We start from the raw sequence: 72089 nt of genomic DNA, 5'->3' as shown, positions 1-72089 counted from the left end.
TTTGGTTCATTTCTAATTTAGGTTTATTTGGTTTTGTTTCGCTTGAATTTGCTGAAATTGTTCATGTGTGGTTTTTTAGTTAGTTTTTGTACAAATCTGAACTAATTTTGGATCATTTGTGAATTAGCTGAGGTTCACTTGATACTGCTGTTAAGTATTGACCAAATTTTTTATTCCTTAAGAAATTTTAGTTCATTTCATAGTTTAGTTTAGGTTCATTTTGTTTTGTTTTGCTTGAATTTGCTGAACTTGTTCATGTGTGGTTGTTTAGTTAGTTTTTATTTAAATCTGAACTAATTTTGATTCATTTGTGAATTAACTGAGATTCTCTTGATGCTGCTGCTAAGTATCGACCAAATTTTTTATTCCTTAAGAAATTCTGGTTCATTTCTTAGTTTAATTTATTTTCATTTGATTTCGTTTTACTTAAATTTCTCCTCCTCATTTTTTGCTTTGTCTTCTTTTTTTTCATCGATTTTTCTTAATCTTCTCCTTCTTATTTTATTTTCTCAAAATTCTTCTTGATTTACTCTTTTGAGAGGAATAAAACCAAGAAGAAGGAACACGAAGAAGAAGGAGGAGGAACACAAAGAAGAAGGAAGACGAATGCGAAGAAGGAGGAGGAGAAACGCGAAGAAGTAGAAGAAGAAGGAGGACGAGAAGAGAAACGCGGGAACATTTACGTAGTTGGAGCGTGTATTCATGCTCCAATAATGAAACTGATTTTTGTTGTGTTTGGGTAAACTTGGTTGGACTTGGTTGCCAAAAAAACTTGGATGTGTAGCAGCTCTCATAAAAATATAGGTTAGTTAAAATAAATAAATAAAAAAAATTGAACTTTGAAATCCGATCCAATTCATGCAGTTTGCAAAAGATAGAACCCATAAAATTCAAATTAGTTCGGTTTTAATTAGTTTTCGATTTGGATTGGTTTGGATGAGTAGTTTAATTTGGATCAGTTTAAATTTAAAGACTCCTATTTGTAAGTGAATAAAACTGGTTCAATTTAAAACTTAAGGATATACTTTATTTAAATATATGAGAGGACCAGTCCCGAGATATGCGGCTTCTGCCGCTAGCAACGAGAAGCGCGACTGAGTTCGAGACGGTGGTGACTGACCCAGAGAGCGATGACGAGCTTGAGTGCGAGACCAGAGACAATGAGAGAGGTCGGAGACGAGAGTGGATGTGAGCTTAAGTGCCAGAGCCAATGAGCTAAATTCCAGTGAGAGAGATGAGAGAGCTCGAGCTTAGTGAAACTGTGAGAGATGGACAAAATAGGAAGGGGATAGGGTTTTCAAATTAAAAAAAATTAAGAATGACCAAGTCCAATTTATATAAATTGGTCTGGGTTGTTAATTTTGGTAAAAAATTGACCATATTAAACCAGATATAATCACTATGCTATGTGTCCATAGATAATTGGTATATGTAAGGTGCCTTTAAAAAAAAAGTTATTTTTGGTAACTTGATGGGAGTGGCTCCCTTAAGGGAATGTAAAAGGTGGTAAATGGAGTTTGTTTACTCTGATGGCAAAGGAAAAATGCATCATTCTCATAGCAACCGTATGGAATCTATAAATGAAGCAACAATAGAGAATAAAACGATGAACAAAGACACACAAAGACAAAATAAACCAAATCAAAACTCACTCAGTATTTGAAAAGCAACTGCAATGAGAAATTTCCTAATTGCTCCTCTTCGGTTTCCATACCCCCGACGCGCAATGAGTACTTCTTTTGCTCCTTTCAGGAACACAATGTAACCCTTCAATGCAGACGACGACTGTTGTGCTCCTCTTTGGCACGAGTTTTGCCAATGACTTGGCCATTATTACCGAAATTGTTGGTCGAGTAAATCTCATCCCAACTCTTAACAATTTCGCCAAATCCCTACTTACCTCTTAATGAAAGCATAATACTATTGTGACTCCTACCCATTGTCTCTGTCAAACATTTTAGACCTTATGTGAATTTCTCTGGCAAGAGGAGGCAGTGACGATCCTGCAAGTAACATTACATTTCTTTGTGTCAGTTATAGTTTTTAGGGATAGATCGCCCCTTGTCCAATCAGCAAAATGATGGCGTTTTGTTTGATGCGAAATGGGTTTCATACAAACTTGCTCTTTGTTGCTCAATGGATTTCAAACCCTAGCAAGGAAGCTTGAGCGGCGCAGACTAATCCTTAGCTTTGAATCAACATTCATGGAGGTCGTCAATTCTTCCTTGAAGGCTTGAAAATAGTTAGCACACTGAAATTAATTAGTGGCTTCAAGCCTGGGTTGGATTGAGGCCTAGAGTTAGAATAAACTAGAGAACTTGCTGTTGTGCTAGAGCTTGTAGCTACCAATGTCTTTACAAAAACTCTAATAGTGTTACTTAGTTTAGGAGGTGATGAGTTGGCTATTTTCAGAGTTATATTTGGGTTAGCAACTGGTGTTACAAAGGAAGTATTGAAATTGGGTACATATAGCCCTACAATGGGCTATTTTTCTCTCCATGGCCTTGTTTGATTTGGGTTTTGCATTGAAATGTTGTAGTGTAGACTGAGAAAGTAAAATTTCATCTTTTCTTTGTTGTGGTAACATTAGAATTCTCTTTACAACAAGATCAATTGCTTCACTTGCCATTGTTGCATCATTTGCCACATCTGGATTAACACCATTTGATTTTGGAGTATTATTAGTGGGAGACACATCTTGAAATTGTTTGCCTGGAAAAAAAGAGATTATTAAACTCTTATTGACTTATTAAGTAAAAAACTAACCCCATAGAGATTTAAAGAAGGAACTCTTAAACCAAAAACACCATAATTACAAGACTAAATTGCATCAGCTCTTAGGTGAAACATAGGCACAATTTCATAAGACATCTGCACTAAAGTAACAGTAACATTAAACTAAAACTCTAACAATGCAAAGCAAAATTATTTTTTAAGAGTAATCAAAATTTCTAAATTATTTTCAGTCCTTAATTTTTGTTTGCTTAATTTTTAAGCCCTAAAACAAAAAATCTTTGTTGCCCTGACCAGAAAATAACTCTCACTCATAGAAATGCATGCGATAGAGTCAGAGGAGAGGGTCATATAGCAGGACCACACTCACATTACCATAACAAAACCACACATAAACAAATGCTAGTAAACAAAGCAAAGATTTTACGTTAGTGTGTCTCTCGCTAGCGAATTTCTAGCGTTAAAGTGGTGTCGTTAAGGTTCGTTTGTAATTTTTAGTGTGAATAAAAGAGACAAATGAAAAAATTTTGCTTATAATGGTGCAAAAGTGGAACATAGCATTTTTGTATCAAACAAAACGCTAACATTTTGCTTACTATATAGGAGGCGATCTATTCCAAAAAATCTGTTCATCGACACGTAGAGACACAATATTATACATAAGAACGTAACGTTACAAGTAGGATCATCACTGCCTTCTATTGTCGAAGAGTTTCGCATAAGGACTAGAATGTCCGTCGAAGACAATAGGTAGAAACCACAATGACATTATGCACTCATTAGAGGGCAGATACGAATTTAGTAAAATCGTTAGAAGTCGAGGTCAGGTTTTACTCATTATTGGTCAAACTATTATTCATTCATGTGAACTATTTGCCACATGTCCTTTTTAGATTCATTATCAAGTCTTGGCCGCATTAGCTGCTCGACTATTACATACATACATACATATAAAAAGATAAACCACCTTGCAATTATTGTAATACATATGACTTGATATAAAAATATTATACTTTTTTTTTCTAAAGTTAAGAGTGAGACTCGAATCAGAGATTTATAGGTGAAAATGAGAAGATTATGCCATTTGAACTATATCTCATTAGCATAATGGTAATAAAATGCAATATTAGATTTTTTATTTTTTTATTTTTCTTTTTAGCAGTTTGATATAGTGATATAAATCTTTATATGATTATTATGACTTATAGGCAATAAAATAATATTCAATTTTTTTGTATTTAAACATATATTATTTCTTTAGTCATTTATTTTAAAATTATAAATTTTATTTTATTTAGATATATTTTTATATAATATTTAAACATATAGATTATTTGAGTATTTATTCACCCTATCATTATTGAAATTTTCATTTTGATTAAAAATATTTTTGAAAATAAGCATAAAAAATACAAATTGGAACCCATGTATTATGTTATTTGTTATACAAAAATTTATATAATATAATACAATCATGTTAGGTGTATATTAAAATCAATTATTAAAATTAACCACTAATATAAATATATGTTGCAATATAAAATGTGCATTTAAAAAAATAATATATATATATATATATATATTTATACACAAATATATATGATTTTTTTGAAATAAAATAAAAAATATTTTATTTTCACGGAAAAATAAATCTCACGTTCTTTTTTGAGATCCATTTTTTTGGCAACGGGTGCAAGTTCACTGTTCTCTTCGACAAATCTCATCAATTTCATAAGGTTCGCCGCCCTTGGTGAACTTCGCATAATTCATGAAGTTCGCTGCACCTTTCGGTGAAGTTTAAGAAAGTTTGCCCAAATATATAAACTCGTGGTCTCCCTTTTCACTTTTCATCTTCTCTTTTCTCACCTTTCACTTTTATTCTATTCGGATTTCTAGTTTTCGTAATTTATCAACTTTAGGTAATTTTATTCTTCTAATCCTTTTTAAAAAAAATCTTATATTATTTTATAATTTTAACATATTTATTTAGTTAGAATGAATTTTCATATATAAGTAATTATTATAGAAATAATTATTTAGATAGATAATTAGATCATGGCTATATAGTTAGTTTAGATAGTATTATATTGTTAGTTAAACTAAATAGTGTTATATTTAACTTAAGTCATGTCGTATTAGATAATATTAAACGAATTATATAGTTATAATAGGAGATTAATAGATGTTAGTTTATGCAAAATTTTATTTAGAGTTAAATTATTATAAGTGTACCATATCCCTCACACATAAGAGAAAACGGATTATACCTCGGCAGGATTAAATAAATTCATATTAATTAAACTCCTTATCATAACAAACTTTTTCCCAAAAATCTCGCAACTAGTCGGCCACGACTAATAAACTGACGAATAATTTAGCTATATTGGCTATAAATCAGAGGAAAAGATGACGATAAGTAGGCAAAAGATCAACAACACAATAAATGATATAATACTCGCTCTCTTAGAGATATTTTACTGACTTAAGCGTCAGAGTCCTTTTTGCATGTACGATGCTTGGGTCAGAGTTCACGGGGATACTTCACTTATGAGCCAGAAGCCACAAGAGTCCTCAAAGGCAGTGTGAAGCCGACCTATAACGCGGAAGAGTATCTTTGTCAGAACATTTGGCGCCCATCATGGGGCCGAGCCTCATTTTTAGTTTGACCTAACGCTTTACCAGCTTTTCTTATGTTTTCTTTTCTTCGCAGAGGTTGAGTCATCACAGACCATTCAGTAACTCCTCAACCCCCTCCAACTACTGCCAAGCTTTTGGCAGCAAACACTACTCTACAAGCGGAAGTCCAATGAAGACCAAGCTATTAGTGGCAAAACAGAACAATGGCACCAAAAAGGATGATCACAAGAAAGTTAATGACGACCTTCACGAAGACACCAATCTGAGCAAACGCGAAGACAGGCGGAGCACCTCACAAAACAGAAAGGCAGAGGATTGGTCCCATTTTTGAAGAAATAATGAACTTTGAAATGCCTAAAAATTCTACGCTCCTAATGACACTGGCACCGTACAAGCGGATCGGAGAACCTAAAGTTCACGTTATAAAATTCAAATCCATGATATTTCTTAACAGTGACTCCGATCCTATCTTGTGCTGATCTTTTCCAACTTTCAAAGCTGCTTTATTGTGGTTTTCTAATTTACCTGCAGGTTAAATCTCGAGTTTTGACGAATTCACCAAGTTATTCATAAACAACTTTGCAGCGTCCAAAGTTTATGTACGAGATTCAGACTACCTCAGTACGATCATGTAGGGGCAACATGAGAGCCTAAAAGATTACATGACACGTTTCACAACGGCAGCCATGAAAATACCAGACCTTAATCCGGAGGTACACCTGCATGCAATAAAAAGTGGCCTCCGACTTGAAATTTTCCAAGAAGCAATAGCAGTGGCAAAGCCGAAGACATTGGAAGAATTCAGGGACAAAGCAACCATACAAATTGAAGTCGAAGAACTAAGGGAAGCTCGAAGAATGGAAAGATCACCATCTCGAAAAGAGGAAGAAAGGCCGCATATATCTCAAAATAAGGACCTTGAGAAACCTTTCAGTTTGACACCAAAATTTGATTCATATACCAAGTTCAACACCAAGAGAGAGGATATAATTAAAGAAATTCTACACGACAAACCTATAAAGCCGCCAAGCAAAGCCAGAACATATCAGGATCAGAAGTATGTAGCAGGAGCACTCACTGTGCATTCCACCAAAAGTATGGCCATACAACTGATGAATGCGTAGAAACCAAAAACCTATTGGAGAGGTTAGCCAGACAGGGCTTACTGGATAAATATGTCACTTCTAGAAATAAAAAAGAAACGGCCAGGGACACTCACAAGCTGAGCCATGGTTCAGATCATAAAGACAAAGGAACTTGGCATGGAACAGTCGAAACTCCTACTTTGAAAGGAGTAATAAATTATATTTCAAGAGGTTTTGTAGGATGAGAATTAACCAATACGACCAAAAAAAGAAGTTAGCGAGCCATGATGACGATGGATGGATCTTGTCAAAAGATACATACTTCACCTCCAATGGAACAAATCGCCTTCGACGCGTTTGAATTTAAATCACAATATCTGAACTTGGAAGATCCAGTGGTTATTTCGATACACATGGGAGAACTAACAATAAAAAAGGTCCTACTCGACCCCGGGAGCAGTGCCGACGTGCTGTTCTACTCTACCTTAAAAAAGATACAACTCAATGACAAGGCCCTATAGCCTCAACCGGAAAATTGGTAAGATTCTCCGGAAAAAGGGTACCAGTATCAGGTTATGTATGGTTGAGAACAACACTAGGAGAGTCCCCAATCTCAAAAAACCCTAGATATCTAATTTTTAGTGGTTGATTGCATTAGTCCTTATAATATTATTTTGGAATGCCCTTCTCTTAACTCTTTTGGAGCTATTGTTTCTACAATTCACCTTTGTGTAAAGTTTTCTGTGCAGGACAACATAGTGACAACAGTGCATGCCGACCACAAGGAAGCTCGGCAATGCTACAATGTAGGCTTAAAGACTATTTCAAAGGAAATCATCCCAAGAGTCCACTCTGTCTACAATACAGAGAGCATTCCAACTTTAGCCAAGCTGGACCCTGGGAACAATAACAGTCAACCCGCCCCAACGGGCGACCTAGAAAAGGTACAATTATTGGAATCCGACCAATTTACTAACATCGGTTCTGTTTTTCCTGTAGAAATAAAACAACAACTCATCGAACTAATGAAATCCAATTTCAACCTTTTTTCATGGACACTTGCCGACATGCCTGGAATTGATCCGAACTTTATATGCCATAAGCTAGCAGTCAATCCTAATGTTCGCCCTATACGACAAAAAAAAACTTGGGCACAGAAAGAAGAAACGTAACAATAGCAGAAACATAGAAATTGCTCGATGTAGGCTTCATCCGAGAACTTATATTTTTATCTTGGTTTGTAAATGTGGTAATGGTTAAGAAGAGCTCAGGAAAACAGCATATGTGAGTAGATTTTTCGGACTTGAACAAAGCATGCCTGGAAAATTCCAACCCACTTCCAAATATTTTGATAGATTAGTAGATGATACTTTAGGATTTCAAGTACTTAATTTCATGGATGTTTATTCCAACGATGAGGACGAAACAACATTCAAAACAAATCAAGGAAATTTCTATTATAAGGTCATGCCTTTCGAGCTGAAAAATGCAGGGACCACTTACCAGCGATTGATGGTCAAGGTTTTCAAGGATCAGATTGGCCGAAACATTGAAATATATGTTGATGACATGGTGCTAAAATCAAGCTCAAAAGAACAATATAAGACCGACCTTAACGAGGTATTCCAGCAACTTCGACAATATAACATGAGGTTAAACCCGGAATAGTGTGCGGAGTGCATGGAGACAAGTTTCTTGGATTTTTGTTGACACACAGGGGAATAGAAGCCAACCCTGATAAATGTTAGGCTGTGATTCAGATGCAGTCACCTCGGTCAATCAAGGGGGTACAACAACTCATAGGTCGCCTAGCAGCCCTGTCATGATTCTTACCCGCAGCAGTTGCCAAATCATATCATTTCTTCAACACCCTCAGGAAAGCCGAGAAGTTTGTTTGGAGATGAATGTGAAAAAGCTTTTGCCGAATTTAAAAATCTTCTCGACTCACCGCTTATACTACAAAAACCACAGCAAGGTAAGCCTCTTTACTTACACCTTTCAATTTTCCCTAACACAGTCAGTTCTATGCTTGTAATAGAAACAGAAAAAGAACAGCATCCAGTATATTTCGTGAGCAAGGTACTACAGAACGCCAAAATGAGATACCCAACAATAGAAAAGTTGGCATTCGGCTTAATCATAATAGCTCGACGTCTTTGGTACTATTTCCAAACACACCAGATAATAGTTTGTACTGGTCAACCGTTACGTCAAATATTGGCAAAATCTGATCTAGCAGGACGACTCACAAAGTGGTAAATAAAACTTTTGGAATTTGATATCTGCTATCAATCACGAGGATCCCCCAAAGCACAAGCATTGGCTGATTTTATTTCAGAATTCACCACTACAGAAAGTACAATCATCGAATGGGAGCTGTATGTAGACGGTACATCAAACAAAAGTGGATACAGAGCCAGAATCTTATGAACAGATAACGTCGGTATGCATGATGAGCAGTTAATAAAATTTCTCTTTCAAACGACCAATAATCAAGGCGAATACGAAGCACTACTAGCCGGGTTAAGACTAGCAAGAAAAGTTGAAATAAAAAACCTAAAGGTATACCGCAACTTTCTCCTTGTGATGCAACAAGTAACTGGTCATTTTTAGCTACGAGATCAACTCTTAGAAAAATATTTAAATTCAGTAAAAGATATGATACAATATTTCTAAAATTTTGAAATATCACATATGCCTAGAGAGCAAAACTGTAGGGCCGATGTTTTATCTAAATTAGCTACTTCTAGAATAACCGACTCGACAGATTTAATGTCACATCTTACACTAACAAAACCAAGCTTAGATGCCAAGTCTGTTTTAAGTGTGTCAGAAGAAAACTAGCGAAGTCCATACATTTAGTATTTAAGAACTGGAGAAATATCAGACAATGAACAACCGAGGTCATTCAGACACAAAGCAAGCCATTACACTATCATGGGAGACGACCTGTACAACGGAGGTTCTCTCGATCGTTACTAAAATGCCTTATCCAATCAGAAGCAAAAGTTGCCATAGCCAAGGTTCATGACGGCATTTGTGGCCACCACATTGGAGGTAGGATCTTGGCCACAAGAATTTTACGAGTAGGGTACTATTGGCCAATCTTGCGTAAAGATTGTATGAACAAGGTGCAGAAGTGCGACGCATGCTAGAAACGTGCACCACTCAACCATAGTCTGGCCGAATTACTGCACACTTCAGATATTAGTTGGCCTTTTTACAAATAGGGATGGACATTTTTGGACCATTCCCAGTATCACCAGGACAGGTAAATTTTCTATTAGTAGCAATTGATTACTTCACTAAGTGGATAAAAGCACAGCCACTTGCAAAAATAACATCGGACAAGGTACGCACGTTTATTTGGAAATGAATCGTATGTAGATATGGTTTGCCTAGAGAAATTATTTTCAATAATGGTTGCCAATTCATTGATAAGAAAATTACATCATTTTTAACTGACCTTCACATTAAGCATTGTTTTTCCTCTGTGGAGCACCCACAAAGTAATAGGATCGCAGAGGTAGCTAACAAGATCATCTTGCAGACCTTAAAGGAAAAATTAAGTAATAGGATCGCAGAGGTAGCTAACAAGATCATCTTGCAGACCTTAAAGGAAAAATTAACAAATGGTAAGGGATATTGGGCCAAACTAATACCAGAAATATTATGGAGCTACAACACAACACCACAATTCACAACTAACGAAACCCCGTTTTGGTTAGTATAGGGCACAAATTGTATAATTCCCATAAAAGTCGGCCAAGGTTTAACCCACACTGAGTACTTTGATGAAGACGCCAATATGGAGGCAAGATTATCCGAACTAGATACAATAAACGAAGAATGATGCCTGGATGAAATTCGACAAAAATCTATACAGTTAGCTATGCAAAAGCAATATAATAAAAAAGTATGACCAAGGGCGCTACAACAAGGAGATATGGTGCTGAGACAAATAGAATAAGTTCGAAAATCCATAGGTCATGGAAAATTAGCAGCTACCTGGGAGGGCCTTTTCGAGTCTCCAAATTCATCGAAAAAATGGGCTTATTGCCTCGAAACATTAGATGGGACAACCCTACCCAACACCTGGAACATTTCATCGTTGAAGTTTTATTATAGTTAATTTTTCTTTGTAAACAAGTTGGAGCGGCTAGGTACTCTTTTTCCTGATCTCGGGGTTTTCCCTTAAGGAGGGTTTTACTCGGATAGGTTTTAACGAGGTCGACCACTCCACGCCTTTCAAATTCAAAAAGTCTTTTCCATATAACAAATAAAGCGCATTCTTTTTCTTTATTTACTATATTGTTCTATCTACAAAGTCATTTCATTCAAACCAATGCAAGTCAAAAAGTTGGAATCAAAATCTAAAAGTAGCATGCAATAAACATTCAAAGTTCAAACCGACATCATAAGTCGGATAAGCAGTTCACAAAAATAAACTGATACAAAATCAGTAATCAAGTCAAAATATTCCAAAATACAAATTCTCAAAATTATCAATCTTTATCAAGAGGGGGGAGGAACATTCTCGTCATGCTCCCTGTCTACCACAATTTTTGTAGCATCAAGCTTTCCAACATCAAATTTAGGCGTAAACATTGCAATCTGGCTTACAGCTCGGTTGAAGCCAGCAGTAAACATCTCCAAAATTTCATTCTCCAGCTCGTGAATATGAGAGGTCATCTGACCTTTGAACTTGTCAATTTCTTTAATTTCACTTTGGAGAAGACGAATTTGGTCCTGAAGCCTACCGACCTCTTCCTCCCTGTCCTTCATCTTAAATGTCACATCAATAATGACACCCTTTTTTTTTCTCTCATTAATCGCTCCAGATTCACAATTTTTCACCAACAACACCTTGCTCCGCACCCAACAGTTTAGTAGCATGGCCAACGCATAGTAAACGCGAGGCCACAATCTACGACAAAAATAAAGAAAAAACATAAAGCACACACATACATATGACAATACCCAAATAGCAACAAAGATATACCAACCTGGATAAACATCCCCATTCCTTCCATACCCATACGACGAGTCAGCCGCATATCTCCAGGGTACTAAGACACCTTATCAGCAAATTCGGAGATGGGATATTGATCACTCCAAAAGGATTGAGGGTTCACCTCCTTTATAAACCCATGAAACTTCCTTTGCTTCTAAAAAATCAACCTATCACCTTTATTTTCCTCATAAAGCACTTCCAACAATTTCTCATAATCAACCATTTTTCTCTTCGGAGAAGGATGAAGTCGAGCAGTGGAATGAGCGCCATCCCCACCACCTTCTTTCTCTATTCCCGAACCACTTCCAACCTTTTCATTTTTCTTTTTAAGAAAAGATTGCAGGTGAGAAGTAGACAAATTAGGCATTCTGCCACCTGCAAAACAAATAAAGTGCTATGTTAACAATTACCAACCAACCAGCAAAAGAAACAACTAAAATACAATACATATATAAGCCTTTGAACCCTCTTTGTCATTTTCTTTCTCAAAATCAAACAACTCCAGAATTGACATATATTCACCAGTAGCAAAACATTCTATTAAAAAAAAAATCAAGAAACATGCCCTCTTCCTCATTTTTTTCCATAGCCTCAAGAATTTGCATTGGTTCCGGACACCAATACAAAGGAAACCTCTCCATCAACTCATCATCCAGATAGAAAGGGTATTTGGTCTCTAGCGACCGAACCTTCACAAACATCGACTTAAAATTTTTAAAAGAAGATTTATATAACAGGAAGAGGGAACGACCCGGAAAGCTACTAAGGTAAACCTACAAACCAAACAAAGAAAAAAATATTTAATGATGCAGGATATTCCAAAAAAGCCATCAAACATTCAAAAGCTCGCAGAAAAGCCCAAGGGTATGGGTGTAAACTGCGAGGGAACACAGTTCAGTTGCGTCAAAACTTTGCACTCAAAGCTAGTAAAAGGAAATTTCAAATAAAGTTCTATAAAACAGGGGATATACATGTAGAAATAAGCCCAATCCCCCCTCATCTCACAAACCCTTTCCTTATTGCCACAAGGGAGGAGTTTGACACCAAAAGCAAAACCTTCTTTGGTCAGTTTCACAGCCCTAAGCTCTAGCAATGACTCGTTATTGCAATAAGCAAACAAATGAGTTTTAACGTCAACATGCACCGAGTGATAGGAATTTTCGCTTTTAACCTCAACTACTTTTTCCTTTTCTTTTTCTTTAGCCATTGTCGAAAAACAAAAAATATAGACAAAGAAAAAAAATTAACCTCTTGAAGTCATGTCTCTTTTGCGAACTTAAGCAAGAAGAGTAATGTTAAGAGTTTGTGTCTCTTTCCAAGATAAAAACAATAATGAAGCATCAATACTACCCACTAACTTAGTGGGTAATTCAAAATGTAACTGTTCACATACCATTATGAAAAAAGGAGTCCAAATATCATCCAAAGAAACAAATGCAAATTTATTACATCCCGGTTCACAAGGTACAATAATTATTAATTGCCAAGTTTTAATTACTGTTGCTATTATTTTCAATATTTAATTTGTTTCAAAAACCCAATCTTGAACAAAAGCAACCACGTTGAGCTTGGGGGCAAACATATTCGTCCACAACCAAGGTATAACTGTATGACAAAAGCTCAACTTGCTAAAATGTATGTTCGACAAGTCAAGTTTGGGGGCTATGTACTGTATCCCTTATACATCGGAGAAAATATATTATACCCCGGCAGAACTAAATAAAATTTAAATTAATTAAACTCCTTATCATTACAAATTTTTCCCCAAAAATCTCACAACTAATCGGCCACGACTAACGGACCGATGGCTATAGTGGCTACAAATCAGAAGGAAAGTCGACGATAAGGAAGCAGAAGATCAACAACACAATAAACAATATAATACTCACTCTATTAGAGATATTTCACTGACTTGAGCGTCGAAGTTTTTTTGTAGGTACCATGCTTGGGTCCGAGTTCACGGGATACTTCACTTCTGAGCCAGAATCTACAAGAGTCCTCAAAGGTAGTGTGAAGCCGACCTATAACGCGAAAGAGTATCCTTGCCAGAATAATTAGTATTTATATTTATTTGTAATATATTTGATAAAAAGTTAGTTAATTTTAAATTTTTTTGTTCTAGTTTATTTTATTATAGTGTAGTTTGATAACCCAAAATGTGTTAAGTTATGAGGATACCCTGCATAGACGAGATCAGATTGACCATATTACTGACAGACTTGGCCGAGTGGTATATCTTACAATTTATGTCTTTTATGTATTTAAAATTTGTTTTATCAGTTATGGCCTCAATTTTGTATGAATTATGATTATTTTGTTAGGGTCTTTGGATCTTACATACGAGAAGGAATTTATTACCATGTTCATTCAAGGAGATCAGGACACACCTTAGACACATTGGATTTGAGCATGTGGCATATATGTTAGAGTGGGACCATGACTGGCATTGGTCTCTACTTTGATCGAGAAATGGTGTCCTAAGTCCCATATGTTTTACCTGCCCTGTGGGGAGATGATTATTACCCTACAGAATGTGGTATATTAGTTAGGACTCAATATTGAGGGAGATTTAGTAAGCAGCTGTATTGGTGGGTGAGAGTAGTTCTATGAGAGACGTTCTATTGAGGACTTCTATTAGCAGCTGTTAGGTGTTGTGCCAGGACTCAAAGACAGACTATCATAGAGCAAGTGGATTGTCAACCTTGCTTGGTTTTGCTATACTATTTGTAGATAATTAGAGGCTCAGCCGACAAAGGATCGCCTGCTGCAGTACATCAGAAAACACATCATGCAGATAATTGGAGGCATTCTATTTCCGGACGCATCTGACTCTTGCGTTCACATGAGGTGGCTACCTCAATTGGAGAACCTTGATCGATATGGAAGGTTGTCTTGGGGTTCAGGTGTGTTGGCATGGTTGTACCGCTAGATGTACTGTGCCACAGATTATAGGTAGTAGAATGTGGATAGATGTTGTGGATTACTTATCTCTTGGGCATATCATCATACACCCTTGTATCAACCTAAGGAATTTGACTAGCACCAATTTTCGGTGATTGAGAGGTACTCTTACGTTGTATGTTCTACTTTGTTATTTCTTAAGTTAATATTTATAATTGTGTGATTTCTAAATACTAATGATATTATAAGTGGGTGGGGTTGGAGCCATTTAATGTAAAGTAGAGACGAGGCTTCGACAGTGGAGGCGTATCCTCAATGGCATTGGTATTTATAATGCAAGTAATATTTAAACGTGTATTTAAATAGTATATGATGTTTCTTTGTGTATATAATGTTTTTTGGCATCTATCAACAGGTTGACTAGATGCCATATTCTGACCCACTCATCCAGGATATCCTTCCACAGAGGACCATTGAGGCTAAAGCCTATGCTGTTGTAGTGTGCTCGTTGTTTTTCTTTTCTATTGTCGAGCGGTACAAGGTAGATCGCATGGTTAGACAGTTTGGTGGCCTGCAGCACATCCTAACTAGGCCACTGAACATTGACGAGATGCACAGGCACGCCGGTCAATTTGGCAGAGGTAAGTGGTACCTTGAGTTCTTGGGGGGTTAGTATGAGATGTGGGCAGCTAGGGGTGACCATCGACTTTAGATACATCATGCGTTTGACCTGCGCCCATCACAACCATCTTTGAGATGTATTTCTAGTGGGCGCACATAGAGTTGGTTGATTAGGGCATCCAGTGCTTCGCAGTAGGAGGATACATACTCGAGGATCTCTCGAATCATCGTTCGGAGGCTCCACAGTTGAATCAGCTTGAGGATGGAGAGCTTCCACCAGTGCAACCTCATAGAGGGAGACGAGGTAGAGCTCATCCTAGGCTTGGGGTTGCTACGACTCACTGGGATAGAACGTTTGTTAGACCACCTAGAGATGGACAACAGGCACATGTAAGTTCCCAATAGTAGAGGAGACTATGGAGTAGGTTGTTGGTAAGATATCAGGACCTGTTCTTGGAGACTATTTGACACTTAGACCACCTTACACTTCACAATCATAACTACGGTAGGGCAGGGACTAGTCAGTTGTGGGAGATTCTATTTGATCCGCTGCTCAGCCAAATAGATTTTGATGTGGAGCTACCCTTTTGCCCCACTTTGCAGACACAAGACTTGGATGCAGTGCCTGGTAGTTGGCTAGAGTGGATTCATACTTTACTCAACTCAGATGCTATAGGTTTTCAGGGTGATATGATCGGGGGAGTTCAGACACAACCATTTGTACACAGGCACACGTCTCCACGGCGAATAACTAATGAGGAAGCTCATTATATAATTCCTCCCAATTTCTATGTATCATAGCAATGACTCTCTGCTTTACAAGCTAAACCATTGTGTACGACGCCTTATAACCAAAGTGATTATCAACACCTCCTTGCAGAACTCTTATGTTGATGGTTGGGTCAATTTTGACCATTGTGAATATATGCTGAGCAATTATCTTCAAGTCCAACCTTCCATGGTCTTGGCCCATTGATATTTGTATGTAAGTGTGAGGACCATTGTATCTCCTTACTTCCTATTTTCCTGCCTTTGACGATAAGATATGCGTATGCTCCATTGATGAATCCATATTTGACGATAAATTTTGGATTGATTGAGTGAATTCCATCATATAAACCCACATTTATTCATCCAAATAGCATACTTTTGTGTTTTCTCCCTAAGTTGAGCTTAATTGTGAAAACATACCATTTTCTGCTTAATTTAACCGATTTTATTCCACTTTCATTCCATTCGATACCTTGATTTTTTTTGAGTGATTTTAGGTATAATAAGTTGGAATGGCTTGATGAGAGTGGAGGAGAAGCATGCAAGAGGGAGAAAACATGAAGAAGTCAAAGGAGGAGCACACAGCCATGTGTGCGTACGCATAACAACCTGTGCGCACGCACAAGAGGAAAATTTAGCATGTGTGCGTGCGCACACATCTGTGTGTACGCACAAATCAGCGCACGTGACTCAGTTAAAGGAAAATACTGGGGACGATTTCTGGGCCTTCAGAGCCCAGTTTTAGACTTTTTGAAGCTGATTGAATGCTATATCAAAGGGGCATTATTCCATGTCAGGTGAAGAACAATTAGGGTAGATTAGTAGGTCATATTCTAGAGAGAGAAGCTTTCCTTTCTCTCTAGAATTAGGATAGATTAGGTTAGATATCTCTTAGATTTAGGTTTAATTCTTATTTTCATTTAGTTTTTCTTGCCATTTATTGTTCTTGCACTCTTGTTCTTTAATTCCACTTGTTATTTCCTTTATTTTGTTCTTTTATGTTTATGACACTTTGTTACTTTTAATTTTAACTAATGCAATTCATGTTTTATGTTTCTCATTGTTTAATTTAGTTGTTATTATTGTTTTCTTGAAATTGGTAGTTGTAGATTTTATTATCTCTTGTTACTTTACCATGCTTCTTTTTTATACCTTCCAAGTGTTTGATAAAATGGTTAGTTGGAATTTTTCTTAGTTTTTCACACTCTTGGTTGGGAAATTTGGTAATAGGGTGAACTTGAGTGGTGGATGTCTATTCTACATTGTGTGAGGATTGTTAGTCGATTTGGTTTCCACTAACTCTAAGCCTTCCATTAATAGAGTTGGCTAGGACTTGTGGATTGAGATCAATTATGCCATTTTGACTAGTTCTCGATGTTAGGATTGACTAATTGGGATTAATTCTACACAATTACCATGTTTGTGGTCTATAATTAGGATATGAATCCTTAATTCCCCAATTCTTACCAAGAGCTCTTTTTGCCATTTAATTTCCATTTTCATTGCTTTTACTTGCTTTTGATTTAATTACTTGCCATTTTAATTTCTTGCCTCTTATAATCATAACCCCCAAATCTCCCATAGCCAATAATTGAGTATTTCATTGCAACTCCTAGGTAAGACGACCCGGGATTTAGAAACTCCCGGTTATTTTGTATTGATTGTGACATATTCGAATTAAAATTTGATTGTTGGTCAATCGTTGTGTTTGGACTATACTTGTAATGGAGAAATTCTATTTTCAGAAAAATTCCTAACCCGCTTTTGGCCATCACCAAATTTTTGGCGCTGTTACCGGGGAATTGCAATAGTATTATATTATTGGCTATTGTGAATATGTTAATATGTGAATATCTTGCTTTTTGTTTGTTTTCTTCATTTTGTTTGTATAGAAGGTTAATTTTGGGAGCTCATAGCTTATTGGAAACTCCATCAAAACTTGGTGCAATCAATTGAGAATTTTGGAGATTCAAGCATTTTTGGAAGTTCCAAGATGAGTATAAGCACAAGTCTCATTGATTAGAGCTCTCCATAAGTCCAACTTAAGGACAATAAACTAAAGTGTTAGGTGGAAAATGCCCCACCATGGTACATTGTTCTAACTCCTTTCTTTTTGTTTATATTTTGACTTAGTTGCTTTTTGTTATGATTGGTTGACTTAGGAGTAGTTTAATATTTGAGTTAGATAGGTTAATTTGCATATGGGTCATGAAATTTTGAATGTTTGTATGTTTGGGGTTGAAATTTTGGTTGAGCTAAGGTTGAGCACCTTAGAATTTGAGAATTTTTTTTTTGGAAAAACGGGGCATTGTGCGTGCGCACGCAGTCTCTATATTTCGCGTCCTGTGCGCACCCGCCTGTGCACACGCACACTAGTTTGTGCGTACCCGCCTGTGCGCACGCACACTAACTTGTGCGCCCTCTGTTGAAAGCGCTCGCACGGCTTGTGCATGGGCGTTCCCCTATTTCTTTTGCGCTCTGTGCGTGCGCACCCGCTTGTGCGTCACACACAAAGCCTTCTCGCTCTCTGTGCACCCGCACAGAGATGTGCGCCCACACACCAGCTTCCACCCCTTCTGTTGGGAGTGCTGGCACACCCTGTGTGCATGAACCCCTGACAAAATTCGCCCATGTGCGCACGCACACATGACCCTTCCCCAAGTTAAAAAAAAAGTGTGTTCTGTGCATACACACCCCTCTGTGCATACGCACCCCTCTATGCATACGCACACATATTGATCCCCTCTCTGTTCAGAGCATTCGCACACTCTTATGTGGGCGCTCACTTCCCCTGTTTCACCTCGTGTGCGTGCGCACACATGTCTGTGCGCACGCACAAGTGCTATTTTGGGCAACAATTTTATTATACTTTGAATTAAGCCCTAACACACTTCCACCCCTCTATCCCTCACTTCTCTTGCTTTTTCCATATTTTTCTACTTGTTTTACTTAGTTTTCATTGCATCTCATTTTTATTTTAGTAATTATATTAGATTTGGTTTAGTTATTTGTTAATTAAATAAGTTACAAGTGTATGCTTGATGTTAATTAGGTTGCTTCTTACTTGAATTTTGGTTTAATGAATACGTGCACTGAGTATTAAGTCTTTGTTTGATTGCCTAAATGAATTGTGAGTTTGATTCATATGTTGTAGCTACCATATGCATTAGACTATATCCTTGTTTGGCAACTTAATCATGAATTGTGCACCTTGAATGATCGTTGATGTCATTTAAGATTGGATTTCATCAATGTACTTATACTTTGCTTGAATATACTAGTACCTAGTGGGTTTGATGATTCTTGTTTTGATTGCACCCTAGGACGAATTATGTAAGTGCATTGAATTAGGTGAATTGAGTTGAAATTACTTGTTCATCATGATTTTTCATATCAAATTTATCACATGTCCGGTACTTGTTTCTTGTTAATGCTTTGCATTTGTTTGAGTGACTTAACTTGATTCTTATCAAACTTATCACTTTTTGCAACAAGTATCGTTACCATGTGACTTTTTCATTATGTTTCATGATGAATAAGGAGTTTTCTATTCATTATTGGATTGGCCATTGTTTATTGTGCTCCTATATCAATTTTGCGCCTACACTTGCACAATTTCAATATCCTATATCTCAATTACTCAATTCACTTGAGTTGTTGTTACCTAGGGTTGCTTGTGCCTTAAGTTTTGTTTATTCTTTACTTGCAACCTGGGCCACTTAGTTGAGGAACACATGCTATTTCTTTTGATTATGTGGTTGCCGTTCTTACCTGACCAATGTGTGTTTTCTAAACCGTGCACACTTAGAATTCATACATTGTCTTTCACCATACTACATGAATATGAACTCTTCCTCAATTCTTGTTTATTTGCTTTCTACAGTAACCCGAGCCCCAGTGCCCACCAGTTGAAAGTGGAGCCTCACATCTCTTCACCCCCAGATTGTGTGCATGCACGGAGGATCGTGCAACGTTTAAGTGTGGGGGAGGATCTGCAACTTTGGGGCATAAATTCTCTCTTCCTAAACACTTTGCATCATTTTCTTGTTTCGATAGTTATGTTTTTGTGAATATTTGTTTCTTATTTCATTACATTGCACTTTGCTTAGTTGCTTGTATATATATTAACTTTCTTGTAGTTTTATGGTAGTAAATATTTGCATTTGCATTTGCATGGTAGAGTAAATAAGTTTGGTAAAACAATAAAGAATTTTCAAGAATCCCTTTTAGAGCGTTCCATTGATTGAATTAAAAAATTATTTTTCAACTTGCTTGAAGCATCCTTTTTCATGGAACATAGAAAAAGAGCTAGAACAACATACCTTATGAGATTTGAGCTCTAATAGATGGTTGCACATTTTCAACCATAAAGTTTATTCTTATGTGTTATACTTCTTTTTTATTGTGATCCTAGATTTGCTTGAATATTTATATCCTATATTTGATGTTTTGAATGCATTTAATATGATTGAGGCCATTTTTGAATTGAACTCACTTAACCCATATGGCCAACCCTTACATCTACCTTTGTAAACCACTTTTGAGCCTTTAATTCCCCTTTGTTCTAATTTTAAGTACATCATTCACCCTAAGTAAAAGACCATTATGTCCATGAATTGTATCTCCGATTAGCTTGGGTTGAGGAGTGTGTGTTATTCAAGTGTGGGAAAATTTGTGGAAAAATATTGGTAGTTAGTTTTCTTTGGGTATTCATTGAGAAAATTTGGAAAAATGAGTAAACACTCATGCATCTATTACTTAAAACATATGCATCTCTTTTTGATGATAAAAGAAAAGATTTTGGTGTACATACTTTGTTTATAAAAAAAAAGAGAGAAAAGAGAAAAAGAGAAGAAGAAAAAGGAATGAATGATAATAAGAATGTAAATAAAGGATGCATATGTGTGTGAATTGGAAAGAAGATGCATGAGTGAATGTGAGAAAAGAAATGAATGGGAAGTTAGATTGTTTTCCTTTGTGTACATAGGTTAATATAGGATTAAGTGGGATACTTGAGCTAATCAAAGATCCAATTTACTAAGTCCACTTAACCATATTAATCCTACCCTTACCCTAACCCCATTACAACCCTCCAAAGACCTCATAATATTTGTATTCATGCATCAAATATTTGTTGATTGTTAGATGATTAGCAAATCCTAGAAAACATGATTAAAGGAGGGTTGAGTGATTAAGCCTTAAACACTGAGCGACTAGAGTGTATACACATCCGGTGAGGGGTCCAATTGCTCAATTCTATGTTTCCATCTTTTATATTCATTTTCTTGCAAGTTGTTTAAATTAATCTTTGAAAACTTCAAATTAAATCTTTGGACATTGATCACATTGCATTGATTCCTTGCCTTAGCCCTAATGATCTACTTTGGATTGATTGGAGTTCTATTGTTTGTTTTTGCCGAATTAGGTAGGAACCATAGTATAGATATAAATAGATAGCATTTTTTGCATAGTTGCATGCACATAGGTAGTTGCATTAAATAAGTTGCTTGCCTTTTTACCCTTTTCCTTTGATTGTGATTAGCATGAGGAATATTATTGTTTAAGTGTGGTAGAAGTGATGAATCCATATTTGACAATAAATTTTGGATTGATTTGAGTGGATTTCATCATATAAACCCACATTTATTCATCCAAATAGCATGCTTTTGTGTTTTCTCCCTAAGTTGAGCTTAATTGTGAAAACATGCTATTTTCTGCTTAATTTAACCAATTTTATTCTACTTTCATTCCATTCGATGCCTTGATATTTTTGATGAGTGATTTCAGGTATAATAGGTTGGAATGGCTTGATGAGAGTGGAGGAGAAGCATGCAAGAGGAAGAAAATATGAAGAAATCAAAGGAGGAGCACACAGTCATGTGTGCGTACGCACAACATCTTGTGCGTACGCACAAGAAGAAAATTTAGCACGTGTGCGTGCGCACACATCTGTGCGTACGCACGAATCAGCGCACGTAAATCACTTAAAAGAAAACACTGGGGGCGATTTAGGGCTCCAAAGCCCAGTTTTAGACTTTTTGAAGCTGATTGAGTGCTATATCAAAGGGGCATCATTCCATGTCAAGTAGAGAGCAATTAGGGTAGATTAGAAATTACATGCTTTAGGTCATATTTTATAGAGAGAAGCTCTCATTTCTCTCTAGAATTAGGGTAGATTAGGTTAGATCTCTCTTAAATTTAGGTTTAATTCTTGTTTTCATTTAGTTTTCCTTGCCATTTATTGTTCTTGCACTCTTGTTCTTTAATTCCACTTGTTATTTCCTTTATTTTGTTCTTTTATGTTTATGACACTTTGTTACTTTTAATTTTAATTAATGCAATTCGTGTTTTATGTTTCTTATTGTTTAATTTAGTTGTTATTATTGTTTTCTTGTAATTGGTAGTTGTAGATTTTATTATCTCTTGTTATTTTACCATGCTTCTCTTTTATACCTTCCAAGTGTTTGATAAAATGCTTGGTTGAACTTTTGCCTAATTTTTCACACTCTTGGTTAGAAAATTGGGTAATTGGGTGAACTTGAGTGGTGGATGTCCATTCTACATTGTGTGAGGATTGTTAGTTGATTTAATTTTCACTAACTCTAAGCCTTCCATTGATAGAGTTGGCTAGGACTTGTGGATTGAGATCAATTATGCCCTTTTGACTAGTTCTCGATGTTAGGATTGACTAATTGGGATTAATTCTACACAATTACCATGTTTGTAGTCCATAACTAGGATAGGAATCCTTAATTCCCCAATTCTTGCCAAAATCTCTTTTTTCCATTTAATTTCTATTTTTATTGCTTTTACTTGCTTTTCATTTAATTACTTGCCATTTTAATTTCTTGCCTCTTATAATCATAACCCCCAAATTCTCCATAGCCAAGAATTGAGCATTTCATTGCAACTATTAGGGAAGACGACCCGGAATTTAAAAACTCCCGGTTATTTTGTATTGATTGTGACATCTTTGAATTAAAATTTGATTGTTGGTCAATGGGTTTGGACTATACTTGCAACGGAGAAATTCTATTTTGAGAAAAATTCTTAATTCGCTTTTGGCCATCACCATCCATTAACAACCAAACCCAAATTGAGTGCAATGTACAACATACTTTAATTGGCCACTCTTTAGTATCTTATACTCTATAACCCTCTTAATACTATACATCTTAACTGCCATAATGACTTTTTCCTTGTTTTCATACTGTTGCTCAATCTCAAACTCATTGGTAGGATCATCTTTAGGGCTTCCTTGACTAAACAAACAATCTGGAGTCATTGCCTCAAAATTCAATGTAAAAAAGTGATCGAATCGATCATATGATCGGAAAATGGTAGGCTGTGTCAATGTGATTTATGTGTCAGTGAAGTAGTTCATCTCTTCCTCTTCTTTATCTGGAATTTTCATCAGTTCAGCCTCTGCATCTTCACCGTCGTTAGGGTCAACTTGATAGGTATCCATCATTGGATCTTTAATCGTAGAACCCTCATGGCTTTCAAAATTTGCTTGCATCATGCAATCATTAGAATTCTTGACATTTGATGCCTCTTGACTACCGTCAGGTGGCATATTTAGGTCAACTATCGTCCTTCTAATATTTTTTCTAATTGCCCTACTTAAGGGGGTATCATCACCAGTATCCACAGAGATCCCTCCATATAAGTCGACCAGAAAACAAATAATTCCAACAGATGGGCATTTGCCCAATGGTTGTGCTAGGCTCTTATAAAATATATGTCTTTGTCATTACGTAATCGATACTTAACTCACAAAAAACATACAACCTTATCAAAATTATGATCAAATAATAAAATAATAACATGTCCAAGATGTCTTTCTAGCCATGAATCAATTTTATATTATATTTGAAATTGTCCGAAAGCTCAACTTGTATGTCATATGTTAGATATTTCTTGTTATCTTCTAAATTTAAAGAACTGATTCTTGTATCATCACAGAGAACATCCGTTCAGGTTCTTTTCGAGACTTGGTGGATATGGTGAGTACGGAATAATGACATCTTTAATCCTCATGAGACTTGCCCTGTGAAAAAAGTGATTTGTTCGGCTTTAACTTCCGAAAAAGAACTTAGGAGTGTTTTTTAATTACAACGTATCCTCTCCTCTATTCTAAGTGGTTGTTAGAATCCTCTATTTATAGGTACTTTCAAGATAAATTGTAATGTTAGTTATCTTGATTCTAGTGATAGTGTTAATTTTGCTTGTGTGATCAGAGACTGCAATAGGTGTTGGCAAAAGGAGTGTTTGATAATGATTGAGAGTAATAGTATTTTTCAAGGATAATTGTTTACTATTTGGAGAGGTTATCTCTTTGCTTGGGATGTGGGTCAACGAGATATTATTTGCGAGACAGATTGTGTGGAGGCGTTTAATCTTGTTACTAATCATCAATATGGTTTTGAGTTTATTGATTTGCAGGTGCTCAACATAAGGGATATCAAGCATTGGAATTAGCGTGTTGACTTTCGTTTGAATATGAAAGATGTAAATACAGTTGCAGACAGTATGGTAAAGATGACGATGAGGTTATGATTTCATCAAGTAGAACTTCCCTATCCTTCGGAGGAGTTTGAGAATAGTCTTAAGCGAGATTACCCCTTATTTAAGCAGTTTCCTGTCCTTTGTTTTCTTTCTTTTTTTTTTAGCTTATTTATGTAAAAAAAAAAGACGTAATCTATGAATAATACGAATATATCTTTTATAAAATAAAGTGTTATCTATTTCTCTCAAATATCTATAAAATTTTTTAACGTTGTTAAATCTTTTACTTTAGGTGGCATATACGCAAGTATCGATTGCGCATAATTAAATACAATAGATCTATCTTAATCATATACTATTTTACAATCATAATGAATAAACAACAATAAAATTCTAAATATTTTATAGAAAAATAGAAGATAAAAAACAATGAGATACTAGTAATTTTGTGATTGTTCAACTTTAGTATTATACAAACACCTTATATAAAATGATGAGATTTGCCGAGGAGAGTGGTGGCCAAAAAAATTAAGTCTCAGAAAATAAAATGAGATTTATTTTGTTTTTAAAATAAAATATTTTTTATTTTATTCTAAAAAAAATTCCAAATATATGATGATTAAGTTTAGTTAATGCACATAATAATTTTTAATTTTTTAATCTGGATAGGAATTCAAGCTCTTCTAGATTACACAGCCGAGGAGCCAACCAAACACCCTTTTTGGCTCTTTCCATATTCCAATTGCCAAGAGAAGAAAAAAGCGAAATAATATAATAAAAACCAAAACCCTAGAATTCATAGTTGACAATAGAGCTGATAGATAGTTCTCCGTTTCCGCGGCACCATTCACTGAGTGTTAGAGAAACCCTAAAAAATGGACTTCGACGAGTACGAATACTTGGAGAAGACAGTGGAGGACCACGACGACAAAGACTCCTCTAAGCTCAAGAAGAAGGACTCCACCGACAGAACAGATAGGTCTTACCGCAAGCGTGACGTTGACGACGATCTCGACGCTGCCGACGACAAGCGCACCAAGCGCTCCAGGCACGACGACGACGACACCACTGGCTCCAAGAGGGACCGTGACCGTGACCGCGAACGGTCCAGCCGTGACAGGGAGCGCCACCGCAGTGAGAGGGAGAAGGATAGGGATAGGGATAGGGACGGGGAGAGGAGCAGCAGAGAAAAAGAGAAGGAGAGGGATCGGGATAAGGACAGAGAGAGGAGGGACAGAGACAGGGATAGAGATAGGGACAAGGAGAGGGAGAGGAGAGATAGGGAGAGAGAAAAGGAACGCGAGAGAAGGGAGAGGGAGAGGGAGAAGGAAAAGGAGAAAGAGAGAGAGGAGAGAGAGAGATCCAGGAGGAGCAGGAGTCGTTCCGAGAGAGACAGAGACAGAGAAAGAGAACCAGATTTCGAATCTCGCGATGGCCGGTAATCTCCAATTTTTCTGAATTAGGTTTTAATTTTTCTACTCGTATCAATGTTCTCTCAATTCACTGGTTACTCTTCAATTCTCGTTGCTATTTAACTTAATATGTAGCTCAGTAGCTGTCCCTCTTCAGCTACTTGCTTTCGTTTTAGATTTGTTAATGGCTGAATTCAATGATCACACTCCTTTTCTTCAATACTACTTGCATTAGCTACTTTCATCCTTTTAGTGCTACTGTTTCATGCAATCCGTATTTCTTCAGTGGTATTCAAGCTGCATGTAGATCTCACTCACATAGTTACTTTGGTCAGTATTGAGTCCCTCTTTCATGCATTAGATCGGTGGCATTTTAACATTCAACAGCATTCTTCAGGGAGGTATTGTATCATTGCTTTATTGGTGTTCATAAATATATTTGAAACACCTTCAAATGATCTTATATAAGTATCAGATGTAACTATCACGAGCTTTGTTATTTACTTTCTCCCCACCCCCCCTTTCCTTCCTCCTCCTACTCCTTACGGATGAAGTTTAATTTAATTTCAGGAGGTTTAGGGATAAAAAAGAGGCTGCGGAGCCCGAGGCAGACCCAGAAAGGGATCAGAGAACTGTTTTTGCCTATCAGGTTGATAGGATAAGCCCCACTTCTGTCAGTTTTTAAATATTACTATCAATATCAATCTTAAAGGTCTAGCATACTTGAATATTTCATCGCTTTTCCCGTTGATTGCTTATATGCTATGTCTCTGCATGCAGATGCCCTTAAAAGCAACAGAGAGAGATGTATATGAATTCTTCTCAAAAGCTGGCAAGGTTAGTTGTTTTCAATTTTTTACATTTCTTTGCCTTTGGAACTTTAAAGACTTCCGACAATCCGGTGGCTTGTATTCTAGATTTCTAGTATACTTTAGTATTTAAAGTTTCAGTATATAGATGCTCTTATCTTTTCCCCCTATGATTAATAACTACTTTTGTAGATTCTATAATTGCTAGTTTGTTAAGAAGGACTAATGCATGTTGCTGGCAATTTTGACCTGCCTTAACTTTTGAGTAGTATAACAATTTTACTGTGCCCCAACTTTTCTACTTTTCTGTGTCTGTCTTCCATGAATAAGATGGGGCATCATGAGGTTTTCAATGCATCAAAGTCGGTATTTGAATTCCAAGGCTGACATGTCAAGCATATATGTATCTTTGTTTGATGATTCTTGTCGAATGAATATCATCTAATGTTACTTTTATTTTTTGCCCTCCTAGGTTAGAGATGTTCGTCTGATCATGGATAGAAACTCAAGACGTTCTAAAGGAGTTGGGTATGGCTTTATTTTCAAATAATTTAAAATTTATATGCATGTGCTATTGTGGTACCAGGATACCAACTTCTAAGAATCATGTTTAACTGTATTCTTAAATGAACTAGCAATGCGATAATGATGAGGGATGGTGGGAATACCTTGCACTCATGTTTAATCAATTCATGCTGCGTACTCAAGGTAGACAACATACATAATCTTGGTTTTCTGCTTGGTCCTATTCCCAATTTTCTTCCTCAGTTTGTATACAGTGATAATTTCATTGGTATGCTGATAAGCCCTTTTAGTTTATTTCCTTCTGATTTTCATTTTTTGGGTGGGAAAAATGCCATTGGTGTCTAGATGAGATGCTTATGGATTTGGTTCTGTTTGTCTTCTAGAGCCATTTGGCAACTGAGCTACCTTACTAATCTTTACAGCAGTTGACAACTGCCAAGGTTGAATATTCCCCATCCCCCCCCCCCCCCCCCAAAAAAAAAATTGGAATTGAATTGCTACCTAACCTCCGCATATAAAAGAAGCAAAGTAGATGAGTTTCCGTTGCTAATCCTCCCTGTCTTGGGTTACCTGTATCTTCATTCTCATATGGTCTTCCCATTTCTCTCCATTGAATTGGCAATTTTAAATATGCCTTAGCTTTGTATTTTGATTATGACAGGCTAACGTTTTCTGTACACGAGTCAGATACATCAAAAGAAACCCAGCTTGAGCTGTCTGCACTAAAGTTTTTGTTTCCACCAATCTCTTTGCTGTGTATGCTTTGTAAGTTTTGATTGCAAATTTTGCATATCTAGTTCTGAAATCTTGATGCAAGTTCATGGGGAGGCTGCAGGTACATTGAATTTTATGATGCAATGTCAGTGCCAATGGCAATTGCTCTTTCTGGCCAGCTTCTTCTTGGTCAACCTGTAATGGTGAAACCTTCTGAGGCTGAAAAGAACCTTGTTCAATCTACTGCTTCCACTGGAGCTGCTGGCGTAGCAGGACCATATGGTGCCATGGACAGAAAGCTGTATGTGGGCAATCTTCATTTCAACATGACTGAGAGTCAGCTGCGAGAGGTATTTTAGCCATTTATCGCTTGTCATTATCTGGTGTGTTCTGGATAACAATATTTGGCCTCGATTGAGCCACTGCTGCGATCAGCGCTGAGTGCAGATCCAACATCAATAAAATTGGCAGAGTTTGTTTCTCCATAAAGATCAACCATTTAATTTTTGTATATTTGATTACTTTCTGTAGTTTGTTTGATGTCAATAATTATAATCTTGATTGGATACTGTGCCATTTATCGTATTTTAACATCTTTTTTTTTTTCTTCAAGATTTTTGAGCCATTTGGGCCGGTGGAGGTTGTACAACTGCCTCTTGACTTGGAGACAGGACACTGCAAAGGTTTTGGGTTTGTTCAAGTTCGTTTCTAACACTCAACTTTGAATAATACCTCTCCTGTATATATTGGTATTCATGTTTCTTACTTGTGTTGATTGAATTTGGACAGTTTGCCCATCTTGAACATGCCAAGGCAGCACAGAATTTAAACGGAAAATTGGAGATTGCTGGCAGGACTATCAAGGTAGGAATAGTTGTGTTGATTTTTTCTGTTTCTTTATGGTGTATGTTTTCAGTGATGATCATGTGGTTCTCTGAGTCTGATGTTTGCCAAATCAGGTTTCATCTGTAACTGATCATGTTGGGAGCCAAGATACAACTGCAAAATCTGCAGATCTTGATGATGATGAAGGTGGATTGGTAAGTTCAAACCTGGTATATAGAATATTTAAAAATTTAGTTTCCAGAAAAGTCAAGAAATTCGCATTGCAGCATAATGGTTGCTGAAAATTAACTAAATGCTACTAAAAGTGTAGCTTAGAAGCAGTTGCTTTTACTTCTCAAGTTAATTATCCGAATTTCTATTTGATTCCCCACTGCCCCGTCCTCCTTTCCTCTTTTCTCCTTATCTTTCATCGTTCCAGATTAGTCTTATTGATGTATGAAGCTGCATTTCTTTTTATCTGGGGCATGTCCTGAACTTCTGTGTCTTTTATTCTGCCCTTATATTGCTATTTGATTTTATTGGCCACTCTCTTATTCGCAATGAGTTCCTTGCTCATCTATTATGGGTTTTTGGGTGAAGGCTTTAAATGCACAATCAAGAGCATTGCTTATGCAGAAGTTGGCAGACCGCCATGGCCTTCCTGGAAGGTTTGTGCTTTCTCTATAGTATTTTTGTCTTATATATGATGAATCTGTTTGCCATCTTCACGGATTCCAATAATGCAGCAATGGGGTGCCTGCTGTGAATGGGGCTGTTACTATTCAGCCAACCATGGGTTTGCCTATTGGTAATCCAGGTATAATACCTGCACCTGCTCTCCCAACTCAAATTTTGCCTGCTCCAGTGGCAGAACCTGTAGGGATCCCCAGTGAGTGTTTGCTGTTGAAGAATATGTTTGACCCTAGCACCGAGGTTTGTGACTAACTGACTATATATACTTTATGCTTACCATGCACTGTCATATCAAATAAAGTACTGATGACAAGTATTACAATGCAGACTGAGCCAGATTTTGATATAGACATTAAAGAGGATGTAGAAGAAGAGTGTTCTAAATATGGCCGGGTGAAGCATATTTATGTTGACAAGTAAGTTTATAAATGCATGACATGGTTCCTTTAATTATGAGGAATAATTTTACTTCGTCTTTTTTTTTATGTCAATTTTAATTTTCACAATTTACTTGAGTTGAATCAACTCTACTACTTTGCCATTTATGCAGAAGAAGTGCGGGTTTTGTATATTTGCGGTTTGAAACGGTGGAAGCAGCAAGCGCTGCACAACGGGCAATGCACTTGAGATGGTTTGCACGCAGATTGATTTCAGCTGTGTTCATGGTACTTATTAGCCTTGAGTTTCCTTTTGCTTATTTATTTTCTTCAGATCTGATAAAATTTTAAGATCAGACATAAAATGGCAGATTAGAAAGTATAGTCCCTATAATTCTGTACTTGGTTTTTTTTTTTTTATTTAACTACTCTTATCTTTGACCGTCCAAACATTCTCTTGCCCTCAAGGGTCCAGTCATGTTTGACTGCAGATAATTTCCAGCTCTAGATATTTTAAGAAATTGTTTGTGTTGCAGCAACCTCAGGTCTACGAAGCTAAGTTTAAAGGAGAAGACTGAAGTAGTGCATACAGGCCTCGAGAGAAGGTACTGCCGTACTATGGATACAATATTTTTTGTGGGTCTGAAATATCCGGGGATACAATCTGAATATTTTGTTGGGTCTAGGTTTTCATAAATTAACAGTTTATAGGTTGATTCCTTAGTTGTGCTAGGTGTATGATTACAGAAATTGTAATGTGAGGATGGTATATTTGAAATCAGTTTGCCATCGCCCATTTCAATGTATTTTAACCCTCGTACCCTTTGTCTTTCACCCTGTTTGTAATGTGGAATGCCCTCAAGGAATACTTTTTTATTTTTCTTTATTATTTGATGATTCTAGGCTTAAGGAGTTCTTTTATTCTACTAGGACATAAATGTCTGTCAAAACTTAATTTGCAAGACAATTAAATGTTTTCCAGTATAAAATATTTAAATTAATAATGGGCGATAGGTTATTCAAAACAATTAATTTTTTCTATTATAAATTATTTTAAACTAAAATGATAATAGGTTATTATGTATACCTCCCCAATCATCCTAGTTAGTGTCTAAAGTATATATTTAGCTTAGATTAATCAAGGTTGGCGAACAAAGCAGCGAACCTGCTAGCGAAGTTTCTGCACTTGGAATAGAGAGAAGGGCGTTGGAATAAGTGGGATCAAGCTTCTTGTGGCATTCTGCACATATTATCCATCAAGATTCAAGATAGATAGGGCAGTTCTATTGCTCGTAATTAAAAAAAAAAATCTAATGCCAACTTTCGTTTTTGATCCTTATGTTGCCAAAAATATAATGCACGCATTTTTTAGTGGGAACACAAGTGAATGACCGTTTAAAACATATGCGCCCCTGGAACCCAAAAATATACCATATTGAGCTATGTCTTAATAATATTAGAAAAATAGATTTAGAATCTAAATTCAAATAAGAGTATTTTTGAAGCAAGTGTTTGTTTTCAGACATTGAAACTCAATATTGTTTGGTAGTCTTTAGGTAGCATTTGGAAGAAAGATAGAGACTAAAAGATTGAGACTGAGAAATGTAATTCTTAATATTGTATTTGGTGTAAAGTGGGAAATAGAGATGAAATAAGAATGAAGCTCTAATTTAATTTACATAAGGGTAGAATTGAAATTAATTAATTAAAATGAGAGTATTTTAGGTATAAAATGTTATTAAAATTTCGATGTTTGTTCTAAAAAATTTCAGTCTTATGTGTCCCCACTTTTGGAGGTACTAAAATACTGAAATTTTGGAGATAGAAACTAAAATTTTAGTATCAGTTTCTGGGCCAACAAATATAATACTGAATTTCAGTCTCTCAAATTCTATCCCATTATCTCTAGAAAGTGGACACAGAAGGAACTCTCTTTAGTATCTCTAGAAAGTGAAAAAAGAGAAGACTGAAACTTTAACATTTTTTTTAAAAATACTCTCATTTACTTTTTAAATTCCAAACATAATATTTAAATGTAATTTAATTCAGTATATTTTACATTAAATATAATACAGAGATTTAATTTAGTCTCGGTTCAAACACGAACAAGAAATTGAAATTGTATCTTGAGACTGAAATTTTAAGACGGAAATTGTAATTCTAATTTTCTAATCACTAAACAGAATACTCAGTCCTAATTTTCCAATTTCAGTTTGAGTATAAGTTTTTTTAATTCTCATTAATATGTGAAGAAAAGCATCTATTACTGCATTAAAGTTCCAGGTGTACTTGAAAAAATGTTAAAGCTTCTAAACAAAATTAGTAGGAGAAAAGCAGAAAAGTACAGTACTCTGAAAATTTACGTTGAATAGAATGTGGACTCAAGGTCTCAAGCTAACAAGGATATGTAATATGTAATCTTGGTTAATGTAACAGGCTTTGGCAACAACAGTCCATGAAAAATATAAAAACATTTTATACTTCCAATTTTTGAGAAGGGTTAGGCCACGTCTGAACAAGTAAGAGAATTAGGAAAAATATGGATAGATAACGAAAATACTAAACGATGTAAATAATGAATATATTAGATGTTTAATTTACTAGGTGTGTAAATGGTTATCCTAATATTAAGATTTATGTGGGTAATTTGGAGTGTAATGTATTTTTATTCTATTGGACTAATTTTAGAATACATTGTTCACATTATTTATAAAAATTATTGTTTATCTAACAAAGTCCAGAGAATTAATATGTTATCCAATAGCATTTGTCCTCCCTCTCTGTACAGAAGTCTCGGAGAACAATTTTTTAAAAAAGGCCAAATAATACATTTTTTTAAATAAATAAAATAATTATCAATATATGCAAACGTAAAAAAATTTACGTTTTTATTCTATCTAATAATTTACTGATAGAAGAGTTCAAAATGAAAAATTAACAGTGGCATTAAGGACTTTATCAATATCCGAGTTCAACCCATATGGCCATATGCACAACTTTCCTACTTTTAAACTTGTGTTCCCTACAAAACTCGACACTTCTATATGTATTATAATCATCTCCTACAATGTTGAAGAGATTATCCTCCTGCATCGCTTCAAAGCCCCAATGTAATACTGACAGAATATATGATAAATATGAAATAGGCAGCTGGACCAATGAGGAACCAGGTTGGTCCATCAATCAGAGTGCCCGACACAAACTCATCCTTATTATTATTGTTAATGGGTGTGTTGCTGATATGAAATAAGAGAGAAACAAAAAAGAGAAAGGATAGAAGTTGAATAAAAAAGATAAATTGTATTTGAAAGAAAAAATAAAAAAAATAGATTGAAATTGAATAAAAAAAGAATTATTCTTGTTAGCATAAAAATTTGATATTATGAACAATTTAACCATAGTGAAATAGAATGTCGTTTGACTCATATAAATAATAGAGCAAATGATATGTAAGTCGAAATGTCATAATACATAGGTTGTTCTATGAAAAATATTAGCACAAAGGTTCGACTTATCATAGAAGAAGAGTTGAGTTAGTAGCTTCAAAAATCGAAATGAGATAATCACGTGATATTATCTAGAAGTGTTACACATAACGTGGAATTTCGAGATCAAGGTAAGAGAGGATGTGGGATGTCAGACTTGGGAGTAGTCAAGATTCTTCATAGTTAAGATAAGGTCATGGGTCATGAAAATTCAGAGAAAGAAGGGGAAGCTAGATCGTGTCTACAGTTTACTTCTTGTGGTCTATAAATAAGAGAAGTTCAGAAAAATTCATAGATTTCAATCAAAACACTTCACAGTCACATAAAATTTTGCAAAAATTTTCAGTCTCAGCAATACAACAAAAGATCATAGAGTGCAAGTGTAAATGAGTTTCTAGAGTCAATTTTCTTTCTTTGTTCATTTTATTGTTTTTTTTTTCTTTTCCAACATTTAGTTTTTTTTTTCTTTTATTCAATTATTTAATTTCTCTTAATCTCAATTTAATTCTGTTTGTTTCTTTTTTGTTGCTTTAATTTAGTTATTTGTTCTGACAGCTCTGGCAACCGAGCTTGGCGGTGATAGCAACCACCGCAACAGCACCTTCCGTCGCGACCTTCTCCCTCGGAGTTTCTCTCTCGTCGCACCTTTATCCTTTTCCTTAGCTTAGTTCGGCAACGGACTCAACCGCACTAGCGATGGCGAAGGTCTTCCACGCCTGCGATAGACACGACGGTGGCGTGGAACTATCTTTTCCTCCCTCTTCTCTGTCGCGTGCCTCCTTCTCTTCTTTTCGGTCCTCTACCTGTCCAGCCACGACGACGACGACGATGGCGGCGGAGTCCTAGCCATTGTCGTCCTCTCTTTTCTTTTCCTCTTCTTCTCTTTTCCCTTTCTTCCTTCCTTCAATTACTCTCTCTCTGATCAGTGTTGTGTGTGTGACAGAGAGATGATGAAGGAGTGTGTGTTAATAAAAATGACGATTAATTTAGGTATTTTGATAAAATTGGAGGGTAGGGTAGTAATTGAAAACTAAATGTAATCCATTAAAATTATTTCAAGAACATTATTTATTTATCATCTTACTAATTAGTTTCAAATAAGTACTCTAATTTAAAATTAGAGATAATGTAATTAATTTTCTTTTAGTTCATAATATTAACTAAACTCAATTTATCAAAACTTGATTTAATTAAAAAATAATTTGTAATAGAACTTCTGAAAATTCGGGGTCTTACACCAAAGGCATGCACCTATTCAAAGAGTCCTCGCCTTTGACTTATATTCTATAGTCAAGTCATGGCCATTCAAAGGATGGACTCTCGACTTAATAGGAATGATTCACCCTCCTTCAACTAAGGGGCATAAGTTTATCTTGATGATAGTCGACTACTTTACAAAACGGGTGGAAGCTGTGTGCCCATGAAAGAGGTTACCCAAGCTAAGATAATCGACTTTATTGAGGAGTCGATTATTCATAGATTCGTCATTCTCTAGACTTTGACCACAGATCAAGGGAACAAGTTTACAGGTCGATAAATGAAGGGATTTGTTGAATCACAAGGTATTAAAATAATACACTCGACTTTCTATTATGCACAAGCTAATGGCCAAGTCGAAGCCATTAATAAAATTCTAATAAGTTTAATTAAAAAACATATAGGGAGACAACTTCGAAATTGGCATAATACTCTAAGCCAAGCACTATGGGCATATAGGTGTTCACCTAAAAAGGCCACAGGTTCGACACCTTATGAGTTGGTATATGATCATAAAGTTGTTTTATTACTTGAAATAAATTTGTAAACTATTAGAGTGAAAAAATAAAATGATTTGCCTGTCAAACAATACTAGTCAAGTATGATAGATGAATTAGATCAATCTCGACTAACTGCATTAGATAGAATGATTCGACAGAAAGAACTGATAGCTAAGTCATACAACAAGAAGGTAAAGAATAAAAAATTTGTAGTTGATGACTTGGTTTTAAAAGTGATACTTTCCACTGAGCAAGTTAAAGAAAAATGGTCACCTTTATGGGAAGGACCTTTTCAGGTCAAAAAATATTTGATGGCAATGCATATGAGCTAAGAGATATAGAAACCGATAGACAAGTAGGGCATATAAATGGCAAATATCTCAAGTTATACCATTGTTATTAAATCAAAAGATGAATTCTATAAAAGAGAAGTTCATACAAAATATAGTTGAAACATCATTAAAATTACAAAAGACACAAAATCAAAATTCAAACACAGTTCTAAACTTAAGTTTCAAGTCTTCTAGTTTTCAACCCAGAGCAACAGAAACTTCAAAGATTTCATCTTGGGCTGTATGGCTAGAGTTACTGCTTCAACGAAGGTAGGACGACTTGAAATTTAAGAATCATACATTTTTTGGATCTTCTGAAGTCGAAGTGTCAAAGTTGAATTTGTGACAACAACTTTCTCTTTGCTAGCCTTTAACTCAGCTAACTCTTTCCTAAGAACCTCAATTCTCGATGTCAGGATTTGTTTTTTAGTTTGACCCTTTGATAAAACTTATTTGATTTGAGACTTGGCCATATCACATTTCTTCGATTGGGTGTCATGATTGGCCAACGCCTCAATCGACTTCTTCAATTTTTTCTCAGCAACTTCAAACTTAGAGATATGATTATATATATCTTTGATGAAGACCCCTAGAGCTGTATGAACCTCAATGAAAATTTTTTTTATCCAAAAATATAAGAGCATCAAGTAGTTGAACCTTTGAGTTAGCATTATTGTTGATATCTTCTAAAGGTTAATTAAGGCAATTGAGAATTGTGTTCACTTTCTTGACACCTAAAGGATCAAGACCTGGTGGTATTTGAGGTTGGGGAGAAATGACTTTTTCATGGGTCGGTGCCCCTGGCATTAATTTTGGAACTAAGGGCACAAGATTCAGTTATGGATCGGAGGAAGAGAGTACCTTAGTCCCCTCTGAGGAATATACTTGTCAAGCTTCAGATAAAATGTTGGCAAGGTCGAAGTTTAAGTCTTCAAAGTCTAAATCCCTAGCCTCTGGTGTAGGAGGAACATTGAAAGGAGGCTCCAAATCCTGTTCGACAGCAACCTGATTTGTGTTTGGGGTGACTATAGAAATGGCTGCAGCAATTGTTAAAACAACACCTGACTCTTGATGTGTTTCTGCATCACTTGGCAAAGACATATAGCTCACCTACAAGAGATAGGCAATGAGTGTGAATATGAACAGTTAAAATGAAATATGAAAATGGTAAAGAAATTTACCAATGGAGAATTAGTCGAGCCCTGAGAGGCAGCAGTCGACGGAATGGGCTGTACTGGACTTAGAACGGGAATGGATGGTATAGCCATTGGTTGAGGAACTATGGGAGGAGCAAGTTGAGTTACTTTAGTCTCGATATCGAATGCTTCAACCTCTAGTTCAGAATGACTTTCTGCTTCAACCCGAGACTTGGAGCTTTGCTTCGACTATTTAGATTGAGAATAAAAGAGATAGCAGGAGAGCTACTAAGTATTTATTCAAAACAAACTTTGACTATAAGCTTAAAGGTACTACAAAAATACCTTAGAAGAAATGGTGAGATATGTTCTTTGTACTTTTTTAGGATTTGCACTAAGAAGAATGTCAACAGCCTCACATTTTTTTTAGAAAAGAATGGCTTCACTTGACTTCCCTTGGCCTCTACCTCTCCTGGATTTCATTTTCTTCGGAGAAGCATCTTCATCTGACTCCTAATTCTCTTCGACTGGCTTGGGGTCAAGAGCATCACCAGAAATTTCTGTAGGCCAAGTAGCTGAAAATGCATAGAAAATATAATATGAGTAAAAAATGCAATGTTTGAAGTCTTAAGGAAACATGGTACCTGGAGGATATCCAGCGATCTTTGTTCGACCATGAATTTTATCGCTGAAGCCCCGGTAGTAGACAACACTAGTTATATTTAGCCCCCAGCGTTTTCTGCATTTTCTGCACGTGGCGCATGTCACGCGTACGCGTCTTCTTTGCGTGTCACGCGAACACGTCATGTACGCGCACGCGTCGCTGCACAACTCTCCAAATCACGCGCACGCGTCAGGTACGCACACGCGTTGCTCCTCGCTGATAATCTCCATTAATTCTTGTGCTCCTTTCATTTGTGCAAGCTTCTTCTCCATCAAATCCAGCTAAATGCTACCTAAAATAAACAAAATTGCACGAATCTCAAAGTAGCATCCATAGTGGCTAAAAGATAATTAATTCTTGATTAAACTCAACAATTTAAATGCAAATTCACTAGAAAAAGATAAGAAAGATGCTCACGCATCACAACACCAAACTTGAATTGTTTCTTGTCCTCAAGCAACCAAAACTAATATAGGCTTAGGGTGTGAATTTGCATGAGAATGAGAGTTCGATTAAGCTCCTGTCTCTTCTTATAGTGGAGTTTACAACTGCAATCCTGAATAGTTTTGGCATCTCATTCTCCTTTGAATTAGAGGAACGTCAGTGTCATTCGGAATTAGAATTCAAATCATATTATGAATTCTCTGATCTTTATACTCCATTTTAATCCTTGAACACAACATAATTTTCTTTAATTTATTTTTCTTTGGTGCTTTGCACCTTGAGCCTAGCCGTGACTTTAAATATTTTGTCTCAAGGGTTACTTGACACAGAAACACCACAAGCACTTGATTGGGGAACTCTCTTTAAGTTCTGATTTTTCTTTCAGTTACTCCCAGACAGTGGTGCTCAAAGCCTTTGACATACTCTGTCAAACGCACTTGGTCTCGACTCGAAGTGTTCTGTCTCAAGGATTATTTGAAATAAAAACACCACAAACATATGACTAGGGAAACAACTTTTGAGCTTTTAATCATGTCTGACCTTCCTAGTCATTGATGCTCAGAGCCTTGGACTTTGCTTTTATAGTTTTTTCTTTTGCTGTTTCTTTTGCTTCAAGGATTACATTTTTGTTTATTTCAGAGAAGTTATAATAATTTTCTAAATTCCTGTTCCTTATACATCAACATCGTTTGATTCAAATTCAAATATGCATTGTTCAGGTCATGCATTCAAAATCACAAATAATACCACCACATTTAAGTAAATAAGACTACTCTTAAATATAAACTCAATTTCTCATGCAATACATCACTTATTTTTCTTTTGAATTCAAGTTTAGTGAGCAATACATGAGGCAAATTTTTTTTACTAAAAGTACTAAAGATCATGCAAGCAATCAAAGCAACAGAAAATAGAAGATAACAAAATAAGAATGGAAGAGAAATAGAATGAAAGGAACTCAATCACCTCAGTTATGCTGGTGACCATCTCATTCCTCCATAAAGAACATTCATCTCCCTTTGGTGCTAAACAGAAAAGCCATAAGCGAAGCGTCAACACCAAAGTTAAAGGTTTGCTTGTCCTCAAGTAAAGAAGAACTGAAAATAGAGAGGGACATAAAAGCAATTAGTATGATAAAAGAAGAATAAAATGGGGAAAGAACGAGAGAGAATTAGGATTTGGGAGAGAGAGAGAGAATGAAAACAGGGTGGCGCGCTGGGTAAGTGATGCGGCGCGATCGATGCGTACGAGTACAGCACGCGTATGCGTGGGTTGCATGAAGCTCAAGCACGCGTCTGGGACGCGTCCGCGTGCTCTTAGTTTGTGCGAATTGCGCGAAGACATCCTCGCGCGCGCTCAACTCTCGGGTTGATGCACATGAAGGCTAGATAGACAGATGACGCTTGCGCATCAGGTACGCGCACGCGTGGATGGGGACAAAATGAAAGTGACGTGCACGCATCAGGGACGCGTACGCGTGATGAGGATTATGCTTCTAGCACAATTCCAGCCCCAAGCCATCACAACTCGCTGGTCAAACACCTATTTACGCTGATTTCCAGGGTCACGCGTACGCGTCAGGGACGCTTACGCGTGGTCTGGCAACTGCGCATGCGACACGCACACATCATGGACGCGTACGCGTGGAGTCGCTTGTGCGCAGGGCACGTTTCCAGCACCACTCCAACCTATCTCTCGGGTGAATTTTCTTCTTCTTCTACTTTTTTTTGAAGTGTTCAGTTCATGTTCTAAAATAGCTGCATGATCAGATAAAACTCAATAAAAATCAAATAAATAAGAAAACTACTACTACGAAAATAACTAAGGATACGAAATCATCGGGTTGCCTCCCGACAAGCGCTTCTTTAACGTCACTAGCTTGACGGTCAATTCTGCTAATTCGGTAGATGAGCGGACCTCTGGCGATCAATCTCGCCTCCAAGATAGTGCTTCAACCTCTGGCCATTCGCTGTAAATTTTCTGTCAGAATTCTCTTCCTGTATTTCCACATGACCATATGGTGAAGTTCTGGTAACCACAAACAGTCCTGACCATCGGGATTTCAGCTTCACGGGAAAGAGTTTGAGCCTTGAATTATACAGAAGCATTCTCTGTCCTGGCTCAAAGACTCTGATGGCAATCTTCTTGTCATGAAATAACTTGGTTCTCTCCTTATAGAGCTTGGCATTCTCATAGGCTGAGTATCTGAATTCATCAAGCTCATTCAACTGAAGCGTTCGCTTAATTCCTGCAGCTTCTGAATCAAGATTTAGATACCTGACTGCCCAGTAAGCTTTATGCTCCAGCTCAACTGGCAAGTGACAGGCTTTGCCATAGACCAAATGGTAAGGGGACATGCCAATGGGAGTCTTGTACGCTGTTCGGTATGCCCAGAGAGCATCATCGAGCTTCCTAGACCAGTCCTTTCTTGAAACACTAACGGTCTTCTCTAGAATCCTCTTGAGTTCCCTGTTGGAAACTTCAACCTGTCCGCTTGTCTGAGGGTGATAGGGGGTTGCCACTTTATGACGGACTCCATATCTATGCAGAAGTGAGTCCAACTGTCTATTACAGAAGTGGCTTCCTCCATCACTAATGAGTGTCCTTGGGACACCAAACCGGATGAAGATATATCTCTGAAGAAAGCTCATTACCACCTTGGCATCATTGGTGGGTAGAGTCACAGCTTCCACCCACTTAGACACATAGTCAACCGCCACTAAAATATAGTTGTTTGAATGTGAGGGTGGGAAAGGTCCCATGAAATCAATTCCCCACACATCAAACAACTCAACCTCAAGAATCCCCTGCTGTGGCATTTCATGGTTGGCAGGGAGATTCGTGGCTTTTTCACATCTGTCACAGTGCTTCATGAATGCTCTTGCGTCCCTGAAGAGAGTTGGCCACTAAAACCCGCTTTGAAGGACCTTTGTTGTTGTCCTTTCACCACCAAAGTGGCCTCCATAATCAGAACCATGACAGTGCCAAAGAATCTGCTGTGTTTCTTCATCTGGGACACATTTTCGGATGATACCATCTGAACACCTTTTAAAAAGGTATGGTTCCTCCCAAATGTAGTACTTCACATCAGTCAATAGCTTCTTTACTTATTTCCTGCTGTACTCCTTTTGGATAAAACTCATGACTTTGTAATTTGTAATGTCTGCAAACCATGGAACCTACTGAATGAGGAACAATTGCTCATCCAAAAATGTCTCAGTCACAGCTGTAGGTGGTTGTACTCCTGCTTCAGGCTCAATTTTGGAGAGATGGTCAGCTACTTGATTTTCTGACCCTTTCCTGTCATTTATCTCAATATCAAACTCCTGAAGGGGTAACACCCATCTGATTAATCTTGGTTTAGAATCCTGTTTGGTTAGAAGGTACTTCAAAGCAGCATGATCAGTATAAATAATAATCTTAGAACCAATTAAATAGGACCTAAACTTATCAATAGCATACACAATAGCTAATAATTCTTTTTCTGTAGTTGTGTAATTCTTTTGGGCATCATTTAACACACGACTGGCATAGTAAATAACATGTATAAGCTTACCATGCCTCTGTTCTAAAACAACTCCTATAGCAAAATCACTGGCATCACACATCAATTCAAATGGTAAATCCCAGTTAGGGGGAGCTATAATAGGAGCAGAAGTAAGGTTTGCTTTCAGAGTTTCAAAAGCATGCAGACATTCAGCATCAAACACAAAAGGAACATCAATAACTAACAGGTTACTCAATGGTTTAGCAATTTTAGAAAAGTCCTTTATAAATCTCCTATAAAATCCTGCATGACCCAAGAAACTCCTGACTGCCTTAACATTAGCTAGTGGTGGTAATTTTTCAATTACCTCCATATTTGCTCTGTCAATCTCAATCCCTTTACTTGAAATCCGATGCCCAAGAACAATACCTTCTGTAACCATAAAATGACATTTTTCCTAATTTAAAACAAGGTTTGATTCTTGACACCATTTCAAGACAAGAGATAAATGCTTAAAGTAGGATTCAAAAGAACTACCAAAAACAGAAAAGTCATCCATAAATACCTCAATGAATTTTTCAACCATATCAGAAAAAATTGAAAGCATACACCTCTGAAAAGTTGCTGGAGCATTACAGAGTCCAAATGGCATTCTCCTGTAGGCAAACACTCCAAAGGGGCATGTGAATGCTGTCTTCTCTTGATCTTGAGGGTCCACTGCAATTTGATTATATCCAGAATATCCATCCAGAAAACAATAAAAAGCATGACCAGCTAACCTCTCAAGCATCTGATCAATGAAAGGCAGGGGGAAGTGATCCTTCCTTGTAGCAATGTTGAGCCTCCTATAGTCTATACACATTCTCCATCCTGTGACTATCCTTGTAGGAATAAGCTCATTCTTTCCATTCTTGATCACTGTCATCCCTCCTTTCTTGGGAACTACCTGCACAGGACTTACCCAAAGACTGTCAGAAATAGGGTAAATAATACCTACTTCCCATAATTTCGTTACTTCTTTTTGGACCACATCTTTCATTGTTAGATTGAGTCTCCTTTGTGGTTGCACAACTGGTTTAGCATCATCTTCAAGGAGGATCTTGTGCATACACTTGGTTGGACTGATCCCCTTTAAGTCACTAATGGTCCACCCAAGAGCTGTTTTATGGCTCCTAAGCACTGAAATAAGTGCCTCTTCCTCTTCAGACTTCAGGGAAGAGATAATAATCACCGATATGAATCATTTTCACCCAAGAACTCATATTTTAGAGAAGGAGGTAAAGGTTTGAGCTCAAGCTTGGGGGCTTCCTCCTCTGCTTTAGGCGTGTGAACCATGGCCTTGTGGGGTGATGAATCATCAACTTCCACTAATTTATACTCAGAAATAAGATCCAGAATGTCATCAAGTACCTCAGCTTTCAGTACCTCTTGAACAAGTGGTTCAATAACATCTATTTTCATACACCCTTCAAAATCATTAGGGTGCTTGAGAGCTTCAAAACATTGAGAACCACCTATTCTTCATTGACCCTCAGGGTCAATTCACCATTTTGCACATCAATCAGAGCTCTACCTATACCTAAAAAGGGTCTACCAAGTATAATAGAGGATTTTACCTCCTCTTCCATGTCTAATATAACAAAATCAACAGAAAAAATAAATGGTCATACTTTAACAAGTAAATCCTCAACAACACCCACAGGTAATTTAATAGAAAGATAAGCAAGTTGAAGAGAAATACGAATGGGTTTTACCTCCTCAATTTGAAGCTTTTTCATCACTAAAAGTGGCATCAGATTGATGCTAGCTTCAAGATCACATAAAGCTCTCTGAATGGTAACATCTCCAATAGTGCAAGGAATTACAAAGCTCCTTGGATCTGGCATCTTCTCAGAAAGGTTGTGTTGAATAATGCACTGCATTCCTTGGTTAACACCACTGTTTCTTGTTCCTTCCAATTCCTCTTGTAGGTCAACAATTCTTTCATAAATTTAGCATAGAGAGGCATTTGCTCAAGAGCCTCTGCAAAAGGAATGTTGATCTGTAGCTTCTTGAAGACATCTAAAAATTTAGAGAACTGCTTTTCTTTGGATGCCTTCTGAAGCCTCTGAGGGTATGGCATTTTTGGCTTGTATTCAGGAGACTTTGGCAAGGTAGAATAAGTGTCAAGAGAATCAGGGAATGGGTTGTCTGCACGCTTAGGAGGGGCGTGCTCCACATCTTCCTTCTTCTCCTCTGGAGCTTCTTTTTCAATTAACTCCTCATTGACCTTGGTCTCAGAGCCAGCTACTTTACCACTTCTCAATTGAATAACCTTGCAATATTCTCTTGGGTTCACCACTGTATCACCTGAGAATATACTTGCAGACCTCTCAGGTATTTGCTTGCTTAGTTGGCCCATTTGCACTTTCAAGTTTCTAATGGAGGCTTTGGTTTCCTGCATAAAACTCCTCATCATCTCCCAATTAGAATCTTCTTGGGACTTAGAGTTTGCCTGCTGAGGTGGTTGTTACTGCTGAGACTGAAATTGGTGGTTATTATAATTGTTCTGTTGGAAGCTGCCCAGAGAATTATTGTTGAAATTCTGAGGTTGGTCTCTCCACCCAAAATTTGGGTGATTCCTCTACCCCTGATTGTATGTCTTAAAATATGGGTCATTATTGGGATTTCTAAGACTACTCCCCATATAATTGACATGTTCAGACGAGGATTGAGCATAATCATAATTATCATTTTGCACAAAATTACTTGTCATGTCATAGGAGATCTCTTGAGGTAAATTTTGGGTGTTGATAGCTGAGACTTGCATGTCACCCATGTGTTGAGTAAGTAGACTTATTTGTTGAGACCTGAGCTTGTTCTGAGCAAGAATAGCATTTAGAGCTTCTACTTCCATAACACCCTTCTTCTGAGGAGCCTCAGAGTTCACAGGATTCCTGTTAGATGAGTATAAATATTGGTTGCTAGCAACCACTTCAATAAGCTCAATAGTCTCATCCGGTGTCTTCTTCTTGTGCAGTGAACCACCAGCAGAATTATCTAAGCACATCTTAGACATTTCACCCAAACTTTCATAAAAGATATCTAGTTGGGTCTACTTGGAGAACATGTCCAGAGGGCATTGCCTAGTCAGTAGCTTGTATCTCTCCCAAGCTTCATAAAGAGTTTCACCATCCTTCTGCCTGAAGGTCTGAACCTCCACCCTAAGCTTAGTCAGCTTCTTTGGTGGGAAAAAATTAGTAAGAAACTCAGTAACAACCTTGTCCCAAGTATCTAAACTTTCCTTGGGTTGAGAATCCAGCATAGCTTTACTCCATCGCTCAGAGCAAACGGGAAGAGCATGAGTTTATGCACCTCTGGGTTCACTCCATTTGTCTTCACAGTATCACAAATCTGCAGAAAACTAGAAATAAATTGATTTGGGTCTTCGTGGAGAAGACCATGATACTGGCAGTTTTGTTGCACTAGGGTGACCAATTGTGGCTTCAACTCAAAGTTGTTCGCAGCTATAGGAGGCACCACAATGCTTTTTCCATACAGATCTGCAGTAGGCGCAGAGTAAGACCCAAGTACTCTCCTTTGTTGTTCATTCCCATTCGGATTTGCCACATTGGAATTAACATCAATGTTAGGGTCCATAGTGGATTCTGTAGCCTTGTAGAGTCTTGCTTGTTGCAACTGCCGCCTGAAAGTTCTTTCAAGTTCAGGAATAAAGTCTAAGAGATGTTCTTTGTCTCTGTTCCTACGCATAAACAAACAGAAGACAATAAAAGATGGAACTCTCTACGTCAGAGTGCAGAGAATTCTCAATGAGGTAACCTGAACTAGGAAACACCAAACTTAATTTCAGAAATTAATAAAAATATTAGTGCTATTAAAATTTTTTTTTTTGAAAATACTTTAACAAAATTTAAATGAAATTAAAACTAAAACGCCTAATCTAAACAATCAAACAACTAATAGTTGTTAATCACTATCAATCCCCGGAAATGGCGCTAAAAATTTGGTGCGAAATTTATAACCCACAAACTAACCGGCAAGTGCACCGGGTCGTACCAAGTAATACCTCAGGTGAGTGAGGGTCGATCCCACGAGGATTGATGGATTAAGCAACAATGGTTAAGTGATTTACTTAGTTAGACAAGCAGAAAATAGTGTTTGAGTGTTCAAAAGCATTAAACAGGAACTTCAGAATATCAGAAGACAGGAAATAATTAAGTTGGAAAAATAATATGAAGAAGGCAGTTAAGGTTTCAGAGTTATCTATTTTCCGGATTGACTTTTCTTATTAATTTATTTTAATCATGCAAGATTTAATTCCTGGAAAACTATATGTGATTAAATCCTAATTTCTTAGACCTTTCTAGTCTCCTCTAAAATTCATCAACCGCCAATTCCTTGGTCAATTAATTCCAATTAGAGGGTGAAGTTCAAATTTCAGTTTGTATGCCCCAAAAATTCTAATTACCCAAATATAAGAGGATTATATGTCACGTATTCTGTTAAGTCCAGATAATTAGAAATATAGGAGAATATGTTTTCAAGCTGTTGTTCAAGTAAAGAGCTTTTCCAAGTTATACAAGAACTCAATTAGAACAAGGGTCATACTTCCGTTCCACCCAAATTCATAAGATAAAGAACGAAAACAATTCTTGAAATATAAATCAACACATGAATTAAAATAGAATAATAGTATCAATCCATACAATAGACAGAGCTCCTAACCTTAACAGTGGAGGTTTAGTTGCTCATAGTTCAAAGAGGAAAAATAAGGATTCAGGTAAACTGTAAAAGTACGGAATGTCAATTGGAATAGAATCTCCGAATCTTTTATATCTAATCCTAATTAATTTAAAATCTAATTTCTAAAATTTAAAATAATATCTTTTCCTATTTTAAAATTTAAATTTAAATCAGAATCAATTAAATAATCTGAGCCTTGTAACGTAGGAACCACTTAGTTCACTGGATTCGCGTCTAACTTGGCAGAGAGCTGCGCCTTACTTGAGTGCCAAAATGGAGCCCAGAAATCGCCCCTAACGTTTTCTGTATTTTATGCACGTGGCGCATTCACGCGTACGCGTTAAGTACGCGCACGCGTCACTGCACAATTCTCCAAATCACGCGCACGCGTGAGGTACGTGCACGCATCGCTCCTCGCTGATCATCTCCTTTAATTCTTGTGCTCCTTCCATTTGTGTAAGCTTCTTCTCCATCAAATCGAACCAAATGCTATCTAAAATAAACAAAATTGTACGAGAGTCAAAGTAGCATCCATAGTGGCTAAAAGATAATTAATTCTTGATTAAATTCAACAATTTAAATGCAAATTCACTAGGAAAAAATAAGAAAAATGCTCACGCATCAGGAGGTTGACATACTTTTTGCAGTGGAGCATAATAGCTAATGGCAAATAATTACTTTTTTGGATCTGAATCGATTTAAGACAAAAGATAAAGACATTCAGCCATAAGAGTAGAAAAGCTACGTGCTTGCTATCAGTAACAGGGTCACCCTCAAAACCCATGTTATATATTTTAAATAAAATCTGACACAAAAGTCGAGTCAAAATTGATGTCAAAAATATTATTTGGGTATTTAGTAGCCTAGCACGCATCCTCCCCATCAGGAGCAATGCCAGTCGAAGTAAAAACTTCTATCAATGTCGGGCCCATCATTTTGTGAAAAAATAGAAGTTATTAGTAGTTGAGTACCAAAAGTATAAACTAATTCCTAAGAAAGGTGCAGTATAAGACAAGTTGAAAGTGGCTAATTTAAAAGTAGAAACAATTCCTAATAACTTCCCTACAGGTCTGTAGGTCAAAGACAGTCTTGACATCCATCGAGAAGAAAGAGTTAGACTCTTTAGGAGGTGTAGTTTTAAAGATTCAACTAGCAAAATAGGTAGTCCTAACAATTTTGCAAAAAAAATTAAAGAAAGATGTTTGGGGGGATATGGAAAGAAAGAGGAGTGCAACGGAAAATCATAGAGTGCAAGTCCAAATGAGTGAGTGTCTAGAATAAATTTTCTTTCTTTGATCATTTTATTGTTTCGTTTTCTTTTTTGTCATTTAGTATTTTTTTATTCAGTTATTTAATTTCTCCTAATCTCAATTTAATTCTGCTTGTTTCTTTTCTGTTGTTTTGATTCAGTTATTTGTTTTTCTTTATCGTTGCTTTGCTGTTTTGTTTATTTATTTAAATTTTTTATTTCAATTTACTCATTTTCATTTGTTATTCAATTTCTTTGCATTTTCAACCGTTTCGACTTTATTTTTTATTTTTTTTCTTATTTCAATTTCACTTCATTGCCTGCATTGTATTGCACAATTCACTTTCGACACTAACATTAAGTAATTTTCGAGTCGAGCCTACTCTTTTTTTAAAGAAGTCGTATCTGCTCTCGGAATTGAGATCTTGCTACAAACTTAATTCGATATTCTGTCAAGGTTACCAAAAATTAAGTAAAACAACTCTATTTTTTTTATCCGATTTCTTTATACAATAAGAAAGGGACTCACTCAACCTAAGTCCTCTACAATCTATAATTTGAAAATTGAATAGAAGAAAATCACTCAATCTTCTACCCAATTTTTTTATACAAGGAAAAAATTCAATCAATTTTATTTGTCCACGTTATAGTATCATCACAAAATCAAAAAGTATTTTGGCACTTTTTTAATTTTTTTCATGGCAGCTACAATAATTTAAAAGATATTTATAACCTTTTACCATATTAAAATAAAAAAATCTTAAACTCACAAATATAAATTTTAATTTAATAACTAAATAAATAAAAAATAAAATACAATAAATTAAATTAAACATTCTAATATTTAAAAATATAAACTAATAACTATTAAATAATACTTAAACTATTTATATGATAAACATTTAGTCACTCAAAAAAAAATATTATGAACATTTAAAGCTGTAGGTAAGAATTGTTATTAGCGATATACTCCTCGTTCGACTGAGTGCTCTTCCATATGGCCTAACATAATTTGCATACTAGAGATACGGTGTTACTAATGGTGGATCCTCCTGCAGCACATAGTTAGAAGGAACACTCCCCCTATATCATTGAGCTTACCGTAGAGTTCCATTACTTATTGAGTTATAATTTTTCCCCAAACGTCGAACATCAACAGGAGATGCTCATCACTTTTAAATCAGAAAATTTTATATCAGAATCATGAGTTTTCCAAAGCTGTTAAAAATATATACTTGACATTTCTAACCTATATCCAACCCAGTGCCTCTGTATTCATCATACGACGAGTGTGCATTAATCATTAATGTAGGAGCTGGAAATTCAAATGAATCTTGTTCTCACTCTTTCTCATATCTATTTTTATATACATACTAACAAATTTAGATTTGCTACTAATTATTTATAAGACAAAGAAAAGAAGAAGAATGAGAGAAATGTGATGATTTATGTTAAATGGAGCTATTTATATAGAGCTTAATTTTTTTTTCTTTTATATTTTATTTGCACAATAAATAAGATAATTTCTTTTTAAAAAATATTATTTATCTTATTTTCGGTCTATGTCTAAGATTTGTAATGTGTGACAAAAACTTAAATTCTCCCAAATTTGCATATTTAGTACTTATTATATTTATTTTCCAAAAGGACTTGAATACATGTTTTTATTTTTTGTTTAAAAAAAAGTGACAATTAGATTTTAAAAATTTTGATTTTGGACTAATTATTTTTTTTAAAAAAATATTAATTTAATTTTCTACGATAATAAATGGTGACCACGTTATGTCTTTCTATTAATTTATGATGCAAAACTTAACGGTATAGTATTTATATATATCGTTAACTACTATGACGTAATTATTTATGTATGTAGATAACAATTTTTGAAACAAAATTTCACTTGTTTTAGTAAGATTTATGATAAATAAAAAATAATTCATGAAAGTTTTATGAAAATTCAAAAGATAATGAATATTTTACGATCCAAAACTATATTATTTCTAGATTTAATTATTCTGTTGGTCTCTATAGTTTTGCGAAATTTTTAATTAGGTCCCTATACTTTTTTTCTTTTTAATTTGGTCCCTGCACCAAATTTTTTTCAATCAAGTCCCTCTTGACAGTAATTAGTTTAATTTTATAGGGACCCAATTAAAAAAAAGAGTGCAATGACTCAATTAAAAAAAAATATATAGTGATGTAATTAAAAATTTCATAAAATTATAACAATCAGAACTAACTACAATAAATAACAAAATATATGGACAACTCTAATTCATTACGCCTTATTCATTAAAGAAAAGACATATATGTTTAGTATTTATATCGTACAGAATAATTGTTTCTGTTGAACTACTAGTTCTAAGTTGAGGAGGATTTAAGGCTGCGTTTGTTTCTAAGAACAGGACTGGACAAAACAGTGAAAATAAGATAGAATAAGACACTGATTGACACAAAATATTGTGTTCTTGTATTCTATTTGATAATAAATTAGAACAAATTATGAAAATTTAATTTATTCTCATTTTTTTTCATTCAAAAAATTTGTGATGAAAAACATAACAATAAAAAATATAATTATAAAAAATTAACAAAAATAATGAAAGAAAAAATAAAAAATAAGTTGTGTCCTTTATTAGTGTCTCCGTGTCCTTTCTGTCAGAATGGACACAAAATACACTAATTTAATGTCTCTGGACACATTATTTCTGTCAAACACAATTTTGTATCTCAGTGTGCCTATCTCAATGTCCTGTCTTTGTAAATAAACGCAGCCTTATTGTCGTTGGATTCAAAAAATTTGTTTTGATAAAGGGGCATTGTGGGGAGAAGAAGGATGTTATGAGTTGCGAGTTGCGAGTGGGAGGGTTTTGGAGTGTTTGACGGTGACGGTCCCAACGGCAACAAGACCGTCATCTCATTGCCAGCTCGACTCATACTCCTTGTTTAGATTAGACTTGTTCTTCTCTCAATTCTCATTTTTTGATTTATCATTTCCCATTTCGCTTTTCTATATACCCCACACTGCAGCCTTCTCTTTCCCTGGCCTGTTTTAAATCCCAACAACTTCTTCCTCCTCCGAGTCCTCTATCTATTGTGGCTCGTTTCCAAGTTTGATAACAGATGGATAGGTATCAGAGGGTGGAGAAGCCCAAGACGGAGAGTCCTATAAACGACAACGACATACGCATTACAACTCAAGGTAGGATGCGCAATTATATCACCTATGCCACCACTCTCCTCCAGGTATTCTATTATCATTCATGCATCTCAATTTCATCTCAAATATCTTCTCTTTTGTGTTTTCTGCATTTCATTTTTTTTAGCATGCAGGAGAAAGGGTCTGAAGAAATTTCTCTTAAAGCAATGGGCAAAGCTATTAATAAGACTGTAATGATTGCTGAACTCATTAAGGTGTGTTTGTCTCTTCACTTCTGTATTTATTGTGGCTTCTCTCTCTCTCTCTCTCTGTTACTATTCTATTCCTTTGATTGCAGAGAAGGATTATCGGTTTGCATCAAAACACTCAAATTGGGTCGACTGATATAACTGATACGTGGGAGCCTCTAGAAGAAGGCCTTCTTCCGTATGCACCTCCTCATTTTATATATTCATATACAAAAATAATACATGCAAACTAAAATTCAGTCATGCAATTAATTATTATATATTTGTGTATAAATATATATAATTTAATTTATTTTTAATATATATTTTATATTTTAATATGTATTCTATTGTAATAGTTAATTTTAATATACACCGGCATAATTGATATACATACTATTATATTCCTCTGTGTGTGCATGCTTGCATGGCATTGATTTTTGGTTTTCCTGCTCAGTTTGGAGACTACTCGCCACGTTTCAATGATCACCATTACTTTGTCAAAGAAAGAATTGGATACATCCTCCATGGGGTACGAACTTGCCTAATGTTGAGTGCCATCACACAGAGGTTTTTAATGTCCCATAATTGCTTTTTCTATTCCTAAAATTAGTGTTGCTTTTTGTCTTTTTTTGGACATAATAAACCTACTTTTCTAAAGGTTTGTTTATATTATTTTCAAGTGCAAGGCATGCCTTTGTAATTTCGTCAAACATTGGTAGAGGTATATATAATTTACTCATCATGTTCTAATGGTTTTCACGCTGTTTCTTCTAATTATTAATTCACTCTCCAATTTTAAATGACCTTCCCAGTAAGAAGGAATATAGGATAGATATGTCGGTAAGCGATAAAAGGTTCAAATTTGTTATATCACAATATGCAATAATCTTCATCTATGTTTGAAATAGTTGAGAAAAGTAGACGAACTTTCTGTATTTCATTTACTTTTGTATTCATAATGTGTTATACCTGATATAAAAATTTAGGCAATATTCTTTGTGTGAGTTGTTATACTGTTTACATGCTTTATTATTTTTTCCACTGCATGCTAAAGTTTGAAGTCTTTTTTCTTATGTAGATACCAGCCTCCTCTTCCAGCTGATCAAGTAAAACCGTTAAATGAATATGACGAGAAAGGAGGTAAACTATAATTCTTCTGGCAATTATTTTGACAGATTAATATGGTTGTTATTCTGACTCGATTCGATTGATACAGAAGGCTCACCAAGGGTGCGAGGAAGAGGACGTGGTGGAAGGGGAAGGGGAAGGGGAAGAGGAAGGGGTAGAGGTATTGCTGACCACTTATTATTTTTATTTTTTGATCAGAAGATTCCATATACTTTTTGTTTTGGTTTCTTGGGGAATATGAAAAATACTTACTTGGACGCAATCTGTTTCACTTAGGAAATTACGATGGAGGTATGAAATACAGTAATGGTTGGGATGGTGGCAGAGGACGAGGCCGTGGAGGCTTTGGTGGGAAGTCAGTAGGGTACTACGATTACAATGAGTATGATGCACAATCAGCAGCCCTTGGTATATTATTTGAATTGCAATTCCATTGTCAAGATACAATTTCAATTTATCTCTCTTGAAAATCAAATTCTTATATGGTGTTTGTACAATTATTATCTCATATGTGATTTTCTTTAAAAAATTGTTTTTCCAGGACGTGGACGGGGAAGGGGAAGAGGCCGGGGATATGGTCGCAATAAATTATAGAACAGATGGAGCTGGCCGCGGAGGAGCTGCTTGATCAAGTTTGTGTTTCATAGTATTTACGTGATCCGGTAGAACTGTAGAAGATGGTTGCTCTCTCTGCTAAGTTGTGTGAGATCTTATATTTGGTTAGTAATGAAGTGTCGTAGCCATGACCCCTGTAGTTTTGTTTTGGTTCTTGTGTAGCCTCTATATTTTTTGCTAGCTCAAGTAGGTTGTTAGGTTTTTCTTTAGCCTTTTTAGACTTTCTTAAATTATAATTGTAAAATCCTTTGATAGGAATTAGGAATCATAGTGATAAATATGTTTTTTTGGGATGCTTGGCTTAGCCTCACAGTATATTCCACTTCAGAAGTTTCCTTTTAACGAGCACCTTCTTTCAAGTTTAGCCCTTTAACATGACCTCCTTTTGCTGATATATATATATATATATATATATATATATATATATATATATATATATATGGTGAATTCTATCAAACTTCCTCTAAAATAACATGTAAGTTACCCTTCATGATGTGTTACATTCTAATTGGTCATTATCTTAATCATGGTTAGATATTTTATAATTACTATTTGAGATGGGTAATGGTATAATTATCAAAAACTCCATTCCCGTTGAAGCACCCTTCCAACTCCTCCATTCTTTCTTCATCACGTAGCTTCAAATCCTTCCAAGCATGTCGTCGACGTTTGTGACAAGAAGCGACAGTCGTCGTCTACTGCTCTATTACGCAATTTCTTCTCTTTCTTCAGTGCTCTATTACGCAATTTCTTCTCTTTATTCAGTGCATCATCTTTAACGACGTCGTTGAATTTCCTTCTTCCGTAACTTTGCCGTCCTTCCCAACATGGCCAGGCGAACGTCATCTCCTAGTCCTCTCACTCAATCCCTCTTTTTGTCGTAGAATGATGAGTTTGGTTATTAAATTTTGTCAATAAAAAATATATCTTTATTTAATTACATGATGGAACATATATTCATATGTAAAATATAATATAATAAAATAAATCTATTTAGAGTATTTAAAAATATAATTAAAATCAGGAATATACAAATATAATAATAAAATTTGTACTCTAAACAAGTAAACATTTCTTTTATCATACATGAATTATTTAAAAAAATAAATAAACTGTTAAAATTAATAACACAAGTTTAAAATGATAAAATTCGACTTTCTCACAAATATTTTTTTATAGTATTTTATTCTTTTAATTTTTAATTTATTAGTACTTTATTATTTAATTAATGATTAAACAAATTATTTTTCTGAAAAATCATTTTTTGTATTATCTTAAAAAAGAGACCAATATAATAGTTTAAAAAATAATGTAAAAATGACATTTTAAATAAAAAATAATTAATATTAAAAATTTTAAATACAAAAGTAAATTATATAGATATTTAAGATATAAATATGAAATACATGTCTAAAATAAATAAAACAAATAAAAATAATTCTTTATTTCTCGTGAGTATGTCTAAAATAAATAAAACAGACAAAAATAATTCATTATTAGGCATGTATTTTTTCTCTATCTCTTAAATATTTATATAATTTATTTTTGTATTTAAAAATTTTAATATTAAATACTTTTTATTTAAAATATCATTTTTAGGTTTTTTTAAACTGTTGTATTGGTCTCTTCTTTAAGATAATACAAAAAAAATTTCTCATAAAAATATTTTTTTAATTATTAATTAAATAATAAAATACTAATAAATTGAAAATTAAAAGAATAAAAATACTATAAAAAGAATACGGTAAAAAATTGGATTTTATCATTTTAAATTTGTATTATTAATTTTAATAATATATTTATTTTTAAATAATTTATGTATGATAAACAAATATGTTTACTTGTTTAGAATACAAATTTATTATTATATTTATATGTTCACGATTTTAATTATACTTTTAAGTATTCTAAATAGATTTATTTTATTATATTATATTTTACCTATCAATATATATTATGTAATTAAATAAAAATATATTTTTAATGAAAAAATTTAATAACTAAACTAACCATTAATTATGTTGGTAAGAAGTGATCCACGGTAGAAAAAAGGATAGAGTGAAGACGACTGGAGATAGCGATGACGGGGAAGAACAGATAATGGAAATTCAACAACATCGTTAAGGAATGATCCATTGAAGAAATAGATTGCGTGAGAAGGCAGTAGATCGCAACGACGGCGCTGCTTCTTATCACCACCGCGGCGATGACGATGCTTGAAAGGACCGAAGTTACATGATGAAAAAAGTATGGAGGAGTGAAGATATGCTTCAATTAATGGGAGTGGCGTTTTAATATTTTAAGAAATTATATTATTACCCATCTCAAACCATAAATTACAAAATAATCTAACTATAGTTAAGATACTGACCAATTAGAATATAACACATCATAAAAGATAACTTACATGTTGTTTTAAAGGGGATTGAATAGAATTTACCTATATATATATTATGTATTGTGCTATATGGTACTTTAATCTTACTGAATTTAGTATTGGACTCAGAGGGTACTTGTAATATAATGATACAATGATAAACAACTTTACTAATCACTGCCACATTCTCACTACTACGAACTAAAATTCTCTATTCAATTGAAGTCACTTTCTCTCTCTAGAATCTCCATGGCTGCATTGACGCTAGTAGCTACATTGTTGGTGAGCTCAGCTGTGGCTCAGTCTCCATTGTCCGACTAAGATGCCGGTAGTAACTTCCTCGAAGAAGAGTTTGCATCCTCAGTCAGATTTTCCTTTCACAACTTCTCCGTTGGTATCTCCTCCTTCTCCTGTCGAAAACGGCCCATCTCCTTCATCGTTAGCCCGGCTCCTTCCAATCTCACTCCCTCATCCATCTGAGTCATTAATAGAGTTACATTTTATTTTTCATATTATTAATTATTTAATACTACGGAAATTTACATGTATGGTGGACTCTTTGTACTTCATTTTTGGTTGCTCTTTTCTGCCGTCTGAGACGATTCATTCGTTTGATTAATTGTGGATTGGATGATAACTTTTATTATTGTTACAAAAAACAACTCTACAAATCTATAGTTTGTTAAATAAAGTCTACAATCAAGACAAAACATAAAAGGGTTTAGGTCATGATTTTAGATTTTAAAAATAAAGACACAAAAATTAATATTCTTATACTTTGTTTGGTGGTAAATTAGAATAAATTATGAAAGTCTAATTTATCTTTATTTTAATAATAATAATAATAATAATAATAATAATAATAATAATAATAATAATAATAATAATAATATACCTATTTTGGTTAAAAAATTTCGGACCAGACACTTTAATTCCCAACTAAAATTAATTACTTGATTGGTCCCTAGCAATTAATTCCATCAGTCACTTAGATCCTTGGTTCCGTCAACTCTAACGAAAGATAAAATGGTTCCTGACAACTCTAATAGGAGACAAAATGATCCCTGACAACTCTAACAAGGGACAAAATGATCCCTTACCCCTTTATTCAAAAACGACGCTGTTCTTCCCCAATTTTTATCATATCTCGCATAACCCTAACTTTCATACTCTCCTTCTTCACCTTCACGGTCTTCTTTTCCATCTTTTCCTTCCTACTATTTAGCTCCAAGATTAAGCCATGGTGTAATTGCCACACGTGTTGCACCTATCTCAACATATCCTGGACCATACACTTCCTAAATCTCTATGACTGGTACATCCAGCTCCTCTGCACTTCACCCACCAAAAGCATCCACTTTCACGTCCTCGATAACATCGCCTCCAACCCCGACAATGTCCACGACATCCTCAAGACCAAGTTCCATAACTACTCCAAGGGCACGCCTTTCTCCACTCTCCGGCAAGCAATATAGATTGTTAGACATTAGGACATCATGAGAAGATTATCCTTCGACATCATATGCAAATTCTCATTTGAAATAGACATTGAGTGCTTCATTCATTCTTTCCTGGAGTCCAAGTTGGCAGACAGCTTCGACCTTGTATCTAAGCTATCAGTACAACGAGCAATGTCGTCGTTGTCGCTCATATAAAAACTGAAGCAATTACTGAACATTGGTTCGGAGAAGAAGCTAAAGGAAGCAATCAGAGTGGTGGACAATGTGGTCATGGAGATGATAGGACAGAGGAGGAGGGAGATGGCAACGACGACGACGGGTCTTCACAAAATAGACTTGCTGTCTAAATTAATGGGATCAATCAAAGACGACAAGTAGTTGAGAGACATAGTCATTAATTTCTTGAGTATGAATTGGTTGAGAACAAGTTGAGAATTTTTTTCTTGTGAACATTGAAGTTGTAAAGTGTGCATTGTGTAGTTTGAAGTTACATTGTTAGACTATTAGTGTTATGCGAGATATGATGGAAATTGGGAGAGAACAGTGTCATTTTCGAACAGAGTAGATGAGGGACTATTTTGTCCCATGTTAGAGTTGTCAGGGACTATTTTGTCCTCCGTTAGAGTTGACGGAGTAAAGGACCTAAGTGACTGACGGAGTTAATTGTTAGGGACCAATCGAGTAATTAATTTTAGTTGGAGACTAAAGTGTTTGGCCTGAAATTCTTTGAGAACTAAAATGGGTATATACTCTAATAATAAATATAATTATAAAAATTTAACAAGAATAATAAAAAAAATAAAAAATAAATTATGTCTTGTAGTATCTCTATATCCTTTCTAAAAGAGGAATTGAAAACTCTAGAGAACAGTTTTACAGTGAAACCAAGCAGAAAGAAATTAAACAGTAGAGGATTTTTAAATAAAAAAGATTTCTTGAGAAATATAAAAACAATGAATTCTATTGAAGATGTAAAATAAAAAAGGCATGATTTGTCTCGAAACCTCAGTTTGAACCTGCATTTCTGAAACGAACTCAAAGACAATGGTTTAGTTAAAGAATCGGCCACCTGATCTTGAGCGCGTATATTAACAACATAGAGAGATTTTTTATTTACTAAATCCCTTAAAAAATGTAAATCCAGCTCAAGGTGTTTATATCTACTATGCAAAACGAAATTTGCAGCCAATAGACAGGCACTCTAATTATCACAAAAGATGGTTGGTGACATAGTTTGTGGGATTCGAAGCTCTCCCAGAAACTGCTGGATGGACATGAGCTCAATTTGTGCAGCACACATCGCCCTATATTCTGCTTCAATACTGCTCCTTCTCACCTTTTTTTGCTTGTTACTATTTCATGAGATCAGATTGCACCAAAGATAAACACAAAACCCAGTGATTGATTTTTTATCATCTAGATATCCACCCCAATCAGCATCTGAAAATGCCAACAACCTAAAATTAGTAGATTTAGAAAATAATAAGCCATGATCCACTGTACCTTTCACATATCTTAGAATTCTTTTATTACGCTCTTCCAATGCAGTAAAGTTGGTTGATGCATAAACTGAGATACTCTATTGAAAGCAAAGACAATATCTAGTTTTGTCATTATTAGATATTGAAGTACACCAACTATTGATCTGTACAGTTTGGGATCATAGAAAGGTTCCGAGTAATGTGCTAAAAGCTTTGTGGTGGACATCATTGGGGTCGGCATCAAATTCGCAGTCTCCATTTCAGGGGTCGGCATCAAATTCGCAGTCTCCATTTCAGCTCTCTTGAGTAATTCAGATGCATATTTGGTTTGTGAAATGTGGACACTACCTATAAACAAATATGAAGCTTCCAAGCCTAAAAATAACCAAGCTTCCCCATATCCTTTAATGAAAAAATATTGTTCAATTAATAAATTAATTTATCTAATTCTGTAACATTATTACCGATAACAATTATATCATCTACATAAACTAACAAGTAAATCACATTAGAATAAAAAAAATCTAACAAACAAAGACACATCAGATCTGGTTTTTTTAAATCAAAACTATTAAAGAGTAGTAGATAATGTTTTATACCAAGTCCTCGGTACAGACCATAAATGGCTTTGTTTAGCTTGCACACAGTTGTTCACCCTTTGTAGAGTATCCCTGAGGTTACATCATGTATATTGTCTCATTTAAGGTGCCATTGAGAAAGGTATTATCAAAATAAAACTATCTCAATGGCCAACTTAATGAGACAGCAATAGTTAAGATAACTTTAATGGTGAAAGGCCTTACCACTGGACTATAGATTTGATTATGGTCTATACTTTTCACTTGTGAAAATCCTGTCTAACAAGTCTTGCTTTATACCTCATAATATCACCGTTAGCATTTTTTTTATAGCAAACATCCACTTACTTCCGATAATTGTGGCATTAACTGATAGTTCTGTTAATTCCCATGTCTTGCACTTCTAGAGAGCAGCAAACTCCTTATCCATTGCCTCTCTCCAGTGAAAACATTGTAAAGTTTCAGTCACAGTCCTTGAAATATTGTGCAGTAGATCAGTTTGTTGAACAGTCAAGACTTTTGGTTTGAACACTCCAAAATTTAATCTTGTTGTCATCGAATGACCATTTGTTGAAGAAATAGAAGGAAGGCTAGTTTCAATACCACTAATAGGAATCATGTCTGGAGGAGAGTTGGTATGAGATGCTGAAGGTGGGTGACATTCTGATATCCTCATTCTCATGAATAGAAGTACTGTCATGAGTGTCCAAGCCTAAGTGAGAAGGAGATGCCATATCGTGCAATGGTCCACTTGTAATTTGTAATTCAGTGTCTAAACCTATACTCAATGACTTTGCAACTTGATTAGATGAGGACATTTATGGTGAAGTTCAATCAATACTGGTAAATGCAAGGGCCTTAAGCTGGCTGCCACTATTTGGATTATTCTTGGAAGAATCATCATTGTCTAGAGTGTTAGAAAATAATTTCTGATATGAAAAAGTATTCTCATAAAACAAAACATTTCGAGCCATATAAATTTTACCATTTTGTACCATACACTTATAGCCTTTGAAATTTGAATTGCATCCTAAAAATAAACATGGTTCAAATTTGTAATTAAATTTAGTTTTACTATAAGGCCTTCAGAAAGAAGAACACATGCATCCAAAGATTTTAAAGAAGGTATAATCTAGTTGATACTTAAAAAGAACCTCGAATGGACTTTTGTTACCAAAAACTATGGTAGAGAGTCTGTTAATGATATAAACAGAACTAAAAAAGGCATATTTCCAAAAGTGCATAAGCAAAGAAGCTGTAGCTAAAAGAGAGAGACCTACTTATGTAATATGCCTATGCTTCCTCTCAACACTTTCTTGTTGATGATGAGTATAGGAGCATGATTTTTTATGACGTATACCTTCAATTACAAGACAATCAGTGAAAGCATGTGACATAAATTTCATTCCCAAATCCATTTGTAAAGCCTTTATTTTCTGTCCAGTTTGATTTTCTATGAATGTTTTATAATTCTGATAAGCTACTAAAAATTGAGATTTATTAGTGAGTAAGAAAATGCATGTGTATTTAGAATGTGCATCAACAAAAGAAATGTAATATCTAAATTCACTTCTTGATATTACAAGAGCAGCCCTAGATATCCACAAAGACAAGTTCTAAAGGTGTCATATACACAGTATCATTTAAAGAAAAATATAATCTATGCAATCTTAGCTAAATGACAGATTTCACATACAAGATTAGCAGCAGAATGAAAACTAAAATGCAAAGAACTTTTATTCATAACATCCATTACAGTTTGAAGTGAATCCTGCTAGGGAGATAATGAAAAATTTTGACAATGTGTACAATGGGCTGGTTATTTAACCCAATAGGGATATATAAAGAAAATTACTTCACAGATACCCGAAATTAAAAAACTCTCATTCAGTTATTTCACATCAAATTTCAAATTTCAAATTTCAAATCCCCCAATTTCAAATTTCAAAATATCTAGTTAGTTATTTCAAAAAAATAACCATTCCAAATCCTAATTTACCAAAGCATTTCACTCCAATATCCTCTGCTTTCTCAACCAGCTGCCACCCTCACCTTCATTAATAATCATCCCACTTCACCCCTAGTAAAAATAACCATCCACTTAAGGATAAAAATAATCATCTGCATACCTAATGAATTAATATATATTAATTATATATAACTAAACACAATTCAATCAAAATAATTATCCACATAAGAATTAAAATAATCATCTATATACCTACTAAAAAGACTATCCTAAATTGGCCATTAAAATAGAAAAAGAAGATTAATGAACAAAAGAAGTAACCATGATCAAACTGGCTACAAGGGAGGCTGCACAGTCGGAGGTAAGTGGGCAGTGCGAAAGAGGTTGTCCAGGGCTGGTGTGGGGCAATCAGACGTTTGCAAAATAGAAACAACTGCAAAAGCGCTGGACTCCTGAACAGCAGCGGCAGTAATATTGTGGCCGTGAACAGAAGCGGTGGCGGGAGAACGTGGTCATGATGATGACGAGGATGAATTGGAGGTTATGGTGAGATTAGGAATAATAGTGTGAATGCATTTAAATATTAATCCTAATTTTTTAAATTTTAAAATTTGAATTAAATAATTAATTAATTATCTGATCTTAATTTTCTTTTTACCTCTATTGTACATATTGTACACTAAATTTATTGTCTCCCCATACTTTCTCTTAAGAGAACTATGGTCCAATCGTTTATGCCATAAATCGACGGTGTTATTCTAATTACATTTGGAAACATGAGATCTAGAATTAGATAGGTTATCAGGGATCTGTACTGAGGTATTAGACAAATTTGTTAGTACTCGAAGGTTATCAAAAGAGTAAGTGCCATTTCTAGACATGCCTTGTAGGAGAAGTTTTCTGGTATCCTAATCATGAATAGCACAATAATCAGGCTAAAATTCAAAGTAGACATGGTTATCAGCTGCGAATTTAGAAACACTCAACATTTTTGAGTAATTTATGGTACCAGAAGTAAGTTCTTTACATGAAAAGCAATATTTGTGGAGGAATAAAAAAAATTGAAGAACCAAAATGAGTAATTGGAATATCTGACCCATTACCTACAAAGAGATGATCATTATCCAAAGGATTTGGTGATGTTGTAAGGGAATTTTCTAGATCTGAAGTGACATGATGACTCGCTCCTAAGTTCGGTAGCCAAGAAGCTTCACTTACTAAAGAGGAATGGGTAAGATATGCCCTAGGTTGATAAAAATTGGAGGATGGAAGGGGTGGTTGTGTATTACTATATGGAATTTGCATTGGTGTAGAGTTGGTTGTGGAATTAGGCTGAAAAGCAAGATCAAAACGATGGAAGCAGTTCCACACAACATCTCCATGCCTTTCATATAATGGCATTAAGGACGATTTTGGGTGTATCCGAAACATCCTGCACGATTACTGAGGCCACCATGGTGTAGAGGTAGGGGAGGAAGGTCTATGAGAGGAGGGGGCCGGTTCACCAATCAGAGGCCACAATGCCAATTATGTGGAAGAATTGACCATGTAGTTTAGAATTATTTTCATCACTTTGATGCTCAGTACCGAAATCTGTAACACCCTACCACACAAAGTTTTACGCTTAAGTCGTAAAATAGAGGTGGTGTGGTATTACGACCTCTAAAATAAAATGAGTACATATAATAGCAGGAGAATTATAACATGCTAGGAGCCTTGAAGAATAGAGAAAATAAAAAAAATCGCGAAATAAAAGTGCAACGCTCGAGAAATGAGTTAACTTGCGGGCTAAAAAAGCTACAGCTGTCAAGTGTAAAGTAACCCAAAACAGGAACAGAGAGTCAAAGATATAAAATAACGAGCTCCTGACTCAGCCTGCGAAGTCAAGACTGGCCGGAGAATATACACACATATACATATATATACATATCCAAAACTCAAATGTACATAAACAAAATCCTGCCTCTCCATACACCTCTAGGAGGATAAAAAAGAATAAGTTATGTGGAGAGAAAGGTAAGTATATATATATACATCATAGCATAACAAAATAACTCGGTAACCACTCCGCTTCAAGAGTCCAGACGCCTAACAAGATGCCTCTCAACCTGCATCTGAAAAATAACAACATAGTATGGAATGAGAACCGGAGGTTCTCAGTATGGTAAATGTGTCACACACATAATATATAAGGTCCTGGAAATGGCAGAGGCAATCCTAGAACGCCAACACTCAAATTATAGAGCTTAAAGTATTAAACAGAAGGCATAAAAGGTGGTTTTCTAAGAATATGTAAACCTGATTTAACTTAACCTTAAACCTAAATCTCATATTGCCATTCCTCCATACCTCCATCTCCATCAGGATTTCACAGACAAATAAACAGATAAAGGCAACCACAGGAAGGTTACAAATACTGCAGGTAACAAATATACATTTAGCATGGCAAATACATTTAGGCACACCCAGTTAATGCACAAGCAAGTAGTTCAAATAGTATGCATATGATGCATGCCTGTTCTATGGCTGATGAGACTCATCTGTCGGTTATCCAGCCAACCGACAAGTCAGAATTGTCCTTAGATTGTCCCCCGACATGCATCCCCAAGAGTCTATGCATAACTTTTTCTCAAATAATCAATATTGCTCAATGTGGGTAACATTCCCGGGAATTTATATAGTTCTCAGTCACACTTACGTTGTAGGGTCAACAGAGTATCGAGTTTTCAACCTGGTACACGTGGTGGCAAGCCACGGCACTTGATCCAGGGAATCTCGTATATCAGATTATTCAAATTCATAAGCCATATAAATAATTCAATTATAATTCATCGACATCCTCATCATTCTCAATCGCATCTCATTCATCATTATATGTCAATCATATTCAATCCTTATCCTTCATTATCACACCTCCCATTTCGTCCATCAATAGTTCTAATTCAAAATATAATTCATTCTTTTCTAAATGAATCAAACTTAAAACATGCTTATTTTCTTAATAACTCTAAATCAAACCATATAACCTTTGAATCTAAATCTTTTTAAATAATCATATAAATAAAGTCTCTAATTTTTATAAAATTTCGGCAGCATCTTTTCTAAAACTCAGACTTTGCCACCCTTTTCGGGTTCAAACCTGCATTCTTTTCAATTCAACATACCCTTCCTCATCATCATAACAATCACCATAATAAATCTACCTCAGATCAACAATTAAACTTGTACAATATTCAAATCCAACAACCAAAATTCAACTAAGAATCATAGTTCACAAATTCTAGGCTTTTAACACAAAATACCTCATTGTCATAACAACCTCCACAATAGTTATACCTCAAATCAATAATTCCCCAAATCACCAGTTAATCCACAAGCACCAACCAAATATATTTGACAACAAATTACTAAACATTAATATACACCTGCATTCCAACTTATCCTATGGTCATCTAGTATAAGTTTTCACAGAACATTATATATTAAATGCAAGAAACCTAAACCATACCTTGGTCGATTTCCACGTAACGACCAAAGCAATTTATTCAAAACCAAGGCAGCCCCTTCAAAATTTAACTAATCAGCTTCCTCCAAGTTGCAATATTCACAATTTCAAGTTCCAATTATTTATTCACAACTTAATACACATTTATAACACATATATACCCAATTTAAAACTCAAAGCTCAGATTTAATGAAATTAAAATAAAATTATCGTATCCTCACCTTACCCAAGCTTCACATAAGCAAGAGTAAATGTTTTCCTCAAGCTAATTAGATCCTAAAACATCAGAAATCAAAGAAATTCAACATTCCCATTGAAACTTTGAAAATTGGGGGAAAAGAAGGCTGAGAGTGATTAAACAAGTTATCAGTGAAATTGTTCTAGCAGAAATATAGAGCTCGACGCGGTGGACGCGTGGCCGCAAACGGTGCAGCGATCGGAGTTCGGACGGAAAAGTTACGGCGGGTTGAAATTTGCCGTAGGGTTTGGGAACGTTTCTCTTCTCCCTGGAGCTTCAGCTACGTTTCTGCTGAAATGAGGGAGAAGGAAGGTTGAACCGACAGCCCGGTTCGGGTCCGGTTCAGCCCGTTCGGTTCAATTTTAGACTATTTTCTTTGAAATTAGTGTCAAAGTTCTCGTTTTGATGAGCTCTATCCTAATTTGATATAATTTTCATATTTCTAATCCTTCTTATTAAAAACTAATTTATTGACTAATTATCTACTAATTTAACCGAGGTTTACAAAATCCTTCCTCCTCCACCTCATCTCAACTACCAATTCCATATGCAAACTCTTTTCCACCACCTCCAGCAACCTCATTTCATCAATCAAAGGCCTACATATCTACATCAACACCAACAAATGATGGAGCTTGGTATGCAGATTCGGGTGCTTCTCATCATATTACAGCTGAGCAAGCTAATTTCTTGAATACCACTGAATCAATTCAAGGCCCTGAGTAGTTATTCATTGGTAATGGTCAGGGAGTGTCTATCTTAAATTCTAGTTCTACTCTTCTTTATGATAAATCTCAAATTATCTGTTTTAAATTAACCAAATTACTTCATGTTCCTACCATTACCCAAAATCTATTAAGTGTCTCACAGTTTGCTGAGGATAACAATGTTTATTTTGAATTTTGGCCTAACTTCTGTTTGATTCGTGATCAGGTTACCAGGAAACTTCTCCTACAAGGCAAAGCTGAAGGAGGAATATACTCCTTCAATGATTTAGTGATACCTAAAACTACTGATTTGAATCATACTACAAGACATTACTCTACTGCTAATTTGTCTTCTTTACATAACAAGTGTAATTTTGTTTTTTCAAAGAATAATAATAGTCAGCCACCTACTATAGCATATAACAATAATCCATCATGTATTCCTTCTACTACTACTGATTGTGTACGTGATAGCAATTTTGCTATAACAAATCATAACTCAATAAAACATGTGCCTAATTCATATTCTTGTATTAATTCTAATTATTCTCCTCCTAATTCTAGCATATCTGAACTCCATACTTTTAATAAGTCTAATGACAAAAAATTGTTAGATTTTCCTCCTATAGCCTTTAAGACACAGACCAGCAAATTCAGTGATACTGAATTATGGCACAAAAGACTTGGTCATAGTGCCTTAAGAATTGTATCTCAAGTTATGAATCAATATGGTTTAAGCCTCTGTAGTCAAAATGAACAACATAGAGTGTGTGAATTTTGTACCATAGCAAAGATGCATCAATTGCCATTCCATAATTCTGAACATGTTTACACCACTCCCTTAGAATTAGTTTATATAGATATTTGGGATCCAGCACCATTTACCTCATTTAATGGCTTTAGGTACTACATCAGTTTTTTAGATGCATATAGCAAGTTTACTTGTCTTTAGTTTTTAGTTAACAAAAGTCAAACCTTAGAAGCATTTCAAAAGAACAAAACTTACATAGAAAATCAAACATGATGTAAAATTAAATCCTTACAAAGTGATCATGGACAAGAGTTCTTATCAAAGTCTTTTAGTTCCTACTTATCAGCTCATGGTATTTTTGATAGAATGTCATGTCCATATACACACCAACAACAAGGAAGTATTGAGAGAAAACACAGACACATCACTGAAATTGGTCTATCTCTTTTAGCTATAGCTTCTATGCCTTTAATACATTGGGATTCTGCCTTTACCACTGCCGTTCATGTGATCAATAGACTACCGACTCCTATTCTCAAGTCCAAGAGTCCTTTTGAGGTTTTATTTCATAAGAAACCAAATTATTCAAAGTTTAGAGTATATAGTTATGTCTGCTATCCTTTGCTAAGGCCATACAACAACAGAAAATTTGACTATAAATCCCAACTTTGCTTGTTTTTAGGATATGATGCAAGCCATAGTGGTTATAAATGTCTTTCCAAAGATGGAAAACTGTATTTGGCAAGAAATGTTATCTTTGATGAGTGTGTCTTTTCTTATTATACACTATTTCGTAATTCCTCACTAACAAATCTCATTCTGCAGAAAGTAGCACTAATTCAACCATCTATAGCCAACACACAAGTCCAACCATAGCACTTTCTAATAGCGTACCTATTTTTAGGAAAGAAAATACACTTACTAACTCTACATTCTCAAATTCAAACACAACTATTTCACCATCAAATGATATACAATCTGGTCCTGGTGCCACCAATCTCATACCATCATCTCCTTCAACAAGTACATCCCTTGATAACCAACACTCAGCCACCACACCTAATCCTTTACCCATTCATCATGAATTCCCATATCTGGATTTGAAATTTATTTACCCTCTATAGCAAAAACTTCTCCCCCAACAGTTGAGACCAACAACATTCATCATATGGTGACTAGATCTAAATCTGGAATCACCAAACACCAAATATTTCTGACTACAACAACTAAAGAAATTGATCTGATTAATGAAGTTCCTTCTACAGTACACCAAGTCTTAAAATATAAACATTGGAAAAAGGCTATGGACAGAGAAATGAAAGCTCTTCGAAAATGCAAAACATGGACTCTGACTGAACCATCACAAAATGCCACTATAGTGGGGTGTAGGTGGGTTTTTGCAATTATAAAGAATCAAAATGGTGAAATCCTTAGATACAAAGCAAGACTTGTAGCTAAGGGATTTCACCAAATAGAAGGAATTGACTATGAAGAGGTATACAGCCCTGTAGTAAGGCCTACAACTATTAGAATTATCATCACTATAGCCTTGACACAAGATTGGGTGATGAAACAATTTGATTTTGATAATGCATTTCTTAATGGACATTTAGAAGATTATGTATACATGAAACAACCTGTTGGCTATGCTGTTCAGAACTCTAGCCAGGTTTGCAAATTGCATAAGGCAATCTATGGTCTCAAACAAGCACCAAGGGCTTGGTATAAGACTCTATCCCTAGGGATGACAACGGGTCCCCATGGGGGCGGGGACATGCCCCCGCCTCCAGAAACCATCCTCGTTCCCGCCCCGTCCCCGTGATGGGGAATGGGGGCCTCGTCCCCGCCGGATATTAGGATATCCGCGGGGTTTGGAGAAATTGAGGAAAAAAATAAGAAAAAATTCAGTAAATAACAACAATTTCACAAAAATCTCAGTATTATGATCCAATTTTACAGTAAAAAGTTAAGAATCCAAACCCTAATTTCAATTTTATAGCAATAGAATCTAACTCTAATCCAAATTTATCAATCAACAAAATTCAAACCCTAAACATAAACCCAATTTTACATTAACAGAATCAAAACCCTAAATCTAAAACCAGTTCACATAACTAGAATTTAAACCCTAACTCCAATGTCCCAATTTCATAGCAATTTCATCAATCAAAAATCAAAACATACGTTAAAACCAATTTAATCAATTAACAGAAACATTGAATTTATTTTAAGGTGGCCGGCCACAGAGACAGAGTATAGTCGTCATCATCGTCGTTAAGCAGAGGCGACCTAGAGTCGTGGTGGGAGAGGCGTCAGGGTATCGTGGAGCAGAGACGTTGCTGGAGGAAGCTTGTCAACAATGTCGCAGATCTGAGGCTTCGTTATGAAGCAGAGGTAGAGGCAGCGGTAAAGCTAGCAGCAAGAATGAGTAAAGTAGTGAGAGCAAGAGTGAGCGGCGGCAGTGATGGAAGAAGGTGAGCAAAGGCAGTGATGAAGGAAGGTGAGCGGCGGCAGAGACAGAAGAAGGTGAAGGACTGAGAGTGAGGACGCCGGCGACGCAGTTCGAAGGAAGAATGAGGAGGTGGGAGGTGTTGGAGATCAGAGATTGAGTGAGACGACTGTAAGAGAGAGGCTCGTGTGTGAGAGTGAAGTGGGTGAGAGAAAGGCACAGAAATTGTGGTTTAAGGGATAGGGTTTCAAGAAACTTATATATATGAGGGCATTTTTGTAATTTTATAATCACGGGTAATAAACGGATACCCACGGAGCGGGGACCTCTCCCCCTGCCTCCGCCCCGTTTATTATACGGGTACCCATTCCCGCCCCCCACAGGAAAAAAATTCCCCCCAAACTTGCTCCCCGGCGGGTAAATTCCACGGATACCCGCCCAACCAAAGATTTTTTCCATCCCTATCTATCCCAAACATTGAAGCAGTTTAGATTTTATACATCTACTTCCGATGTTGCCTTGTTTATTAGAAAGTCATCTATGTCCGTTATATATATGATTATCTATGTTAGTGATATTGTTATAACAGTTTCCAATCCTATTGAAATTGATGATTTATTTGCTGCATTAAATAACAAATTTTTTTTGAAGGATTTAGGCAAATTTAATTACTTCTTGGGCCTGGAAGCTGAATTTTTGGACAATAACAAACTCCTACTTACGCAAACAAAATACACGAATGACTTGCTGCAAAGGGCAGGGATGCATCAATCTAAACCTATGCCCACTCCTATGGTATCCTCATTAAGGTCGTTACACAAGAATGATTCAGAGGTGTTTGAAGATCCAAAAAAGTATAGGTCCATAGTAGGTGCTCTTTCAATATCTGACTATAACAAGGCCAGACATTGCTTTTGTAGTGAACAAGTGTTCCCAGTTCATGAGCAGACCTACGGTTGAACAATGGAAAGCAGTCAAGCGAATATTGACATATCTTCAAGATAATATTAATCAAGGAATGATATTTAGCAAATGCACTGACTATCGAATTATTTCTTTTGCTTATGCAAATTGGGCGACAGATTTGGATGATAGAAGATCTGTGAGTGGGTATTTTGTGTTCTTAGGGAGTAATTTGATAGTCTGGAAGTGTGAAAAACAGTCTAACGTGAGTAGATCAAGCACAGAAGCAGAGTATCGTGCAGTTACATTGGTTCAAACGGAGATTATGGCAATTCAAAATCTCTTGAAGGAACTACAAGTACCACAAATGATTACACCTACTATCTACTGTGATAATCAAAGTACCTGTATGTTGGCAGCGAATCCAGTTATGCATAGCAGATGTAAACATCTTGAAACTGAATTGCATTTTCTTCGGAAGCTTGTCAACCAGAAACAAGTATTTGTTGTTAATCTGCCGGCACAAGATCAGGTAGTAGACTTGTTGACTAAACCATTGTCGTCTAAACTTTTTGATCGCTTTAAGTCCAAGCTTAAGTTAGGAATCAAATCCCAACTAAGCTTGAGAGGGGGTGTTAAGGGAAGATATTAGTGATGTGTGTGATAAGTTAACTAGAATTAGTTAGAATCTATTTGAATTAGTTATAATTCTATTAAGAAGAATTTAGATTTCTATCCATTAGTTATGATGATGCATTCCTGGAATATGTATATATAGAAGTATGCTATATTGTAATAGATGATTACATATCAAATAAAGAAATACATTCCATTTCCAAAACACTCTGCATATTCTCTGCATAAAGTGTCATTCTTCATTCTTATGTATACCAAAAACACTTACAAAAAGTTGCCACTTCTTTGATATTCAAATGATGAGGAGTAGGATTAAGCATAATGAACTACAGACATACCTACATCAGGTTTCTTGAACCTGTCCAGTATATCATCAAACGCAAATAGATAAGATTCAGTCTTTGCAACCTTAAAAGTTCAAAGCCTTGACATTACCGAACCAATGTATACAGTATAGTCTTCGTTAAGACCATCGATTATTACTTGTATGTGATTTGAGTCAAGTACCTCATAGTCGAGAGCAAAAAGGCATCAACAACATTCCGAATCTTGTTCAGAAAGTTTCATTTTTCTTATCTGATTTGAGTTGGGATTTCAAACTCTGTGAAACAGAAGCATCTTCAAAGTTTTTTTCAATTCTTTCCCAAACTTCATAAAATTGTGAGAGATGAATTACCTTGTTCTTGATGCTGGTAGTCATCAATTCTATAAGCTAAGTAGTGAGAGTTTAATCTTGTAATTTTCATGTCTTGTACTTTGTCGATTCAAAAATTGTTTTGGTCGTTTCATCAGTCACGAACTGCGGCGGAATCTTATAGCTGTATAAATGATTTTCCATCGAGAGGCTCTGAATCATTAATATTGTCGTGTGTCTCCATGTGCTATAGTTGTCTTGAGTGAGTTTATCTGAGAAAAGTGAGAAAGTCTTTTTAAAAGAGTCATAGAAGATAATCTCTATGATAAAGATGAACAAGATTATAGGCTCTGAATACCATAAAAGAAGAATTGAAAATCCTAGAGAACAGTTTTGTAGTGAAAGAAGAAATTAAGCAGCAGAAAATTCTTGAATAAAGAAGATTTCTTGAAAAATATAAAAACAATGAATTCTATTAAAAATATAAAATAAAAAACATGCTAAACTTACAAATCTATATTTCTCACACCTATTTATAATTCTCTAACTAACTATCCACTAGACAATTCTCTCAATATTTTCTAACAAGATACATTGATTCAGTATTTTGTGTCTATAAACAAAAGCTAGCAGTCACATACAACAACTAGAAATTTGCTAATAGAGAATACGTGCAACACAAAACGATACGATGAGAGTTGGCTATATTCCCATAACAAAGCTCTCATTAACTCATCGATTAGATACGTAAATCCATAGCTTAATTGTTAATGCACGACTCGCTAGCTGCTGGAGATATATATTTATTTTGAAACAAAAGGAGATGTGAGAATGACGTTACTAACATAGTACATTAATAGCAATGAGTTTTAACACTAGTAATCCAAGGCCTCACCTTTATCACGTTTGGTGCATTAATGGGTCTTGTGGGTCGAGCAGGTAGCAGCATTTATATCATTAGTTAGATAAATGTGTTTAGCGTTGTGAGTTGTGTTGGTCCTTTCATTCAAAGTTAGTTGCTTCTATCACTTCACTTCTGTGAACATGCTATGCTACTTCTCATTTCAGAACCTATACTACTCTCTCCCTTGACTCATGCATTATTTCTCTTCTAGTTATAGTCATCACTCATGGAGACCAAGAGAATTGTGTTTGTGTTATTGTGTGTATTTTCTCTTTCCAGCAGTGAACATTAATTTCAACGTTACTGATGGCTTTTTCGTCAGTAATAAATTCTCACAAAAAGGGCAACGTTATTGTTTGAATTACTGGCGAATTTTCATGTCTATTGGTAAATTTTGTGAAAATTCATCTCCTTTATTATTGACAAAAAAATTCATCTAAAATTTCATCAACCAACAGATTATTTTCATTAATGAAATCCATTAGTAATAAGTTAATTTGTTTTTTTTTTTTTTGTCTTACACTACACACTAAAAAGAATCCTATATTCCTTTTATTTTGTCATGGACAAACACTAATTGTTATGGCTTAAAGCTTCATTTAAGGTTTGTCACTAATCAATAGATGACTGTATACACAAGATAAGATTCAAATCCTCAAAACTTACTTAAAGGGATTAATGAACTAACTACTAAACCAACCTAATTTAATTAAAAGAATTCTCTATTCTATTCCTAAAATTTGAACCCTGATACAACTTGAATATAAGCCTAATAAGCTGTTTCTTTAGTTGTCTCATCACAATGAAAGTGACAAAATTTGTAGCATCCAATTAGGGTCCACCCTCCCTTTTTTTTTTCCTAAAAAATGGTAAGTCCAATTCTAAACCCTTGGTCGTCATTGAAAGTGTCAAATTTGTGTTCAGTTTTCACCATCCAATAATAAAGCTCTATGTTATTTTGATCCTATTAAGTATAAAGTATAAACTAATACTGACATACGAAATTATAAGTGATTAATAAAATGGCAAGCGAAGCTAGAAGCTTTAATTTGTAATTATACCCTTAGTTTAAGTATTCTTTCATTTGCACAAAATATTACACTGAATCAGTTTAGATTTTCAAGCCTGAAAAGACTTGCAATGAACCTACCCTTTGAGCTCCGACCAAATTAAAGCAAATTGAAGAATATCTGTTTAGTTGCAATATCCATCTATAGCTACTGATTTAGGGTTCAAAACAAGGATCGGAACATATCAATATATTGAATGATACATGTACGAATGAGAAATCTGTAAGTGGTCACTGCCTCACTGGTCAACATGCATTTGCTGTGGATAATGAATAATAATTATAGTTGATGATGCAGTTTATTGACATTCTTCTTCTTCTTCCTTACGCTATGGATTAATACATAACTTGGAAACTTAATATACGTCATTCC

General features: G+C 35.4%; 2 protein-coding genes and 1 non-coding gene across 3 annotated transcripts; all 3 read left to right on the top strand.

Moving 5' to 3' along the window:
- The first annotated feature begins 24914 nt into the window (after positions 1–24914).
- LOC112791188 (uncharacterized) lies at positions 24915–30534 on the top strand. The gene is made up of 13 exons (XM_025833917.3): positions 24915–25708; positions 26253–26331; positions 26463–26519; positions 26964–27019; positions 27852–28080; positions 28344–28430; positions 28520–28594; positions 28690–28770; positions 29156–29223; positions 29302–29488; positions 29576–29664; positions 29799–29913; positions 30162–30534. Exons 1-13 carry the CDS (start codon positions 25146–25148, stop codon positions 30201–30203), a joined length of 1728 nt encoding a protein of 575 aa, XP_025689702.1. The 5' UTR covers positions 24915–25145; the 3' UTR covers positions 30204–30534.
- A 13500-nt stretch (positions 30535–44034) lies between these two features.
- LOC112793516 (small nucleolar RNA R71) lies at positions 44035–44141 on the top strand. The gene has a single exon (XR_003198201.1). It is a non-coding gene; the product is annotated as a small nucleolar RNA R71 (small nucleolar RNA).
- A 5760-nt stretch (positions 44142–49901) lies between these two features.
- On the top strand, positions 49902–52203 carry LOC112771217 (uncharacterized). Its single transcript, XM_072230106.1, has 8 exons — positions 49902–50168; positions 50256–50336; positions 50420–50508; positions 50767–50841; positions 51391–51452; positions 51529–51600; positions 51717–51848; positions 51982–52203. The coding sequence occupies exons 1-8, from the start codon at positions 50046–50048 to the stop codon at positions 52032–52034; spliced, it is 687 nt and encodes a 228-aa protein (XP_072086207.1). The 5' UTR covers positions 49902–50045; the 3' UTR covers positions 52035–52203.
- The last annotated feature ends 19886 nt before the right edge of the window (positions 52204–72089 follow it).

Source organism: Arachis hypogaea, chromosome 3, assembly GCF_003086295.3.
Source record: "Arachis hypogaea cultivar Tifrunner chromosome 3, arahy.Tifrunner.gnm2.J5K5, whole genome shotgun sequence".
NCBI lineage: Eukaryota > Viridiplantae > Streptophyta > Magnoliopsida > Fabales > Fabaceae > Arachis > Arachis hypogaea.
The sequence above is the reverse complement of the archived record's forward strand: the minus strand, read 5'-3'. Positions and strand labels throughout refer to the sequence as shown.

Bases quoted from the DNA above. Each gene is read 5' to 3' on its own strand.
- LOC112771217 (XM_072230106.1), top strand. From the start codon at position 50,046: ATGGATAGGTATCAGAGGGTGGAGAAGCCCAAGACGGAGAGTCCTATA. The intron at 50,509-50,766 runs GTATGCACCTCC...TTTCCTGCTCAG, and splicing joins CTAGAAGAAGGCCTTCTTCC to TTTGGAGACTACTCGCCACG. The intron at 51,601-51,716 runs GTATTGCTGACC...TGTTTCACTTAG, and splicing joins GGGAAGAGGAAGGGGTAGAG to GAAATTACGATGGAGGTATG.
- LOC112791188 (XM_025833917.3), top strand. From the start codon at position 25,146: ATGGACTTCGACGAGTACGAATACTTGGAGAAGACAGTGGAGGACCAC. The intron at 25,709-26,252 runs GTAATCTCCAAT...ATTTAATTTCAG, and splicing joins TTCGAATCTCGCGATGGCCG to GAGGTTTAGGGATAAAAAAG. The intron at 27,020-27,851 runs GTATGGCTTTAT...GGGAGGCTGCAG, and splicing joins AGACGTTCTAAAGGAGTTGG to GTACATTGAATTTTATGATG.